General features: G+C 37.8%; 5 protein-coding genes and 1 long non-coding RNA gene across 6 annotated transcripts in view; 3 read left to right on the top strand and 3 right to left on the bottom strand.

The window, feature by feature from the left end:
• Positions 1-2,906, top strand: part of LOC121971367 (SH3 domain-containing protein 2-like) — a 6,581-nt gene extending 3,675 nt beyond the window's left edge. The window contains exon 10 of the mRNA XM_042522599.1: positions 2,473-2,906. Within this exon, the coding sequence (XP_042378533.1) occupies positions 2,473-2,586 (114 nt within the window). The 3' untranslated portion in view covers positions 2,587-2,906. The remainder of the gene's footprint in view (positions 1-2,472) is intronic.
• A 1,110-nt stretch (positions 2,907-4,016) lies between these two features.
• Positions 4,017-8,985, bottom strand: LOC121971366. The gene is made up of 5 exons (XM_042522598.1): positions 8,614-8,985; positions 6,658-6,827; positions 5,867-5,927; positions 4,458-4,527; positions 4,017-4,390 (listed from the first exon to the last, which is right to left on the bottom strand). The coding sequence occupies exons 1-5, from the start codon at positions 8,798-8,800 to the stop codon at positions 4,270-4,272; spliced, it is 609 nt and encodes a 202-aa protein (XP_042378532.1). The 5' UTR covers positions 8,801-8,985; the 3' UTR covers positions 4,017-4,269.
• A 36,700-nt stretch (positions 8,986-45,685) lies between these two features.
• Positions 45,686-50,229, bottom strand: LOC121971365 (B-box zinc finger protein 19-like). Its single transcript, XM_042522597.1, has 5 exons — positions 49,906-50,229; positions 46,882-46,978; positions 46,694-46,809; positions 46,391-46,621; positions 45,686-45,991 (listed from the first exon to the last, which is right to left on the bottom strand). Exons 1-5 carry the CDS (start codon positions 49,996-49,998, stop codon positions 45,899-45,901), a joined length of 630 nt encoding a protein of 209 aa, XP_042378531.1. The 5' UTR covers positions 49,999-50,229; the 3' UTR covers positions 45,686-45,898.
• A 1,078-nt stretch (positions 50,230-51,307) lies between these two features.
• LOC121971363 (NADH dehydrogenase [ubiquinone] 1 beta subcomplex subunit 9-like) lies at positions 51,308-56,456 on the top strand. The gene is made up of 5 exons (XM_042522596.1): positions 51,308-51,550; positions 53,901-53,942; positions 55,077-55,158; positions 55,964-56,019; positions 56,142-56,456. The coding sequence occupies exons 1-5, from the start codon at positions 51,416-51,418 to the stop codon at positions 56,184-56,186; spliced, it is 360 nt and encodes a 119-aa protein (XP_042378530.1). The 5' UTR covers positions 51,308-51,415; the 3' UTR covers positions 56,187-56,456.
• Positions 56,457-59,637: 3,181 nt separating this feature from the next.
• On the bottom strand, positions 59,638-62,865 carry LOC121971362. The gene is made up of 5 exons (XR_006109119.1): positions 62,676-62,865; positions 62,305-62,345; positions 62,146-62,228; positions 61,019-61,215; positions 59,638-60,163 (listed from the first exon to the last, which is right to left on the bottom strand). It is a non-coding gene; the product is annotated as an uncharacterized LOC121971362 (long non-coding RNA).
• LOC121971361 (cytochrome P450 78A9-like) lies at positions 62,719-64,577 on the top strand. The gene is made up of 2 exons (XM_042522595.1): positions 62,719-63,726; positions 63,792-64,577. The coding sequence occupies exons 1-2, from the start codon at positions 62,719-62,721 to the stop codon at positions 64,407-64,409; spliced, it is 1,626 nt and encodes a 541-aa protein (XP_042378529.1). The 3' UTR covers positions 64,410-64,577.
• Positions 64,578-72,089: the final 7,512 nt, after the last annotated feature.

Genomic DNA, 72,089 nt, shown 5'->3' with positions numbered 1-72,089 from the left:
AAACAATTTTATTTTGGCTTAGCATTTAGTATCATCGGAAGATATATATATATGGATCAGTTGAAGTTCATTCTTCTCCTACCCCTTCCTCAATAATTGGATAATAATTAAAGTATCAGCTACAATAGGCTCAAATAAACAGATTCGGTTCTTCTCTTTTATGTCACTTATTTCATTCTGCTTGCCTTGAGGTTGGTGTGGGCAAAATCCTATTTCAATAGATACTCGACCCCATGGAAGAATTTGGATTATTTTAGTGTCAGATTGGTTCACAATCCAAACACAAGGCTTTGGACTTAGTAAAGACATAATATATAGAATTTAAATTTAATAATATTTATCGTAATGAAACAATTGTTAAGATAGAAGATAACGATTTATCACTAATTGAGAGCTTTAAGTATTTAGGATCATTTTTGCAAAAGGATGGAGGGATTGAGAGATGTCTTATATAAAATATAAGCAGGATGGTTGAAATGGAGGAGAGTGTCAAGTGTTTTTTGTGATCATAAAATAAGAACATTAGAGAGAAAGTGGGGTTGTACCTATTGAGGGAAAACTTTGAGACACATGTTTAAGATGATACGAATATATAATTAGACGACCAATAAATGTTCCAATTAGGCGATGTGAAACTATGATAATATGCACATCAAACAAAGAAGAGAAAGATCAAAAAAGACTTAGTAACGATAAAACAAGGTAAAATTTATTTAAATATAAATGATATAATAGGGGATATAGTTCAATGGCGTAGAAGGATCTATATAACATACCCTACTTAGTGAGATGAGACTTGGTTGCTATTGTTGTTATACAATGTTCACATATCATACAATATAATATATTTGGATCTTAGGTGAGTTGGATTAGGATATAATTTACTCAATACTAAATACATTGTAGATCGCCCATATTAACCATCTCTACAGCTAATTGATAGCAGTAATTTACTATATGAAATTTGTACATGCCGTAACTCTAACAGAGTAATATTAAAAAAATTAAATCTTATAAGTTCAGTGTTGAATTCTCTACTTATTATATGACTTTTATATTTATGTCATATATTTAGATTTAGATTCATGTGAATGTGAATGTGAATGTAAATAGGTCTTTTGAAATCTTTAGATATGGTGTTTTAACTTCTAATTTTTTTTGTGATAATCTTAGTAATTACCTAAAACTTATTGTGACCTAAAAATTGTAGGATCGAAAAGAATTTAGATATCTTCACAATGACATGATATTGTCCACTTTGGGCCTAGGCCCTCATGACTTTGCTCTTGGGCTCTCCCCAAAAGGCCTCATACCAATGTTGATATCTTTTCTCTTATAAACCCATGATCTTTCCCATGTGTTTTTAATGTGGGACTATGTTTGCAACCTTGCAACCCCAATAATCCCCCCCTCAAAAAAAGGACCACAGGCTTCCTACATCCGATCCTCGACCCACCAGGTCTTCCTGTCCTTCGGTCTACCCGACCTACTAGGACTTCCTGTCTGGTGTCTGGTCCTTTTGATTTGAACATAGGAGCCCCCACTTTTTGTTCGAGGTCAATATTGTACCCACATGGCTCAATCAGACCATAGCTCTTGTGCACAGTCGGCGGTTAAACTTTCTAGCAGTCCGGGCTCTAATACCAATTGTAGGATCGAAAAAAATTTAGATATCTCCACAATGACATGATATTGTCCACTTTGGGCCTAGACCCTCATGGCTTTGCTATTGGGCTTTCCCCAAAAGGGCCTCATACCAATGGAGATATCTTTTCTCTTATAAACCCATGATCTTTCTCATGTGTTTTCAATGTGGGACTATGTTTGCAACCTTGCAGTCCAACAAAAACCACTAACCACCAAACCCAATTCAACTTGGGTTGGATTAAAGCTATTGTACTTGGTTTATATTGCGATCTTGATTCAATTTTTTTCTTGACCTATTTTGGAAAATTATTTTTGTTTGCTTGATAATACGAAGAGTAGTGTGAATGAATAAAAGCTCGTTTATATTAGTTTGATAGTAAAATTATATAAAATAAACAACACTTGTGAGTTTTGAGTTCGGGTTTCTAATGATCATGAACAAAGCTAGTGTGAACAATTTATGAATAAATTTGTTTGTTAAGTCAACTAAATTTTAATTATGTACATATTTCTTTATTTTTATTATTCAATACCAGTAATCTATTATTTTTTATAATTTAAAATTGTCCATAATATCTTTAAAATAAGAAAATAATATAAATCTCATTTATTACATCAAAGTATCAAACTTTTACATAAATTACAACAACCACAAGCTTAATCTCTATAAGTCGATAAACAAGCTCGAACACAGTCAGAATTAGCTGGGCTAAGTTCATTTACACCCCTAACGCAAAAGATGAAATGTTAGAAAGCTTTGAGTTCATCTGTTCAACAAGTTACAAGAAGATTTGTGAAAACTTTTGGACATGCCATGATTCGCAGGTATCCAATGGATGGGCAGAGGGAGAATGCAAGGGCAAGGCGGGATGGTTCCCATATGGATACGTCGAGAAGCGCGAACGAGTTCTAGCCAGCAAAATTGCAGAAGTGTTTTGATATATGTTTTCTTGCTCCATATGAAGTTCACTGTGTCTGTTAGCTCGCCCATTCTTTGCCTGTTTAGTTGGGTGTTCCTTCAACTTGCCTCTGAGTTGAATTGTTAAATCTGGCAATGTGCACGTGTTCATGGTGGAGATAGATGAGCAGCAGTGGGTGAGGAACTTTTGGTTTCTAGATTTCTGTTTGTACTGCTGTTTTTAATTTCTTCGTGTACTTGTTCCCACGTTCGAAGTATCATTTGTACAAACAAAAATTCCTTTCGTTACACGGTTCTAAGATTCATGTAGATATAGGATTTACGAAGCAATTACATTGAAGGATGCAAATATCGTGAACCGATAACAAAGGGATTGGAAATTTCAAATTTGTTAAGGAAGAGTCATGAGCTTATTTTAGGTGTTACATGATATAAATCTGTGTTTTGGCTCTATTTATATTTTCCTTGTGGGTTTTAAATGCCTAGAGTTTGCTAACTTATCATTTCGCTTAGATTTTGATGAATTCTATTTTAATTTTCAACCTTGCAAAAAAATTATAATTTTTTAGTTTGCTTACCGAGGGTGAAAGTCAATGGATAATCATATTAAAAATGTCCATTTGAGCTCTATGGGTGTGATTCAATAGTACAATACTAGAAAAGCAATAAAATGATCAAAGTTTGAATCTCAAATAAAGTGAATATTTGAATAAGTCATGTTTTAAATTTATTTATTCGATAAGTGAATTAAAAAAATATTTTTTGAATTAATTAGGTAAAGTTTGAACATTTGAATTATATAAATCATTAGATCTGGAGTGTTTAGATTGGATTTCAACAGAAAAAAAAAAATCAAATTTGAGTTTTTTAGAAAAATACCAAACTTGAAATTATAAAAATCCTCGGGTTCAAGGTCTTCATTTTTGAGTTTTCAACATAAATACCAATCATTTTTTTTTAAAAACCTCCGTTTCCTATTTACTGTTTACAAAATTTTACAAACCAAATATAAAGAAAGAAGACTAAATAAGAAATGTATATTCTCAAGAAGAATTCAAATGATAAATGTTTCGAGTCTCTAAAGTATCATCCATCCATTTTGTTTATTAATTTTATCATGAAAATACATAATAAACTTAAAATATAATTACTTGGTTAATGATCAACCTGTCACTGATTAATACAACTATTCAAGTAACTTATTCAATGCCAAAAGACAATTATTTATATTTAATTACTATTTTATCTCAAGTTATGAGAACATCATGCGTTTCCCGATTTATTCTGATGATCAATAAAAATTTTTCATAAAATTAGACCGATCATCCAAAGATAGCCTAACTGAGATTATCATTATTCAAATGCCAAAAGACAATTATTTATATTAATCTAAAGAAATCATCGGTGCATGGTTTTGAGTTCGAATCAATTTTTCGCAAACTCAAAAATCTTGGATCGAATAAAGTTTCGATGAACTGATCCACTTTTGCCCTACATTATCATATGAATGATACACCAAATGCTTAAACAAAAGGTATGCGAGTTTTGTATTTAAGATGACAGAGCAAGCCAGGAAAATCACTTCAAGTAAACAAATTTGGGTTATGAAAATATTGCTGACCAAGCCTGGGGACTATTCGAACTTTCTTTTATTTCTATCGATTAAGGACAACTTCCACCTTTGCCCTAATAATTTCTTTACTTCACTTGGGCCGTCTGCGGTAAGGGTACAATATGTCATCGATGTTTTCCTTAATGTAGTCGCCAACTTTGTTAAGGTTCTTGACCACACCTGAAGCCACCAGCCCAGCATTTCTTTTGAACCTGAATGATGATGAATCCAGTTAAGTGAAAAGAAAAGGAGATGACAAGTTTTCAACTAAATCCTCACCTGTTTAGAAGTTCATCCGCTGGGGAATGAGAAGGATAGTGTGATTGTGAAGGCAAACGAGCGGTAGCATCTGCGAGTATCACACATCGTAAAGAGATCATGAAAAGAGAGAATCTTGATTCATACTAGACCGATGGTAAATAACAACAGTTTTTGTATAACTTGTAAGTGTGGAAGTCATAGCAAAGAGATTGTATAACCAAACCAAATAATTCCCAGTTAAATTGAGCAGTTCTGTATTCAATGCTAGTAAAGTAGATAGAAATAGGCAAACTTACTCATTATGTAATAAAAGGCAAGATTTGTAGCCATATCTAACTGTAAACATCAATATGAAACTTTGCAAAAGAAGAAAAAAAAAAAAAGAGAAAAGGTCTCTAGGAATTAGTATTAACCAAAGTTCAAAACGTGTTCCTTTGACTAGAACCAAACTGTATTATGTCAACATGGGGATGCATGGTGTTGGTGATAGATTAAAAGTTGAAAGAGAAAGGAGATGAAGCAGAGGAAGAGACACTGTCTGTGCTAAGTGGTATTGAATTTCAGTAATTTACCAAAACAATACATTTTGACTTTTTTGCCTAGCATAGAACGAGATTTCAAATGATGATATTAACAAGCTATATATCCATAGACATAAAATTATAGATACTAGTTATTAGTATTTCTTGCTTGATATGTTTCTACAAGGGAAAGAAACTAGGAAAAAAATAAGGTGAAGGAATTTTTTTTTCTGGTATCACTGTTTTCCCCTGTTTTTCTTTCTCTAGCTCTTTCCTTCTGTTGTAGGAAACAGAGGTGAAGAGCAAAGACACTACCTATAAGCTCAATATCGACGTAGCAATCGTGCATACAAATGAATATAGCATTACATCTTAACCCGAATGGTCTCTTTTATCAACCTTCCATCAAGGTGCAAGGTAATTTTCAAGCTGTTTCGGTATCCAAACTCAACAGAGTGCAGGAAAAACAAGAGGATACTCTGAAAATGTTCAAAACTGGATAATGATTTATTCACTTTTTCGTCACATAAAAAGGATTATGTTCTATCCCTCACTCTGCAATGATGATTGTGGTTGAAGCAGTTTCAGATGATTGACAAACTTACTGGTAGTAAAAAGACCACGACAAATTACATAATACTAAACAGATTGTTGCTAGCCTAGAACAAGGAATTTTCTTTTTACACTCAAAACAAGTATCTTGCCATCTTGTCAAATTATCTTGGACACTCGCTACTGGCTACAATACCGCTCTTACCATAAATAGTAAAATTATCAAATTATAATACGAGTACACTTGAGAGTAACTTATTCCTTAAGGCCCATGGAAAACACCTACTAGAAAAGAAATTGTTCACCAAAATGGATATAAAAAATAATTGAAACTTTTCTCAATATTGCAAGTACCTTCCTTGTGAGCTCGTGCAGGGACATGGTCAGGGGTAGATGCTCTTTTCTCCACTAGTAGCTGCACAATTTAATGGTCACAGACAATGAAACCATGTGTTTTATTAACAGAATCAAAAGTTTAGCTCGTGCAGGGATATGTTTAGGTGTGGTAATGTGCACACACAAAACGAAATAGAAAACCAAAATATGATGATCGTATACAATTTGAGTGCACTGGATTCATGTCTTAATGATTAGCCATTTAATCTTTCTTCCTGTTTGATTCCTAAATAGTAAATTTGAACATTTTCTTGCACAGAAAAAGCTAGAAGTCATTAGTAAGTTCATGCGCAAGCATTAAATATTAAACGTTTATGCTCACCATGTAACAAGATTAACAAATTATAGAATATAAGTAGTTATTGAGGACCCAAATGAGAACAAGGATTAAGGGAATCCAATAACCAGAATGATGCATTTAAACAAGAACACATGTTTGTTAAATTTCAAGTGCATAAAATGATAATCTTGGAATGCCAGAAATATAGAGTTTCAAATGAAAAAGAATCCAACTTCCAAACCTCACGAGAGATGATAAGCAAACAACTACTGAATAGTGCTGGTTTATATTTGGATGTAAAATCTTAAAGTAGACTGATGATGAAGACAGTTCACTGTAGACATTGTTTCCATTAATCGTATTTAGTTCAACTTCACATATCACATCAACTAAGCAAATGACAAATATGTGATTATCTCCTGCAGAAATATACCATATCAACCAAAATACTAAATGAACAGGAAAGAACCTCTATGCCAGCACAAAATGGCAACTGGGCCTTGTTTTCTTGCTTGTCGGCAGTTTCATCATTTCTCTCCAGGAATATAGAATAACCAACACAAGTGTACTTGAAATCTGAGAGATCATGCCCATCTTTTCTACTTTTCACTTCAGATTCTCCAATCACATGTACAGGAACTATAACTTATGGTTAGCCATGAGTCATTTGAGACAAATCACATATAACATATAGAGAGATTATTTTTAATTCGGAAAATGAATTTAAAAAAGAAACTGGACACACGTCATCTTTACTCTTCTTTCATCAGAAACCCTCTAATACATCAACAATAACAAACTGGCATTTTATATTTCAATTAGGACCAACTGATTAGTTTCACTGTTGTGAAACCCGGAAAGTCAAATGGCTAATCAAGCAAAGTGGTATTGCCTATAACTGGACTGGAGGAACAGATTTGTATACCGCTATGAAAAGGAACAAACAATATCATCTACTGCACAAGATTTAAATGCCAAAATGCCAAAATGCCAAAATAGTACAATAAGCACATGCAAGTAATCCAGATCCTCTTAAGTCAATGCTAGTCAAATTGCCTCTTGTTTAAGTCCAGCATTTTTCAGTTCATGTTGCAAGCAAACTGGATATGAATTCTGTTCTTTTTAAATTTATTCATTCTAACTTCTAAGGTTCTATAGTTTTTATGCCCCCTAAAAGGTCAAGATAAACTTGACATAGTATGCGATTTAGGGATAAATTAGGCTTTCCTTTAAATTATTGAGTTTAGAATATTTGCAATTTAATTTAATTTTATGAGTTGTTTAATTTTTTAGAAGAGTTAGTTATGGATTCATTAGGGACAAAGTAGGTTGTTTTACAAAGAATTGGTATTTATTGACAGTCTATAAAAGGGCTTAGGATCCCTTGTATTAATTATCTAACAATATTATTTTTCCTCCTCGAGTTTTAAGCGGCACAATTTGTTCATGTTTTATCAAGTGGTAACAAAGCTGAATTCCTAATTTGTTCTTCTCAGTTCAAGCTAGCTCCACAAATCACAGGTATCAACAAAGAGAACTAAAGTTGCATTCCTAAAGATGATAATCATTATAAGCCTAGAAATATTAGGACAGACACCCCTATTTTATGGAAAAATAGATCCTAATGCATTGATCGATTGATTAATTGAAATAAAAGACTTTTTGATTATCATTACATGATCTCTATTGATCAGATACACTTTGTCAAATCTACGCTTAATAAACCTGCTAGAACATAACAACGATGCGTCCAAACTATTAACAATCAGTATGGAATAAAACCTATCAAACATTGGTCACTATATATTGTATTACTTTCTTTGTTGCATTGTATTACTTTCTTTGTTCCGTCCATATGTGTAAATCCATCGCATGTTTTTTCACCAAAGTGCAATCTCTAGTCCAATTTCATCATTTATAAATCACTTGCAAACATTTAGTGCCATTTTTTCACCATAAAAAAAAATAATTTGCAAGTCACCTTAGGTATAAATCCATAAATTTATGCAAAACTTTTAAATTGTGAGAGACCCCAATTTGACCATTTCACGTCGGAAGGTGCTCAGAACTAGTTTGTCTTCGTAAATCATGCCACAGGCTGATTTGAATCATAACACAAGCTAATTTGCAGATCAACTTGAAAGCTTTGGTTGAGTAGTCAAGTTGAAAATCAAAGAGAAGCCAAGAAAACAAAAATAAAGTTAGAGCGTGATAACATAAGCAATTAACATGGGGGCATGATCTGATAAAGTGACCATCGTTCTTTCAATCTTTGCAACAAAATCAACAATTTCTTCTCTAGGATTTAACCTGAACTCTTCAGTTTAATTAAATCCACAACCAATTATATCAAAAACCTAGCAACAAAAAAAATATATAAATTCCATTAAAAAATCTCCAGCGGCAGCTGAGAAAGCACACCGACCTTTCGGAAGAGTCCGGCTGATCCCGACGCAAACAGGATTGCGAGTACCGGATTTGAGGATCGAGGAGTAGTAGAGGCATCCCTTACAGGACTTCGCCTTGCGAGTCCTTTCCAAGGCGTCCTGCTCCGGATCGCCGCCGCAGCCGCCTCCGCTGCCCGGGTTGCACGCACCAGCGCCGTCCGCCATCGTCGCGCCGCTCGGATCCCCTTGCCGAGGCCTTCCTATCGTAGTTCTCCGCCCAAGTGTCGCCTCCTCTTCTGCCCTTCGAGATCGGGAGCCGGATTTGGAGGGTGGGAGGAAGGGATCGCCAGATGGTGGTGGAAAGGGGAAGGAAGCCAAATCGGGAGCGAACTATCCGTGCGGTCTGGAATCGGTTTAGAAATCAAGGCAAGGGATTGAGTGAGTGAGTGAGTGACTCGGCCGCTTCGGTCGAGAATCGGGTGAGTCAGGACTCGGGAACTTTTACCTTCGACTATTTAAGAAAACTTTATTTACAGAATGGCCCTTCACTCTCCTTATGCTGATATTTATTAATTTAAGAATGACATAAAATGAAAACACGTATATCGTCATTAAGAAAAAAAACAAAATGACGCCTATATTTTTGTTAAAGGGAGCCTAATTATAAAAAATAAAAAAAATACGTCGTATTTTAAAGATATTATTTTTTAATATTAGTATAATAATTTAAGCTAAATTTAGGTAATTATAATTAAAATTATTTTAAGATTAGTCAAATATTAATCAAAGCTGTTTCAATTTAATTAAAAATAATTTAATTTAATTAAAATTTTAAAAAATACTAACAATTTGATTAAAATTGTTAAAACATGAGAAATTATTTAGAAGAGCTCTAATTAAAATTGCTCCAATTGAAACCGTTTAGAATAATTTTTGGATAAAAATGAAAAGAGTATTTCAAATTATATAAATCATGAAAGGATATCTTTTTTATTTTTTTAAAAAAAACTCTCTAATTAAATTTTTTATTTTGAGAATATCTTTATTTTTAATGTTGTTGTAACAGTTACAACTAGCTATTATAACATGGAGTAGTTATTTTATAATATAACTTTATAATAATTATTTAATAGTTTCGATAATTATTTTAAAATAATTTTGATGAAATTTAAATAATTTAATTAAATTGATAAAGAGTATTTTTATATAATAATATTTAAATTTAGGATTCAAAATTTTATGTCTATTTAGCTATAATTATATAACAACTAATTAAGTAACTGATAGAACTATTTTAAAATAATTTAAATTAATTTAGAATACTTTTGATAAAGTTTAAATAATTTTGACAAGTTAATAATAAATATTTTGATATAATATTATTGGTGTAATTATCCCTGAGTTAAAATTGACCAATTTAACTAAGCTTAAGTTTTGATGTTTGAAAATATATGAAGATTGCAGGTATAATTGTCCATTTAGGAGATTGTTAGTGTAATTCTCCATTGGTCAAAGGTTAACCAGTTTGATATGAGAGAGTAGTCAAGTAGGTAAAGGTTGACTTGATACTTGACTAGGAAAGTCCTAATTGAAGGTTAGACAAGGGTAATACTAACAAGATAGTTGACCAAAGAAGAAAAATCAAGTGGGTTATAGAGGACCAGACACTTAGTGTGAGAAGGTCCAGTGAGTGAAGTTGGGCAGTAAAAAAAGTCTTGATAGATGAAGTCAGGTAGATGGAAAGTCATGGTGAGTGAAGGCAGACAATTGGAAAGTCCTGATAGTCCTGATGAGTGAAGTCAGGCAGTGGGAAGTCATGGTGAGTGAAGCCAGGCAGATGGAAAGTCTCAGCGAGTAAAACCAGATAATTGGAAAGTCCTGATGAGTAAAGCTAGGCAGTAGAAAAGTTATTGTGAGTGAAGCCAAGTAATTAGAAAGTCCTAGTCAATGAAATCAAACAATTAGAAAGTCCTAATGAGTGAAGCTAGGCGGTGCAAAAATCCTGGTGAGTGAAGCCGGGTGGCAAAATCCTGGTAAGTAAAGGTAGGTGACAAAATACTAGTAAGTGAAGCTAGGTGGAGAAAAGTTTTGGTGAGTGAAGACAGATATTAAAAAATCCAAGTGAGTCAAAGGTTGATAAGATACTTGGTGTTGGAAGTCCAAATGGATCATAGAGGATCGGACACTTGGTATAGGAAGAAAAGTCCAAGTAGCTCAAAAGTTGACCGGACACCTAGTGTTTAGAAGTCCAAGTAGGTCATGGAGAACTGAACACTTTAGTACGAGGAGAAAAGTCTAAGTGGGTCAAAGAATTGACCGAACACTTAGTGGAGAAGTCCTAACAGGTCATGATTGACCTAATGTTGGGCAAGGAAACCCTAGATTTTGATTAAGCAAGTTAAGGTTGGACAATTGATTGAGGTAATCGATTGCCCCTAAGCTAATTATTGGTACAATTTACACTAATGATTTAATTCAGATTTTGATGAATAACAAGTAGTTTAAAATTAGAGTATTTTTTTGTCTAATTATTTTACCAAGTGTGCAGGAGTTGATGGGTTTATAGAACCTAATACCAGGCTAAAATCCAGCTAGGTTCGCGGGACCCGATAGCTGGTATGAAGTCCAGATAGGTCTGCGGGACTCGATATCTAGCGAGAAGTCCGGTTGGATCCTCGAGATCTAACAACCGGCCGAAGTCCAGTTGGATCCACGGGACCTAACAATTGGCAGGAAGACCTAGTGGGTCAAAGGCAAGTCAAGCGATTGTAGTTGGTAAGTAGAGGTAAGCAACTGGAGGAGAGATCCAGTGATGACGCGTTTCCGGTTGAGGGAACTGTAGGTGTCGGTCCAACTTAGGTCCATTTGGGAAACTTAAGTTGAGACTTTGACTAGATCATAATCTCGGAGAGACATGATCTAATTACTACTTCTATCTTATTAATGTTGTGATAATTTTATTTTACAGGATAAATATATTTTTATTTGCTTGGACTAACTCTTTTTTACAGGAAGGAGAAGTGCGAAAAAAAAGGGAGGGGGGGGGGGGTTCGGGCGCCCGGACTCCGGGCGCCCGGACTCCGGGCGCCCGGACCAGCTCCCCCGAGCGGGTGCCTGTTGGTTGCTACTTGGAAAACCTAGAGGTTCCACTGTACAAAAATTTTGTACAAAGGTCTGAACCTTTTCCTAGCTACCATGTGTTCTTTTAAATTAAATTTTGGATCGCCTGCGAAACTTAACACGTTTGATCCAAAACTTAATCTATTCGTTCTTTTAGGTTTTGACTTAGGTCTCCTGCGGAACTTAACACGTTCGACCCAAATCACCTTAAGTTATTAATTCCATTAAATATTAATTTCCATAATTGGTTCCCAGTACTGACGTGGCGAGGCACATGGCCTTCTTGGATATGGGAGCAACCACCACCGACTAGACAAAACCTTTTATAGAAAGGTAATATTTAATTTCCTAAAATAACTTTAGGTTAACCGAAAAGAACAATCAAATCACAAGGAAAAGAAAAAACAAAAGAACACAACATCGAAAAACATATTCGAAATTCTAGAATCGTAAGCCTCTTGTATTTAGTATTATTTCCATAAATAACTAGCATGATGCGGAAAGGAAAAATTACTAGTTATACCTTCTAAAAGACCTCTTGATCTTCTACCGTATTCTCTTCTAACCTCGGACGTTGTGTGGGCAACGATCTTCCGAGATGAGAACCACCAAGCACCTTCTTCTTCCTTACAAGTTTTGGCCACCACAATTCTCCAAGAGAAGTAGAGGTCCGGCCACCACCACCAAGCTCTAAGGGATGCAAGAAACAAAACCACCTTTCTCTCCTTCTTCTCCTAGCTAGAACCGGCCACCATCAAGAGCTCCAAGAGAGGTTTCCGCCGGCCATAAGAAGAAGAGAAGAGGAAGAAGCTAGGGCCGACCACCAAGGAGGAAAAGAGAGGAGAAGAATAATAATGTTGATCACCCATGAAGGCACCTCTACCCCCTCTTTTATAATCCTTGGTCTTGGCAAATAAGAAAATTTAATTAAAAACTTCCTTAATTCTTTTGCCATGAAAAAGAAAAATTTATTTAATTAAAAACAATTTTCCTATTCTCAATTTACATGGCCGACCACCATCAAGCTATAAACAAGGAGAGTTTTAATTAATTAAAACTTCCTAATTTGTCTCCAGAAATTTATAAAAAAAATTTCTCCAATAATTTTCCCTTCATGGTGGTTAATAAAAAGGAAATTTTATAAATTAAAATTCTTCTTTTAAACATGCAGATAATTTCCAAAAGGAAAGTTATCTCTAAAAATTAAAATCTCTTTTCAATCTACAAATAAGGAAAGATATCAAATCTTTTCTTAATCTTTTGTAGAAACTAATAAAAGAGAATATTTAATTATTATCATGGTTAAAAAGGAAAGTTTTTCTTAAAAATAAAATCTTCTTTCAATCTACAAATAAGGAAAGATTTCAAATCTTTTCTTAATCTTTTGTAGAAAGCTTTTAAAAGGAAAGATTTAATTTTTAAACTCTCTTTTAAAACTATGATATCCACATAAGAAATAATTTTAATAAAAAATCCTTTTTAATATGATGTGGCCGGCCACCTAAGCTTGGGCTCCAAGCTATTGGCCGGCCACCTTAAGGCCAACCTTTAGGCTTGGCCGGCCCTAAGCTTGAGCTTCAAGCTTAGCTTGGCCGGCCCCTATTGGTTGGGTAAGAAGGTGGGTATGTGGTGGGTATAAATCTCTATATACAAGAGGCTACGATAGGGACCGAGAGGAGGAATTGGTTTTGGTCTCCCGATAAAATTAAGCATCCCGTGCTCGCCCCGAACACACAACTTAATTTTATCAATAATAATTCATTCCACTAGAGAACTATTATTGAACTACCGCACCAATCCCAAATTACATTTTGGGCTCCTTCTTATCATGAGTGTGTTAGTCTCCATATGTTTAAGATATCGAATGTCCACTAATTAAGTGAATTACTGACAACTCATTTAATTAATATCTTAGTCCAAGAGTAGTACCACTCAACCTTATCATCATGTCGGACTAGGTCCACCTGCAGGGTTTAACATGACAATCCTTATGAGCTCCTCTTGAGGACATTATCAACCTAGTATCTCTAGGACACAGTTTCCTTCTATAATCAACAACACACACTATAAGTGATACCATTTCCCAACTTATCGGGCTTATTGATTCATCGAACTAAATCTCACCCTTTGATAAATTAAAGAAATAAATATCAAATATATATGCTTGTTATTATATTAGGATTAAGAGCACACACTTCCATAATAACCGAGGTCTTTGTTTCTTTATAAAATCAGTATAAAAGAAACGACCTCAAATGGTCCTACTCAATACACTCTAAGTGTACTAGTGTAATTATACAGTCAAGATAAACTAATACCTAATTACACTACGACCTTCTAATGGTTTGTTCCTTTCCATTTTGGTCTTGAACTACTGTTTATAATTTATAAGGTACTGATAACATGATCCTCTGTGTGTGACACCACACACCATGTTATCTACAATATAAATTAATTGAACAACTACATTTATCACAAATGTAGACATTTGACCAATGTGATTCTTATTTCTAGATAAATGTTTATACCAAAAGCTAGGCTTTTAGTATACACTCTAACAATCTCCCACTTATACTAAAAGACTAAGTTGCTATATCTGCTGCCATACATCTGATTCCTAACCCTTCAACATGTCCATCAAAAGCTCTTGCCTTAAGGACCTCGGTGGAAGGATCTATAGGTCATCACCTGATGCAATCTAGGTAGCAACAACTTCTCCTCGTTTATACGATTTCTCGTATTGGGTGGTACTTGCGCTCTATTGTGTTTACTTGCCTTTATAGACTTATGGTTTCTTCGAGTTTGCTACTGCACCAATATTATTACAATAAATTGTAATAATCTTTGGACAAACCAGAAATCATATCTAAGTCTATCTTGAGATTATTGAGTCATTCAGCTTTTATACCTCAGAGGCTTGCCATATACTAAGCTTCTATGGTGGAGTCCAGAAAAACACCTATGCTTATCACTCTTCCATAGTTATGACTTTACCTCCTAAAGTAAACACAAAACCCCGAGGTTGACTTATTATTGTCCCTATCCGATTGGAAGTCAAAATCCATGCAACCCACAAGGACCAAATTAACTGTCTTGTAAGCTAGCATATAATCTCTAGTGCCTCTAAGGTACTACAATATATGCTTTACTGCAGTCCACTGTCCTTGTCTAGGGTTACTTTGATATCTGCTAACTATACCTTTGGCAAAACAGATTTCTGATCTCGTGCATAGCATACATTAGGCTTTCAACAGCCGTAGCATAAAGAACTGCCTATATTTCCTTTATCTCCTTTGATGTCTACAGAGACATATCTTTAGATAAAGTTACTCCATCCTGAAAAGGTAAGAAACCTTTCTTGGAGTTTTGTATGCTTAAAACGAACAAGGATTTTTCAGATGTATGAAGCTTGGGATAAGTAAAATATTCTTTTCTTGCGATCCCTTATTACTTTGATCTCAAGAATATATACATTCTCCCAAGTCCTTTATATCGAATTGTTTGGACAACCATATCCTTACTTCTGACAACATTTTGATATTGTTTCCAACTACCAAAAATGTTATCTAAGTATAGTACAAAAATACCACCACATTTCCATCACATCTTTTGTATACACAAGACTTATCCGGTTACTAAATCCATAGATCTGGATTACTTTGATAAACCGGATATTCCAAGACCTTGAAGCTTTGCCTCAGTCCATAGGCGATTGAGCTTGCACACAAGATGCTCTTAGCCCTTTGCAATGAACCCTTCTGGTTGCTTTATATGGATGTTTTCTTCAAGACTTCCATTAAGGAATGCTGTCTTGACATCCACTTGCCAAATAGATAAAAGAATCCGGATAGACTTAAGCATGACTACCAGTGAAAAAGTTTCCTTTTTCATCAAGCCTTGCTTTGAAAGTTACTACCTTCCTGTCTATCCCTCTTTTCCTATTATAGACCTTTTTACACCCAACGACTTTTACACCATTTGGTGATTCTACAAGCTTCAAGATTTTATTAGAATACATATATTCTAATTCTTTTATTCATTACTCTTTGCCAAGATGCTGCATCTTTATCTTGGAGTGCTTCATCATATGACCGGAGATCAGGTTCATGTCCTCCAGGGATCGAGTCCAAAAACTCTCCCAAAACATGAACCTATTTAGGTTGCATAACAACCCTCCCACTACAACAAGACACTTTCTGTAATTGTGTATCAATTTGTGATACGTGTTGCAGTTTTCTTGTGGTATCTCATCTTGTACAGTTGGTACTAGGTTAGACATGTCCTTTATTATTTCCTTAAGAACAAATTTACTTATGAGCACGTGGTTCATTATATAGTCTTTTTCTAAAAAATCAGTCATTGATGCTAACAATGACCTTCTGATTTTTAAGACTATAAACCTACTTTTGTTTATCTAGGATAACTTACAAACAAGTGAACTCCTATCCAACTTATCATTGTCTCTCTTTAACATATGTGCTGGATTACCCGAATCCGAATATGCTTCAAAATAGGTTTTCACCTATTCAGCAATTCTATATGAGTAGAGAGTTCTAACTTGGAAGGTACTATGTTCACTTTCGTTATCAGAGTTTATCCTTAAAACAAATTTGGTAATTTTCTGAATAACTCATCATCTATCTAATTATTTCATAAGAGTCTTTTACCTTCTTTCTACTACACCATTCTGTTGGGGTGTACCAGGTGCAGTTAGCTGGGATTGAATCCCTACTTTTGATAAGTGACTCCTAAATTCTCCCAAGAGGTACTTGCCACTACGATCTTACCATAGTGACATTTACTTTAATATTTCTCCGCATCAGCCTTGTACTCTTTGAACTAATCAAAGTACTTAGTCTTGCGGTACATTAAGTAAATTTATTTGTATCTTGAATAATTGTCTATAAAATAGATGAAATATTCAATACTACCTCTTGTCTGGATAGTCATAGGATCACACAAATCAGAATGAACCGATTTCAACATATCTTTGACTCCATACCCCTTGGACTTAAAAGCTTCTTGGTTATTTTCCTTTCAAGTAAGACTCGCAGGTTGGAAAGATTTCCACTACCAATGAATCCTACTTAAGTATAACCTAGCTTTAGGTGCCAAAGATATAATTGGTTCATTTCCGAAGGTTGCTTTCTCTTAAAATTAGAAGATGTGTTACTAATTTCCATTTGTTGCATCGTGGGAGTTATTGGATTATAAATTGTCAACCATCATACCAGAATAGATAACTTCTCTATTTTTCTTGATAACAACTTTGTTATCAAAATAGACACAATATCTATAATAGTTTAGAAACTGAAATCAGGTTCTTTCTAAACTTGGTACGTAAAGACAATTACTTAAAATCCATATTTTATTCTTATCAAAGGATAAACATCTCCCACTGCAACAGCTACCACTTTTACAGTAGTGTCTATGTGGACGGTGATTTACCTTTCATTTAGTTGTCGGGTTTCCTGGAACCCTGCAATGAATTGCAGACATGATTAATGGTATCTTGTATCTACACTCCAGGTTCTGGTAGATAACACCACTAGACATGTTTCAACTAATGAATTAAATACACCTAAATTGTTCTTAGTTCTAAGAAGACAGTCTACCTTAATGTCCAAGTCCTATTTCCAATCATTACAATTGGGACTACTAAGTCTTTTCTATAGTATAACAACTAGGGGATTGACAAACATTTTAAATCCTAAGAATCACAAAAATATTTGGTCAAGATCAATTCTTTAAAATCCCCATGAATTTTGTATGCCACGATAGTGTGGACGTATACAAAATCAAAGAGGAGATTTTATCCATTAATTTTATTATCTCGTCAACTTTACTTTATGACGAATAAAATTAATAGTTGATCTGTCTTTGATCAAATATTTGGTCAAAACCTTTTGAATTTAAAATAAAATATTGATTCCTCAAACAATATTATTTAAATTCACCAACACCTCAAACACCGTGAATTTTGCATGCCACGTTAGTGTGGACGTATACAAATTCAACATTTGTAAAAGGAGGGTTTTACCCATTAACTATCTTGTCAACGTATCTTTATGACAAATAAAATTATCTCAAACACCGTTAATTTTGTATGCCACATTAGTGTGGACGTATACAAAATCAATCATTTGTAAGAGGAGTTTTAACCCTTTAATTTTATTATCTTGTCAACCTAGTTTTATGACAAATTAATAGTTGGTTTCATTTGGTCACACAAATAATAGCAGTGATTCCGATGGGGAGGATACTATTAGATGTGTCTAAGTGTATACCATTACTTGACACTAAGTCCATTAATAAGATTATGCCCCTTCCGTTGGGGAAGATCACACGCTCTTAATTAACTTCCTATAGTCATCCAAAAATGGAAGTCTGTTCTAGTGATCCACAAACAAGCTCATCCGTTATGGAGGAAGGCACTCAGAGCCAACGCGCAAGCTTGTTTGCATCACTTACAAACCAGTAATGGAGACCATGAGATTTATTTAAAAATCCCTCTCCCACTTAGTTATTTATAAACGAGGAATTTTAACTATGCTAGCCTACTAGTCATGTATACTAACATGCACACACAGCACAATATAAAAGCAATAAATAGAAAATCTAATTTTTAACTATTATGGCTTTTATCTCTAGTTGTCCTCCGTGTGTTGTCATCCCAAGCTGCTGCCATATTTGGCCACCGCCACCGGGTCTAGCTGTCGCATCCATCTTGCTCCTAGTTCCGCTGCGCCTCTGGTCCTTAGAAGGTTCCACGCTTTGCAAGATTCGATCCGCGACATAAATAGAATTTTATATTTTTGATCCTATATTCCATAAAAGGAATGTACATGTATCTAGATCAAAAAATAAAATCCTAATAAAACTAAATACAGCTCCTGTGTATTTTAATACAATCATGCACACACATATAAATGCCCTTGACATGTCCAAGGGTCCAATCACACACATAATAACTAAAAGCCATAATAGTTGGATCCTGCATCCACAAAGTTAGCACATCCTACTATTAACCTGCCTAAATTATGTATGACATGTGCATAATTAAACTAATACCAAATACACAGAGGCAAAACCCTAGCTCTGATACCAATTGTTGGTTGCTACTCGGAAAACCTAGAGGTTCCACTGTACAATAATTTGTACAAAGGTCTGAACCTTTTCCTAGCTACCATGTGTTCTTTTAAATTAAATTTTGGATCGCCTGCGAAACTTAACACGTTTGATCCAAAACTTAATCTATTCGTTCTTTTAGGTTTTGACTTGGGTCTCCTGCGGAACTTAACACGTTCGACCCAAATCACCTTAAGTTATTAATTCCATTAAATATTAATTTCCATAATTGGTTCCCAGTACTGACGTGGCGAGGCACATGACCTTCTTGGATATGGGAGCAACCACCACCGACTAGACAAAACCTTTTATAGAAAGGTAATATTTAATTTCCTAAAATAACTTTAGGTTAACCGAAAAGAACAATCAAATCACAAGGAAAAGAAAAAACAAAAGAACACAACATCGAAAAACATATTCGAAATTCTAGAATCGTAAGCCTCTTGTATTTGGTATTATTTCCATAAATAACTAGCATGATGCGGAAAGGAAAAATTACTAGTTATACCTTCTAAAAGACCTCTTGATCTTCTACCGTATTCCTCTTCTAACCTCGGACGTTGTGTGGGCAACGATCTTCCGAGATGAGAACCATCAAGCACCTTCTTCTTCCTTACAAGTTTCGGCCACCACAATTCTCCAAGAGAAGTAGAGGTCCGGCCACCACCACCAAGCTCCAAGGGATGCAAGAAACAAAATCACCTTTCTCTCCTTCTTCTCCTAGCTAGAACCGGCCACCATCAAGAGCTCCAAGAGAGGTTGCGCCGGCCATAAGAAGAAGAGAAGAGGAAGAAGCTAGGGCCGGCCACCAAGGAGGAAAAGAGAGGAGAAGAATAATAGAGTTGATCACCCATGAAGGCACCTCTACCCCCTCTTTTATAATCCTTGGTCTTGGCAAATAAGAAAATTTAATTAAAAACTTCCTTAATTCTTTTGCCATGAAAAAGAAAAATTTATTTAATTAAAAACAATTTTCCTATTCTCAATTTACATGGCCGACCACCATCAAGCTATAAACAATGAGAGTTTTAATTAATTAAAACTTCCTAATTTGTCTCCAGAAATTTATAAAAAAAATTTCTCCAATAATTTTCCCTTCATGGTGGTTAATAAAAAGGAAATTTTATAAATTAAAATTCTTCTTTTAAACATGCGGATAATTTCCAAAAGGAAAGTTATCTCTAAAAATTAAAATCTCTTTTCAATCTACAAATAAGGAAAGATATCAAATCTTTTCTTAATCTTTTGTAGAAACTAATAAAAGAGAATATTTAATTATTATCATGGTTAAAAAGGAAAGTTTTTCTTAAAAATAAAATCTTCTTTCAATCTACAAATAAGGAAAGATTTCAAATCTTTTCTTAATCTTTTGTAGAAAGCTTTTAAAAGGAAAGATTTAATTTTTAAACTCTCTTTTAAAACTATGATATCCACATAAGAAATAATTTTAATAAAAAATCCTTTTTAATATGATGTGGCCGGCCACCTAAGCTTGGGCTCCAAGCTATTTTTAGGCTTGGCCGACCCTAAGCTTGAGCTTCAAGCTTAGCTTGGCCGGCCCCTATTGGTTGGGTAAGAAGGTGGTATGTGGTGGGTATAAATCTCTATATACAAGAGGCTACGATAGGGACCGAGAGGAGGAATTGGTTTTGGTCTCCGATAAAATTAAGCATCCTGTCGCCCCGAACACACAACTTAATTTTATCAATAATAATTCATTCCACTAGAGAACTATTATTGAACTACCGCACCAATCCCAAATTACATTTTGGGCTCCTTCTTATCATGAGTGTGTTAGTCTCCCTATGTTTAAGATATCGAATGTCCACTAATTAAGTGAATTACTGACAACTCATTTAATTAATATCTTAGTCCAAGAGTAGTACCACTCAACCTTATCATCATGTCGGACTAGGTCCACCTGCAAGGTTTAACATGACAATCCTTATGAGCTCCTCTTGAGGACATTATCAACCTAGTATCTCTAGGACACAGTTTCCTTCTATAATCAACAACACACACTATAAGTGATACTATTTCCCAACTTATCGGGCTTATTGATTCATCGAACTAAATCTCACCCTTTGATAAATTAAAGAAATAAATATCAAATATATGTGCTTGTTATTATATTAGGATTAAGAGCACACACTTCCATAATAACCGAGGTCTTTGTTTCTTTATAAAATCAGTATAAAAGAAACGACCTCAAATGGTCCTACTCAATACACTCTAAGTGTACTAGTGAAATTATACAGTCAAGATAAACTGATACCTAATTACACTACGACCTTCTAATGGTTTGTTCCTTTCCATTTTGGTCGTGAGCTACTGTTTATAATTTATAAGGTACTGATAACATGATCCTCTGTGTGTGACACCACACACCATGTTATCTACAATATAAATTAATTGAACAACTACATTTATCACAAATGTAGACATTTGACCAATGTGATTCTTATTTCTAGATAAATGTTTATACCAAAAGCTAGGCTTTTAGTATACACTCTAACAGTGCCTAGGTAGCTACCCTGGCGGTCCCAGTTCCTAAATTAGTCTAGGCACTCGGACTAGAAAAGTTGTCCAGGAGCTGAGTTGGAGTGCGTCGATTGGTCTAGCCCATGTCAACGGTCCAGGCGCCTAGAGGAGGTCCGGGCGCTCGGAGGTAGATAAAATTTCGCGGATGAAGTTTCAATGAGAGGTCACCATGTCAGCATGGTCCAGGCCTCCGGAGGGGGTTATAGGTATCTAGAATGGGCCTATATAAGGGCTTTCGACCAACTGCTTCAGGATATCATCTGCTATGACTTTCCTTCCCGCGCACTACTTCAAAAAGGCTCTAATGACGCTGTAACACTCCACCGACAATCGGACATCAAACTTTACTTAGTTTTCTTTGTTGTCGGTAATCTTTCATATATAGTTCTTGTACTTCATTATTGTATCTTTTCGAACTATTAGTGGATTGCTCAATGAAAGCACTCGATGAGTGCGGGCCTTGGAGTAGGAGTCGTCGAAGACTCCGAACCAAGTAAAAAATTACTTATGTTAGCGTTGTTTTTTATTTTCTTTATTCCGTTGCATAACTCATTTTAATCTTGATTTTCGAAGAATGCTATTCACTCCCTCAAGCATATTTACAGTTCTATAAGTGGTATTGTAGCGGATACCACTCTAAATTGGAGCAACCACCAATCAAACAAGGAGGTGATTTTTAAAATCTCTTTTAATATTTCTTTTCAGCTTTTAAGCTTTTCGATATAGTCCAAATTAGTGCAATTACGTCTTTGGACAAGTTTTTTCGTTGCAAAACACTTTGAATTGGTGCAATACCAATTATCCACACTACTAATCCAAGACCTAGTCTTGGAATTTCTTTCTTCCTCTTGTGTGCAAGGTTCCGTCTCTCTAAATGGCCCAAACTAAAGGATACAACATCGTTCGCCCCCTGCTCTTCAATGGGGATGACTTACCATATTGGAAGAAGCGGATAGAGGTGTACCTGAAGACTGATATTGACTAATGGTTCACAATCTGACGAGGATATAGGGCGTCGGTGGATGTAGCAACAAAAGTACTGATCGACCTAGAAAGATGAAATCCGAATGACAAGAAAAAGGCCTAGATCGACTCAAAGGCAACAAATACAATCCAGTGCGGTCTTACTAAGGAAGAACTGAACTACATTGGCCCATTCGAGAACGCCAAGGAGTTCTGGGACAAACTGATCGAACTGCACGAAGGCACAAACAATGCCAAGGTAACAAAGCATGAATTATTATCAAATAATTTGTTTAATATTAAATGCATGATGGAGAAACGGTTACTCAGCTACACGCACGAATAAAAGATATTCTGAACGGGCTCCACCTAATCGGTCATCAACTAGAGAACAGGGATGTAATCAGGTATGCCTTATACTCTTTTCCTCGAAATGCAGTGTGGGCATTTATAATAGATGCCTATAAAGTTTCGAGGAACTTAAATAAATTAAAACTAGATGAATTATTTTGTGAACTTGAACTCTACGAATAGACTAACTCAAAGCCGGTCGAGAAAGGTATTGTACTTTTTATAGGTTCCTCAAAAGAAGCCAAGAACAAGAACAAACCGGAGCTAGAATTTGAATCTGACTCAAAAGCCAACGAAGAACAACTAGTGAACATGGTCAGAAAAATGTTCGCTAGAAGAAAGAACAACTTCATGAAGAAGGACTTACAAAAGGTGATCAAATCAAATGACACGAAGGAAAAAAATCACATGCTATGGGTGTAACAAGAAAGGACACTACAAGCACGAGTGCCCAAAAATAAAAGAGGACAACCCCAAAACAACCAAAAGAAAGAAGACACTAAAGGCGACGTGGGACGAGTCGTCTTTGGAAGAATCGGACGTTGATGATCAAAAGCATCACAAATACCTAGCGTTGATAGAATCCGGACCGGAATCAGAAAGTAAGTCGGAATAAGACGACGAGTCCGAAGACGAATAAAGCCACGAGTCTGCACTCGCTTTCGAAGGTTCGAACGAGGTATCTTCTATCCTAACCGCTATTTTTTTTAGAATAATTGCATGTCTGAATAAAAAATTAATAAAATCTGAAAAATAAAATAACTCACTCCTTAAGGAAAACCAACGCCTTAAGGAACAATTAAACTCCTAAGCAGAAAAGATTTGAGGAAGAAAACGCTAAATTGAAATATGAAATAACCAATCTAAGAAAACTATTAGAAAAATTTATAACTAGATCCAAATACTTAGACATGATACTTGGATCTCAACGAACTGTATATAATAAATTCAGGCTCGGATATAAGTTCAGCTCAACTAACAAATCTTCATATCTCTAGTCACTCAAACTAAAAATCAAACAAAAACCTAGGTTCCGAAAATGTGTTTAACCACACAAGTAGGACTCAATCAATTTGATATGCCTAAAAATAAAATTCATCACCTAAAAACAAATCAAACTAAACCAACTAATACAAACCCAAAATATAAAAAGAAATCAAACAAATCAAATTCAAATGAGAAAGCTAAATTTAAATCAAATAACTACAAAGTTAATTTAAATTCAAATTATAATCAAGTTTATTAAAACTATAAAAATAATCGACATAAATCTAAAACTTAAACTCAAATTTAATTCAGGGGAGGCACCAAACTAGTTAGCACCTCCAAAAATAATAGTTTACTCGGCTGGGTAATTAGGACTAGTTAAAAAGGGATAAAAGTTTAACTTGAAAAATAGCATTGGAAAAGTTTTGGATGATAGTAAGTTAGGAAAACTCTATCTATGCATGTCTAGGAAGATATGACTTTGACCTGTTGCATTTAGCTTAGTGAAACTAACTGAAGCTACCTCTTACTAATCCTATCTGGTTAGACTAAAGTTTTGTATTAAGTTCAGTGGATAGGACTATTTGGAAAATTTCAAAAGTGTGGTTACTCTAATGATGTCCAGGTGACTCACCATAGCTTAGAAGTTTATCCAAAAAATGTCTATTCGTTGAATCCAAAGGTAAACTTAAATCTAATACAAGTTAAACCAAACCCTAAAATTCAACTTAACTTATCTCACAAAACCATAGGATCGCTTTGCCAGAAAACTTAGATTGGTGAGATGAATAAGGTTAAATTAATTCAAAATAAGTTAAATAATTCAAAATAAATAAAATTAAATTATGATTAATTTTAATTAATTAATCTAAAATTCAATAATTAATTTGTTTAAACTTATTTGTAAATAATTATAAGTATATTGTTTCTACTTGAAAACTTACACAGTTCAAGCCCCCCTTGCAAAACCACCCCTAGTTTTGCTAGGGCGACCCAAGATAGGGGTTTGGGTGCCTGGACAAGGTCTATGTACCCCGCTCCGCCGCACTCTCCAAGCACTCGGACCGTCCTATAAAAGAACCCAAGCGGGAGTTGACGGGTTTAGAGAACCTAACACCAGGCTAAAATCCAGCTAGGTTCGCGAGACCCAATAGTTGGTGCAAAGTCCAGATAGGTCCACGGGACCCGATATCTAGCAGGAAGTTTAGTTGGGTCCATGAGACCTAATAACCGGTAGAAATCCAGTTGGATCTGCGAGACCTGACAACTAGCAGGAAGACCTAGTGGGTCAAAGGCAAGTCAAGCGATTGTAGTTAGTAAGTAGAGGTAAGCAACTGGAGGAGAGATCTAGTGAGGACGCATTCCCCATTGAGGGAACTGTAAGCGTCAGTCCAACTTAGGCCCATTTAGGAAACCTAAGTTGAGACCTTACTATATCCTGATCTCGGAGAGACAGAATCTAATTACTACTTCTATCTTATTAATGTTGTGATAACTCTATTTTATAGGATAAATATATTTTTATTTGCTTGGACTAACTCTCTTTTTTAGGAAGGAGAAGTGCGAAAAAGGGAGGGGGGTCGGGGCGCCCGGACTCTGGGTGCCTAGAGCTGGTCTGGGTGCCCGGACCAGCTCACCCGGGAGGGTGCCTAGGTAGGTACCCTGGCGGTCCTGGCACCCGGAATTGGTTCAGGCACCTGGACTAGAAAAGTTATCCAGGAGCTGAGTTGAAGCGCGTCGACTGGTCTATCCCATGTCAACCGTCCAAGCGCCCGGAGGGGGTCCGGGCTCTCGGAGGTAGATAAAACTTCGCAAATGAAGTTTCGATGAGACAGCGTAATACCAGCATGGTCTAGGCCTCCGGAGGGGTTCTAGGTATCTAGAATGGGCCTATTTAAGGGCCTTCGACCAGCTGCTTTAGGATATCATCTGCTATGACTTTCCTTCCTACGCACTGCTTTAAAAAGGCTTTGACGACGCTGTAATGCTCCACCGACATTCAGACATCAAGCTTTACTTAGTTTTCTTTGTTGTCGGTAATCTTTCATTTATAGTTCTTGTACTTCATTATTGTATCTTTTCGAACTATTAGTGGATTGCCCAACGAAAGTACTCGATCAGTGCGGGCCTTAGAGTAGGAGTCGTCGAAGACTCCGAACCAAATAAAAAATTACTTATGTTAGCGTTGTTTTTTTATTTTCTTTATTCCGCTGCGTAACACATTTTAATCTCGATTTTCAAAGAACGCTATTCACCCCCCTCCATTGTATTTACGGTCCTACAAGTGGTATATGAGTGGGTACCACTCTGAATTAGAGCAACCACTAATCAGATAAGGAGGTGATTTTAAAAATCTCTTTTAATATTTCTTTTCAGCTTTTAAGCTTTTTGATATAGTCCAAATTAGTGCAATTACATCTTTGGACAAGTTTTTTCGTTGTAAAATACTTTGAATTGGTACAATACCAATTATCCACACTGCTAAATCAAGACCTAGTCTTGGAATTTCTTCTTCCTCTTGTGTGCAATATTCCATCTTTCTAAATGGCCCAAACTGAAGGATACAACACCATTCACCCCTCGCTCTTCAATGAGATGACTTACCATATTGGAAGAAGTGAATAGAGGTGTACCTGAAGATCGACATCGATTAATGGTTCACAATCCGACGAGGATATAGGGTGCAAGTGGATGTAGTAACAAAAGTACTGATTGACCTAGAAAGATGGAATTCGAATGATAAGAAAAATGCCTAGATCAACTCAAAGGCAACAAATACAACCCAGTGGGGTCTTACTAAGGAAGAACTGAACCACGTTGGCCCATTAGAGAATGCCAAGGAACTCTGGGACAAATTGATCGAACTGCACGAAGGCACAAGCAATGCAAAGGTAACAAAGCATGACTTATTATCAAATAATTTGTTTAATATTAAATGCATGATGGAGAAACGGCTACTCAGCTACACGCAAGAATAAAAGACATTCTGAACGGGCTCCACCTAATCAGTCATCAACTAGAGAACAAGGATGTAATCAGGTATGCCTTGTACTCTTTTCCTCGAAATGCAGTGTGGACATTTATAGTAGATGCCTATAAAGTTTCGAGGAAGTTAAATAAATTAAAACTAGATGAATTATTTTGTAAACTTGAACTCTACGAATAGACTAACTCAAAGCCAGTTGAGAAAGGTATTGTACTTTTTATAGGTTCCTCAAAAGAAGCCAAGAACAAGAACAAACTGGAGCTAGAATTTGAATCTGACTCAGAAGCCGACGAAGAACAACTAGTGAACATGGTCAGAAAAATGTTCACTAGAAGAAATAACAACTTCATGAAGAAGGACCTACAATGTTAGGGTCGAAATGTGCTAGAGGGGAGTGAATAGCTCGTCGTCTTGCTTCTTAGTGATGATAGGCAGCGGAAAATACAAGAAACAAAAATACAGCGCTGACACGAAGAATTTACTTGGTATCCACCTCAAGAAGAGGTGATTAATCCAAGGATCCACACACGACACACACTCTCTACTATGAAAACACTCCTTCTCGATCGCAGCCGGAGGTGGAGAAACCTCGTACAAACTCACACAACAATAAGAAGAAAAGAAGAAGCAAAATACAAGTAAACCTTACAAGATTTTACACAGTAAACCCTAGCTAGCTTCCCCTTCTTGTTTGGAACGCCTCTTGACCTTGGAAGTGCAAGAACACCTTGCTCCAAGAAGCTCCAAGATCTGGCGGTGAGCTCTGTGGAGAAATCGCTGTGTGTCGGAGAAGAATCGGGCGAAAATCTGCTGAAAAAAATGTTCGCAACAACTTTATCCAGCGCCAACGGTCGAATCCCAATCAATTGGGGAGGCTTTGGATCGATCGGTGGATCGATCCAGAGCGCCTCTGTGCTCTTGGAAATCATTTAAATCGATTGCCCAATCGATTCAACATGTCTCATGCGATTTCTAGGGCTATCGTGCGATTTTCCAGCCTCCAAATCGATCGCCCAATCGATTGGAGGCTCCCAATCGATCGGGTGATCGATTGGGAGAGGCTTTTGTCGCAGCACCAATCCAATCGATTAGCCAATCGATTGGACATGATTCAATCGATCGGTTGATCGATTGAATCAACTTGATTTGCCCTAATCAAGTCCTAAGCCCCTAAAATCCAATATCTGGTCAACCATGACCTGTTGGGACATCATGCCTAGCATCCGGTCACCCTCAACCTGCTAGGAGTTTCTCACCAAGTGTCCGGTCAATCCCTTTGACCCACTTGGACTTTTTCTCCTCGTGCCAAGTATCTGGTCAACCCTTTGGCCTACTTGGACTTCTCAATACCAGGTGTCCGGTCAACCTTGACCCACCTGGATTTCCACGTACTTGGCTTCACTCACCAGGACTTCCCTTCTGCTTAGCTTCACTCACTAGGACTTCCCATCTGCCTGACTTCACTCATCAGGACTTTCACCTAGCTTCACTCACTAGGGTTTCCCATCTGCCTGGCTTCACTCACCAGGACTTTCACCTAGCTTCACTCACTAGGATTTTCACCTGGTTTCACTCACCAGGATTTCCCAACTGCCTAGCTTCACTCACCAGGACTTCTCAGTCAAGTATCCAATCAGTTTTGACCTACTTGACTCTTCTTCACATCTAACTGGCCAACCTTGACCAGAGGAGTATTGTACAAACAATCTCCCCTAATGAACGATTACACCTGTAATCTCCATGTATTATCAATCTCCATGTATTGTCAAACATCGAAACTCAAACATCAAGACTCAAGCTTGAACCTTCTCAAGCTTAGTCAACCAGGTCAACCTTGACCTAGGAAATATTGCACCAACATACAAAAGGTGATTAAATCAAATGGCACAAAGGCAAAGATCACATGCTATGGGTGTAACAAGAAAGGACACTACAAGCATGAGTGTCCAAAAATAAAAGAGGGCAAACCCAAAACAAGCAGAAGAAAGAAGGCACTGAAGGCGACGTGGGATGAGTCATCTTCAGAAGAATTAGACGTCGAAGATCAGAAGCATCACAACTACCTCGTGCTAATAGAATTTAGACCGGAATTAGAAAGTGAGTCGGAATAAGATGACGAGTCCGAAGATGAATCAAGCTGCGAGTCCGCACTCGTTTTCGAATGTTCGAACGAGGTATCTTCTATCCTAACCGTTATGTTTTTAGAATAATTGCATGTCTGAATAAAAAATTAATAAAAACTGAAAAACAAAATAACTCACTCCTTAAGGAAAACCAACACCTTAAGGAACAATTAAACTCCCAAGCAAAAAAACTTGAGGAAGAAAACGCTAAATTGAAAGTTTTAAAGAAATTTTGTACAAAGCCTCATAAAGAAATTTTAATATCTAATTTTCTCACTGAAAGCTCTAATTCTGATTAAAAATTTAAGTCAAATAAGACTTAGGAACCCAATATAGGTTTCAGCCTACTGGATTAACTAAAAATTTCTTAGGGACATATTTTCTTGAAATATTCCTAATTTGTCCCTGATGACATCTATAATACCAATTTAAATTATTAAACTTTCTAAAATTTGTATTAGATAAGCATGTATGATTTTTCAAGTTATCTACTTGAAATTTTAGATTTTCATTTTCTGATTTCAATTTCTCATTTTCTAATTTAACTTTATCTAATTCTTCTAAAGGGCAGAATTTAGCTAATATTATTTTTAAATTCTTAATTTCTCTTTCTAACTTGCAGCAGTCTTTAGTTAGCAACTTAACAAACTTAAAAAGTTTATCGGGAGGAAGAGATCGTACCTCACTTACCTTGTCGATCTCGTTGTCTGTGTCTCCCCCTGAACCGCTGCTTTCTTCCGACGTAGCTCCCCCTTCATCGATGCTCTTGATGCTAATCTCGGAAGAGCTTGAATCGCAGTCATGTCTTGATGACTCGCCATTAATGCGAGTCCGGAGAATGCCTCGACTTCCGATTCGGACGACGTATCGTCCCACGTTGCCTTTAGGACCTTGCGCTTTTGGACATGCTTTTTACCTTTATCCTTGTCCTTATTCCTCAACTTGGGGCAGTTGTCCTTGACGTGCCCTTCTTCGTCGCAGTGGTAGCAGCAGATGGTCCTTTTCTTTTTACCCTACGGATGGTTAGTAGTTCTATATTTACAAAGCTTTTTAAATTGTCTTACCATCATTACCATTTCCTCATCATCGAGAGAAGATTCCGACTCAGGTTCGTCTCTCGATGCTTTGAGGGCGACGTTGTTCTTGGGCTCCTTCGTACCAACACATTTTAATTCGTGCACTTCAAATGTCAAGAAAAATTCTTCTAGTGTAATTTTTTCTAAATCTTTCGAAATGTAAAAGGCATCTACTAGTGATGCCCATTTTAAATTTCTTGGAAAAGAATTTAAAGCGTACCTTAGCGAATCTCGGTTACTTACCTTTTCTCCGAGATTCGGCAGTCTGGTGATGATCTCTTTGATTCTCGAGTGCAGATGCTCAACTGTCTCGTCTTTCCCAAGTCGCAGGCTGGTGAGCTGATTACGAAGTAGATCCCGTCTAGCGAGCTTAGCTTCAGACGTCCCTTCGTGCAGCTCAAGGAACTTCTCCCAAAGTTCCTTTGTCGAGTCGTAGTTCCCGATCCGGTTGACTTCTTGTGACAGAAGAACTCTTAACATATGGTATTATGCTTTGCCATTCACCACATAGTCGGCTTGTTCCTTTTTCGTCAATTGATTTTTTTTCTTTGCCCTTTGGAGCTACAAAGCCAAATTCCATTATTAAAATTAATTCAAAATTAGTTGTAAAGAATACCTACATTCGCTTTTTCCAGGTAGCGAAATCCCCTTCGAATTTCGGCGGATAGATGCTTGGTCCGACCATTATCTTTGCTTCGATTGGCGGTTAGTCCTCCTGAAGCAACTTGGCTCTGATACCACTTGTAGGACCGTTGCAGCCGGCTAGAAGGGGGGTTGAATAGCCTGCAAATAAAAATGTAAACTCTTCCCAAACTCTTAAACTAACACTTGCATAAATTAGCTAAAAGAAAATAAATCAGAAAAGACAAGGCACACCGGAATTGACTTGGTTACAACCGGGGAGATTGTTAATCCAAGGAAGATGATCGCACTAAAAACTCCTTTGGGCGGAGAAGCCTCGAACAACGATGAAGCACACAAAAAGAAGCTAAACTACAGATGAAGTACACAAGTGTTGAAAGAATTGCTTGAGTTCTGATTGTTGAAAAGCTTCTGGACCAAGGCTATATTTATAGCCTTGGTCGGGGCGCCCTAAGGGTTCCGGCCTCCCTAGGGGGGATAAACTTTATCCCCTAACGTTCAGATCGAGTCAAAACTCGATCCGATCAAAAAGTCAACTCCGGGCGCCCCGGGTGGAAAAGTCAACCCTGTTGACTTTTTCCAGCCCCCGGGTCTTCTGTTCCGGCTCCGTTTACCTCAAACCGAGTCTTCCGCTCGCTTGGGTGATCTCTGCCATCCGGAATAGGGCTCACCCGAACCCAACTTCCGGTCTTTTCGAGCAGGCTTTCGCTCCGGCTTCTCATCCCTCGGAATTACCGCGTGCTTCCTTCTCGTCTGCCAGCGTACTCATCCGCAGTGTTCGTCCCTCGGTCGCACCCCGTGCCGACCTTCTCGCTAGTTGCGTCTCTTGCTCCTCGAGCAGTCTTCCGCTCCACCTTCTCGTCCCTCGGAACCACCGCACGCTTCCTTCTCGTCCGCCGATGTACTCTTCCACAGTGCCTCGTCCCTCGGATGCACCGCGTGTCATCCTTCTCGTTAGCTGCGTCTTCCGCTCGACTACCTGTGCTTCTAAGTTCTTGCACACTTAGACACAAGGTTAAAAATACACAAAACCTAACTTAACTTGTTGATTACACCAAAACAATCTTGGGGTTCCAACAAATGACTTAGGCAAGAAACCTAAGAAAAAAAATAGATATTTGCCTAGAAAGAAAAATATCCAAGGATTTAATAAAAAAAAAAAATCTAAATTTGAGAACTTAAGGGGAGAAAATTAAGTCTTAAGGTTAAGATTTGATCAATTAGAGTGTGTTGGGACAATTTTCCTAGGTTAAGTTTGACCAGGTTAACTAAGCTTGAGTTGAGTCAAGCTTAAGTCGGGATTTGAGTTTTGATGTTTGACAATATATGGAGATGTGGAGATGGTCAAAGGGTTGACCAGGTTGATTATGGAGATGGTCAAAGGGTTGACCAGGTTGATGAGAGTACAAGTCAAGTAGGTCAGGGATGACAGGAGACTTGACTGGGTAAGTCCTAACTGGAGGTTAGGCGTCTGTAAGTCTTAACTGGAAGTTAGGCGTCTGGAAGTCCTAATTGGAGGTTAGGCAGTGGTGAAGTCTTAACTGGAGGTTAGGCAAAGGAGAAAGTCCTGGTGAGGAGCCAAGCATTTGGAAAGTCCAAGTGTGATCTTGGCAAGGGAGAAAGTCCTGGTGAGGAGCCAGGCAATTGGGAAGTCCAAGTGTGATCTTGGCAAAGGTTGTAAGTCCAATCATGTGGTCTTGGCAAGATAAGTCCGAGTGTGACTCGGCAAGGAGAACTCGATAACTAGGAGAGGCCGAAGGAAGCTCTTGAAGGCAAGGCGTGAAGGATGGGAGATATCCGAGGGACGCAAGGTTGATGGAGGAGGGTAGAAGGCTAGTTCGAGGTTGGTCGAGTGTGGTGGTATAATCCGATAACTAGGATGAGGCCGAAAGAAGCTCCTGAAGGCAAGGCGTGGAGGATGGGAGATATCCGAGAGACACAAGGCTGATGGAGGAGGCTAGAAGGCTAGTTCGAGGTTGGTCGGGTGTGGCCAAGTGCTAGGCATGGAGACCCAACAGGTCACGGTTGACCGGAAGTTGGGTTTGGGACTTTGGACTTGAGTTTGAGTCAAGTTCAGAGTGTTCAATCGATCGGTCGATCGATTGAACCAGGGTCCAATCGATCAGTCGATCGATTGGAGTGTGCTGTGAAGGAAGGAATGACCCAATCGATTGGTCGATCGATTGGGACCATAACTCGTGAGCACAGAGGCCTTCCCAATCGATCGGGCGATCGATTGGGAGCTACCGATCGATCAGCCGATCGATTGGGCAGGGGAGTTCTCGCGCGATCGCGAGAACACAGAAAGCTTCTGAATTGATCCACCGATCGATTCAGATGTTCCCAATCGATCGGTCGATCGATTGGGATTCGACCGTTGGGCAGGATGCAGGTGATGGACGGTTGCGATGGAGCGGTGCTGACGTGACAATCGATTGGGGATGGATTGGATTGATTGGGAGCACTGTTTAAAGCCTTGGCGGAGCGTTTTCTCCACAGATCTTTGCGATTTCTTTCTGCGGTTTTCTGCGATCTTCACCAGCGATTTCCTCCGAGTTTCTTGCCAGTTCTTAAGGGTTCTTGGAGTGCATCTCCAAGATTCAAAAGGCAACAACTGTTGGACCCCGTGGTAGTTTTGATGTGATCAACCAAGTTGGTTAGGTCCTGCTGTGTTTGATCCCTGTGTCTGAGTGTGCAGGAGCTTAGGAGCACAGGAAGTCGAGCGGAAGACGTAGCTAGCGAGAAGGATGACATGGGAAGGGAGTCGACAGGCTCGGTGCGTCCGAAGGACGAGAGAGCTGCGGAAGAGTACTCCGGTGGGCGTGAAGAGCGTGCGTGGCGTTCGAGGGACGTTAAGCCGGGACGGAAGGCTGCTCGAAGAGAAGGCCGGGAATTGGGTTCGGGTGAGCCCTATTCCGGTTGGCCGCAATCACCCAAAAGAACGGAGCGTCAGAAGCTGGAAATAGTGCTGCCAGCTTGGAGGCGCCTCCAGCAGGCATGGAGGAAGGCGCCTCCAGCAGGCATGGAGGCGTCTCCATCATGAAGGCGCCTTCAACCCTGTTGAAGGCGCCTTCAACAGGTCAAATTTGACCGTTTATGCTGCGGATAAAGTTTTATCCGCTAACCGAGCTGGAGGCGCCTTGAACCTTGTTGGAGGCGCCTTGAACCTTGTTGGAGGCGCCTTGGACCCTCGAGATAGACTTTCCAGGAGCTATAAAAAGGCCCCTGGAGCTAGGAATTCAACAACAACTCATTCATTCAAGCTTTCAATTCCTAGCAACTTATGAGTTCATTAAGTGTGTAAAAAGGCTTCTCCGCCTATAGTGAAGGAGACTCTGCTAGTGCGATCTTCGATTGTCCTGGATTAACAACCTCCTTGGTTGTAACCAGGTTAAACCTCGATCTCCCATTTTATTTCTATCTTTAATTTTATATAGTTGCTAGTTATTTTTATTGCTGCACTTATTTCTGAGTTGAAATCCGAGGAGGGTATTTTTATTTTTGTTTTCAGCAATTCACCCCTCTCTTGCCGGTCTACGCTGCACCAACAAGTGGTATCAGAGCCTGATCGCCTCAGAAGGACTAACCGCCAACTGAAGCACTACGATCAAGACGATGGCCGGAGCGAACATTCATCCCCCGAAGTTCGATGGAGACTTCGCCACATGGAAGCGCAAAATGGAGGTATTTTTTTAAAACCGAATTTGACATTCTTTTAATAATGAAATATGGCTATGCAGTTCCGAAAGACAAGGAGGAAAATACCTGGACGAAAAAGGAGCAAGCAGACTTCGTCGCTAACGGAAAGGCTGAGTTCCACCTACTCAGCGTTCTACCGCCGCAGGAGGTAAATCGGATCGGAAGCTACGACTTTGCGAAAGATCTCTGGGAAAAATTCCTAGAGCTTCACGAAGGTACTTCCGAAGCGAAGCTAGCGAAGCGCGATATCCTCCAGAACCAGTTAACGAACCTCCGGATGAACCAAGGTGAGAAGGTAGCACAACTCCAAGCAAGAATCAAGGAGCTCATAATGCAACTAACGAACCTTGGAGAAGAGGTAACCAATCGGGATTCCATCCGATACGCGCTCAATGCCTTCCCGAGAACTCCAGAGTGGGCCTCCTTAGTAGATGCGTATTACATCTCTAAGGACCTCGAGGTAAGTACTTTAGAACAATTATTTTCCACTTTTGAACTTCACGAATCTCGAGTTTCAGAACACAACAGAGCAGAGAAGACAAGTCAGAACATTGCCTTAAAGGCAAAGATGAACAGTTCTGACTCCGAAGCCTCAGTCGACGAGTCCGAAGCGGCACTACTGGTAAGACACTTCAATAAGTTTTTTAGTACTAACAAATTTAAATCGCAGAGGCATCATCGAAAGAAGAGGACGGTTCATTGCTACAACTGCAACGAAGAGGGGCACATCAAAGATGACTGCCCAAAGCTAAAGAGAAAGGAGAAAGAAAGGGTAAAGTACAAGAAGCCAGAATCCTGTAAACACAAGAACCTAAAGGCCACGTGGGATGATTCGTCATCCTCCGAATCGGAAGTCGAAGAATTTTCGGGACTAGCACTAATGGCCAACCATCAGCTAGAAGAAATGTCCAGCTCAGAGATGAGCATCGACGAAGGGGGAGGAACGTCAGAAGAAAGCTGTAGTGAAGGGGGAGCGTCACCAGATCAGGTAAGTAAGGTACGCAATCTAACCCCGAATCAATTTTTTAGATTTATTAAAGCTCTTTCTAGAGAATTAGATAAATTAGAAAAAGAAAATGAAAATTTGAAATCAGAAAATGAAAATTTAAAATTAGAAATTGAAAAATTGAAAAATGATGCATGCTTAAATCAATTTCCAAATTCAAAATTAAGAATTTATGGTAAATTAAATTGGTATATAAGGAGGCATCAAGGTCAATTTAGGAAAATACCAAGAAAATATGTACCCCCTAGATTTTTGAAAAATCTTGTAGGAAGAAACCTCTATTGGGTTCCAAAATCTGTGCTTAATTAATTTTTCAAAAATTAAAAAGCTTACAGTGAAAAAATTAAACATTGAAATTCTTTATGGAAGCTTTGTCTAAGGAAGTGGTTGTTGCTCCAATAACCAAGAAGGCCTAGTGCCTCGCCACGACCTGGAAGCTAAAATATTGAAAGAAAATGTTTAATTAACTTTCTGAAAAAGCATTAAACAAGAATTAAATAATGCTTTGAAAGTATATTTGTTAAAATAAACAAAAATTCCTAAGAAATTAAAAAAAAAAAAATTCTAACTTAATTTTTTGGTTAGAAATTTTCTTCTGGAAAATTCTAAAAGTTCATTCACTTAACTTAGAAATTTTTTTGGGGAACATTTGAACATTTACTTAGGATTTTTTTTTTCTTAGAAATTTTTTTTTGGAAAATTTATTTTAACTTAGCAATTTTTTTAAAAAAATTCATTTTTAACTTAGAAAATTTTCAAAAAACTTCAATCTTACTTGAATATTCTTAAGACCCCATTTTTACTGTGATCAAAGGGGGAGAGAAAAGTACGGTTTAGAGAAAAGTACAAGTTTAGGGAAAAGTATAAGTTTAGGGGGAGTTAGAATTAAATTTAAAATTTTTTTATTGCAATTTTACTAATTGTAGAAATTATGCTTAACTTGTTAGTTTAGTAATTTCTTCTTTAAAATTACTCTTTATGTCTAGCTATTTTAACCCTAACTTGAACTTGGGTTGATGCACATCAAAAAGGGGGAGATTGTTGGACCCCGTGGTAGTTTTGATGTGATCAACCAAGTTGGTTAGGTCCTGCCGTGTTTGATCCCTGTGTCTGAGTGTGCAGGAGCTTAGGAGCACAGGAAGTCGAGCGGAAGACGCAGCTAGCGAGAAGGACGGCACGGGAAGGGAGCCGACGGGCTCGGTGCGTCCGAAGGACGAGAGAGCTGCGGAAGAGTACTCCGGTGGGCGTGAAGAGCGTGCGCAGAGTTCGAGGGATGTTAAGCCGGGGCGGAAGGCTGCTCGAGGAGAAGACCGGGAATTGGGTTCGGGTGAGCCCTATTCCGGTTGGCCACAATCACCCAAAAGAACGGAGCGTCGGAAGCTGGAAAAACCAAGCTGGAAATAGTGCTGCCAGCTTGGAGGCGCCTCCAGCAGGCATGGAGGCGCCTCCATCATGAAGGTGCCTTCAACCCTGTTGAAGGCGCCTTCAACAAGTCAAATTTGACCGTTTATGCTGCGAATAAAGTTTTATCCGCTGACCGAGCTGGAGGCGCCTTGAACCTTGTTGGAGGCGCCTTAGACCCTCGGGATAGACTTTCTAGGAGCTATAAAAAGGCCCCTGGAGCTTGGAATTCAACAACAACTCATTCATTCAAGCTTTCAATTCCTAGCAACTTGTGAGTTCATTAAGTGTGTAAAAAGGCTTCTCCGCCTACAGTGAAGGAGACTCTGCTAGTGCGATCTTCGATTGTCCTGGATTAACAACCTCCTTGGTTGTAACCAGGTTAAACCTCGGTCTCCCGTTTTATTTCTGTCTTTAATTTTATATAGTTGCTAGTTATTTTTATTGCTGCACTTATTTCTGAGTTGAAATTCGAGGAGGGTATTTTTATTTTTGTTTTCAGCAATTCACCCCCCTCATGCCGGTCTACGCTGCACCACCACCAACAACACACAGCAAGTAAGCAAGAAGAGTGTGTTTTCACTTGTATTTTTATATTTCTCTTCTTGTGTGAGTTGTATTTGTGTGTTTGGGTTTGCACGAGGCTTCTCCGCCTCCGGCTGTGACCGAGAAGGAGTTGTTTACTAGTGGAGAGTGCTCGAGTGTGTGGATCCTTGGATTAGTCACCTCTTCTTGAGGTGGATACCAAGTAAACCCTAGGTGTTAGCATTGTATAGTTTGTCTTCGATTTATATTCCGCTGCAAACCATCAAGACGAAGCAAACGACACAAGCGCGCGACGAACCGCTATTCACCCCCTCTAGCGAGCACAAAGGTCCTAACAGAGAGGACTTTTAAGAAAATGACAAATGAAAAAAAGGGTCTAAGAACAAAAACCTAGGTCAAAATAGGCAAGGACCATCCAATGGTAGGAGGGGTTAGGGATACAAACCTAAAGTCAAGAAGGATGTGCCTTCATACCATAAAGTTCCTTATAGTTATGGAACTAGCCCTAGGTCTAGGAGTCAAGTCAAAGTTACTAGGGAAATAATCCTTAGAGTTGACTTTGAGGAGACTAGCTAGTGTGACCAAAGTTTCTAAGAAGCCTAGGAAGGTCATCAAGAAGGTATCAAGGGAAATTATCCTTAATGAATACCTAGAACACCCAAGGAGCACCAATAGATTTTGGGTTCCTAAGAGTGTATTTTCTACACCCTAAATGAGTTTAGAGGATGACAACACTAATTAGAATGATAGTTAACCTAACCATGAAAAAGTTGATATTTTAGGGCATTTTCAATGTGTTGTAACACTTTGAAAATGAAACTTTGATTTTTTTACTCTTGAAGAGTAAATGTGTCAATTAAAATATTTAAGGAATTGAGCTTAATTAAATTAACATAACTAGGATAGAAGGGAAAATGTGCAAAGTTGGGATTTTGGCACATTTAAAGAAAAAAGGGGCTTTTAGGTCAAATTATGCTTAACTTAGCAAAAATAGATTAAGGACAAAACTTAGATGAAAATTTAGGTATTCTTATTTATACTAAATTGTCATGCTTTGTTTATCCTATCATATGTCATGCTATCATGACATCATATTTGATATTCATATTTCATTATGAAAAATGTCATGATATTTTTGATACTTCTCATACATGCATCATTCCATTTATAATATATTTAGATTGATTTTTTGGAAAGTATGCATGTGGTATATGTCATGATAATATTCATGCATTATTTTATTTTTTTGTAATTAAGGACAATAGTATAATTATCAAATAACATCCTAGGTGGATGATCAAAATTTAAAATGCTTAATTAGAAAGGCATGATCTCTTAGATTAGGGAAAATCAATATCTACATCTCACAAGAACAATAAGTTGGCTTGTATATGCTTGGATGCATATAGATACAAGTGAGATGTTAGGAGAATGAATAAAACTCAAGATGTTGATTTAGTGCATCTAATTGAATTTTCATTTCATCAAAACACATAGATTGTGTGTTATCCAATCATGGGGAAAGCAAGTGTGCAAGTCATGTGCATTTAGCCCAAATATTAATATTGGAAATTGATTTTAAAAATGATTTCAAAAATATTTTTGAAAATCTTAGTGAAGACTATTTGTTGATAGCAATCACCATTGAATAGTTGGACACAAACTTGAGAGAAACATTAAAGTTTTCAATAATTTTCAATTACGTGTCAATCTTTGAAAATTAGGGTTGTTTTCATAGAAAATTATTTTTCCCTAATAGTATATGACATAAGTAATGTCTATCCAAAGTTTTATGATTTTTAAAATTTTATAGAATTATTTATGTATTTCTAAAATTCGATCTGAAATCGAAATCAGAAATTCAGTTATGGTAATCGATTGGATCAATCGATTATCATTATTGATTAGGAAAATCGATTGAAGTGAATTTCTGCGAGCACAAGGACTCACAGAATCGTTCAGTTGATTGATTGTAAGACTGTAATAGATTAAAACCCAACTTCAATTGATTAGTATCTGAAACTAATCGATTAGGGAGTCTGATTTTAGTTTAAATGGTCTAATTTTAGCCCATTAAACCATGTTTAGTCGAGTTAATCATCCCTAGTCCTCTAAAATGCATTTATAAGTATTTAGATGTTTTTTTTAAATGGAAGATTGGAAATCTTCATTGAAACAAATGAATGCTCTAGGGTGAGTATACAATATATGGTTAAGGATGAGCATATGATTAAATGAAGAGTATGAGACTTTCATTGAATTACTTTGATTAAATTAACACTTAAGGGGAACAGTTTTTAATGTTTGTCAAAGGGAGAGAAAATGTGGGATTTAAGTTAGAAACTCACATTCATGCTTCAAGTATGGGATAAAGTTGGACTTGGGCTAATATGGGTTAGCCTAACTTAAATGTATTGTTACATATCAAAAAGAGAGAGATTGTTGGTGCAATTGTCCCTAGGTCAAAGTTGACCAATTTGACTCAAGATTGAGTTTTGATGTTTAATAATATATGGAGATTGCATGTGCAATTATCCATTTAGGAGATTATTGGTACAATTCTCTATTGGTCAAAGGTTAACTAGTTTGATATGATAGATTAGTTAAGTAGGTCAAGGTTGACTAGCTACTTAATTGAGAAAGTCCTAACTAGAGATTAGACAAGGACAAGACCAATGAGATAGTTGGCAGAAGAAGAAAAATCAAGTGGGTCATTGAGGGTCGAACACTTGGGTAAGGAATCCTGGTGAGTAAAGTCAGATAGTGAAGAAAGTCCTGGTGAGTGAAAACAGGCAGATGGAAAATCCTGATCAATGAAACAGGTAGATGGAAAAGTCTTAGTGAGTAAAGTCAGACAGTTGGAAAGTCTCGGTGAGTGGAGCTAGACAATTAGTATAATTGGTGCAATTGTCCATTTGGGAGATTATTGGTATAATTCTCCATTAGTCAAAGGTTGACTAGTTTGATATGATAGAGTAGTTAAGTAGGTCAAGATTGACTAGATACTTGATTGGGAATGCCCTAACTGGAGGTTAGGCAAGGGCAAGATTAATGGGATAGTTGACAGAAAAAGAAAAACCAAGTGGGTCATGGAGGACCGGACACTTGGTGTGAGAAGTCCCTATTGGGGTTGCAAGGTTGCAAACATAGTCCCACATTCAAAACACATGGGAAAGATCATGAGTTTATAAGAGAAAAAGATATCTCCATTGGTATGAGGCATTTTGGGTAGAGCCCAAGAGTAAAACCATGAGGGCATAGGTTCAAAGCGGACAATATCATACCATTGTGGAGATATCTAAATTCCTTTTGATCCTACAATTGGTATCAGAGCCCGGACTGCCAAAATGTTTAACCGTCGACTGTGCACAGGAGCTATGGTCTGATTGAGGCATGTGAGTACAATATTGACATCGAACAAAGAAAGTGGGGTCTCCTATGTTCGGATGATCGGATCAAGAGGACCAGACACCAGGCAGAAAGTCATAGTTGCGGCTAGGTAGGAAGTCATAGTTGTGGCTAGGCAAGGAAGTCCTAGTAGATCAGGTGGACCGAGGGGCAGGAAGACCTGGTGGATCGAGGATCGGACGTGGGAAGCTTATGATCCTTTGTTTAAGGGGGGATTATTAGGGCTGCAAGGTTGCAAACATAGTCCCACATTGAAAACACATGGAAAAGATCATGAGTTTATAAGAGAAAAAGATATATCCATTGGTATTGTTAGGACCAAAATGTAGCTAGAGGGAGGGGTGAATAGCTCAGTGCAATCTTCGTGGTCGGCGTTGCTTGTTTCTTCAATGATGTGCAGCGGAAATGAACAAGAAACAACTCACACAACGCTAACAAGTAGATTTACTTGGTATCCACTTCCAAAGGAGGTGACTAATCCAATAATCTACACACTCACACACCCTCCACTATGAATAACACTCCTTTATGGTAACTACCAAAGGCGGAGAAGCCCTACAATCTCTCAATACAAGAAGAAAGCAAAGGGAACAACAAATACAAGAAATCTTACAGGTTTTACAGCTAAAAACCCTAATCCTAACTTTTCCTTCTTCTTGTGTTCTCGCCTCTTGACTTGGATGTCTCTCCAAGATCCTTCAAGAACTGGCGATCTGAACCTCAAGAGATGTTGTGGAGTCGCTGGTGAAGATCGGAGATGAATCGTATGAGTTGTACTGAAGGAATTGAGCGCCTGCAGTTATAAACGATGCCGACGGTCGAATCCCGATCGATTGGATTGCTCCCAATCGATCGGGGAGGCTTTGGATCGATCGGATGATCGATCCAGAGCGCCTCTGTGCTCTGGAAAAATGCCTGGATCGATCAGCTGATCGATCCAGGGCTTATCGAGCGAAGTCGCGCCTCCCAATCGATTCACTGATTGATTGGGAGCTCTGGATCGATCGGCTGATCGATCCAGAGGTGTTCTGTTCGCACGATGCTTCTCCCCAATCGATCCACTGGTCGATTGGGAGGAGCTTTGTCGCGGGGACTCACCCGATCGATCGGCCGATTGATTGGGCATGATCCAATCGATCAGCTGATCGATCCAGATCTTAGTTTTCGCCCAAACCAAATCCAAAGCCCCTTAAACCAACATCCAGTCAACCATGACTTGTTGGTACATAAAACCTAGCATCTGGTCACCCTTGACCAGCTAGAATTCTCTCACCAAGTGTCTGGTCAATCCCTTTGACCCACTTGGACTTTTCTCCTCTTGCCAAGTATCCGGTCAATCCCTTTGACCTGCTTGGACTTTCACCAGATGTCTGGTCAACCTTGACCCATCTGGATTTCTCCCGTGCCTGGCTTCACTCACCAGGACTTCTCTTCTGCCTAGCTTCACTCACTAGGACTTCCCTTCTGCCTAGCTTCACTCACTAGGTCTTTCACCTAGCTTCACTCACTAGGATTTTCACCTGGCTTCACTCACCAGGATTTTTCTCTGCCTGACTTCACTCACCAGGACTTTCCTCTGCCTGGCTTCACTCACCAGGACTTTCACCTAGCTTCACTCACTAGGATTTCTCTTCTGCCTAACTTCACTCACCAGGACTTTCGAGTCAGGTATCCGGTCAACCTCGACCTACTTGACTTTCCTTCACATCTCAACTGGTCAACCTCGACCAAGCGGGAATTGTATCAACAATCTCCCCAAATGAACAACTGCACCTGCATTGTCCATATCATCTAAACCCAATATATTGTCAAACATCGAAACTCAAACCAAGACTCAAGCTTGGTCAACCAGGTCAACCTTGACCTAAAGGATATTGCACCAATAGGTATGAGGCCTTTTGGGTAGAGTCCAAGAGTAAAACCATGAGGGTTTTGGCCCAAAGTGGGCAATATCATACCATTGTGGAGATATCTAAATTCCTTTTGATCCTACAGTCCCGATGAGTGAAGTCAGACAGTGAAGAAAGTCTTGATGAGTGAAGATAGACAGATGAAAAGTTTTGGTGAGTAAAGTAGGCAGATAGAAAGTCTTAATGAGTGAAGCTAGATAGTTGGAAAGCCCTAGTGAGTGAAGCTAGACAATTGGAAAGTCCTGGTGAGTGAAGCTAGGCAGTGAGAAAGTCATGGTGAGTGAAGCCAAGCAATTGGGACGTCTTGATGAGTGAAGCCAGACAATTGGGAAGTCCTAGTGAGTGAAGCTAGGCAGTAAAAAAACCCTGGTGAATGAAGCCAAGTGGAAAAATCCTAGTGAGTGAAGCTAGGTGGAGAAAAGTCTTGGTGAGTGAAGACATGTATTGGAAAATCCAGGTGGGTCAAAAGTTGACTAGATACCTAGTGTTTGAAAGTTCAAGTGGGTTATGGAGGACTGGACACTTGGCATGAGAAGAAAAGTCTAAGTGGGTCAAAGGTTGACCGGACACCTGGTGTTTGGAAGTCTAAGTAGGTCATGAAGGATCAGATATTTGGCACGAGGAGAAAAGTCCAAGTGGGTCAAAGAATTGATTGGATATTTGGCGAAGAAGTTCCAACAGGTCACGATTGACTTAATATTGGGAAAGAGAACCTTATACTTGAATTAAACAAATTATGATTGGGTAGCCGATTGGAGTAATTAATTGACCCTAAGCTAATCAATTAAGTAATCGATTAGGAGGTTCTTGCGAGAACACAGAAAAAGCTTGATTCGATTGGTCAATCATTTGGACGATTCTAATTGATTGAACCAATCAATTAGGGCCAGGAGATTCATGAAGAAAAATTCACGAAAACAAGGTTGAATCGATTGGTTCAATAGATTCAACCACTTCTAATCGATTGGGTCAATCGATTAGGAAGTGCTTTATCGTGAGAAGAGGGAATTGATTGAGGCAAGACTTAATTGACTGGACTAATAAATTAAGGTCTTTTTGCGAGTGAACAAAGAGTAGCAGAATTGATTGGGATGACTCACTAATCGATTAGGGTTTGAAAAAAGAACCGTTCTGTAAGTGTTGGACAGGCGGATGTTGTGGCAGTCAATTAGGAAAAAATTGAATCGATTGGGAGGCATAAAAATCCTAGAAAAGGGTTTTCATGGACATTTCAAAAAAAAAAAACTCTCGCTCACAGTTTTTTAATCACACATGGTAAATTCTTGGAGACTTAAAGTGAAGTACTTATACATTTTCAAATTCATCAAGAGATGATTTCAAGTAAAAAGACAATAAAATAAGATTTATTATTGTAATCTTATAAGATTTCATTTGAATTAGCTTCTTCTTCTATTCTTCTTTCTTCACGTGTGAGATATTATTTTGGGTATAGTAATTTTGATTAATATAAAATAACTGATTTTATAACGTAATAATTACTCTATAACTGCTATATATAATAGCTGATAAAAAAACCGTAACGTAAGGATATTCCTGAGATAAAATATCAAATGAGATTGTTTTAATTTTTGCCCATAATTTTTTTATTTTCAAGATTATTGAATTTCTATTTTTAATTTCCTATTTGTCACAACAACCAGAAATTACAGAATAAAAAAAATATTTTTCATCAACGTTTTTTTTGTTCAAACAAAAAAAACTTTGTAATAAAAGTGCAAATACAGATCCTTGTAAACTTTGCTTCACGTTAATATTATTCGATTTCACTTTTATTCTTTGATTTATTATTACTTTTACTTCACTTTAATCATCTTCCTTCTAATTAAATAGTTATTATTGTATAGGACAATCCTTCCCGGGATTACCGGAAAATATTTTGAATTAAAATAATTCAGACTTATAGAATGACTTGATCGAATATCTCAAATTATCAAGGAAGGAAAGATGAGCTATTTAAGGAGTGTTGGGTGGAATTTCTACTAAAACACTTTTTAGATTCTAATTATATAGAAACACTTTTAATTGTCGGTGAATGTCAACTTTACTTTGATTTCTATAACTTTTATTTAAAAATTGAAAGCAAGAATTTAATACTTTTTCTTCTTATTTTTATTTTTTATTTATGATTTAAAATTAAAAGTTGATATTTATATCCTTAATAAATTTAACATTTTACATAATTATCATCATATTTTTTACCTTAATAAATTTATTATTTTATATAATTGTCACCACACTTTTACGATATTTATTTTTTAAATAATATTTTATAATTTTATATAATTTATATTTCTAGAATTTCTTATACAAATTTTTTTATATTTATATAATTTTTTTTATTAATTTTATATAATTTTTATTAAAAAATTAATTTTGATACAATATTTAAAATATAATAATTATTATATAAACAAATAGTGTATCAAAGTTATATTTAGATAATTAAAAAAAGATTAATTTATATAGTTTAAAGATATTGTTGTCATTTAACTAAAACTTAAGCTCGAAAGTAATTATTTATCAAGCACTCCAACTTTATCTTGTATTAATTTTAGACTTCTATTTTCAAACACTTCATATTTTAATTTCTCATTAACTTCAAATAATCTCTATAAGAATTACTTTTAAATAAGTACAAATTCTCCCAAATACTCCCTTAAAAAGGTTGAGCTCTTGTATGATCAAGCTACCGAGTGTCTAAGCAGCTGAATCTCCGAGTCAACCAAGGACTCAAGAGAGGAACGCCGAGTGCCCAAGCTGCCAAATCTCTTAAGTCAGATCAATCCAACATTCGACACACACACGCACACGAGCCAACTTGATTCAATATATTCCAAACTCTATATTTGCACCCTCAAGCCAATGCGTGAGATTAAACTCTCGTGTGTATATATATATATATTCACAACATCAATGTTTGTGATACAATATAAATCAACCACAAAACACAAACACCCCAATGTGGGGACTAAGCTCCCATGCACTTAAGAGACCATTCTCATCGGCCTCTATTTGCATTTACATTTCCAACAATTATACATACACATACACACACAAGAAGAGATGAAACTCAAAATACACTATTAAAAACGATGGTAAACTAACAAAAAAAATCAAGAAACAAAACCAAAAAAAAAACATTTCTAATTTCCGTAAATAAAGACAGTCGATGGATAGTGAAAATAGCATGCGGTTCGACAGATTGAACTCGATGAAATCCCATATTTTGCGAAAACAGCATCACAGTTAGGATACAAGAGAAAACTAGCAGCAATTGCAAATGCCTGAGCATGTTCTTTAGACAGAGATTAGAGTTTGAGGTGGCTATGGTTCAGCTGACAATAGTAGGAAACCAAGAACAAAAATTAAAGCATAATATACACGAGCAAGCTGTCGAAACATATCGCCGTTGGCTCTATGCGTTGGGTGGACCAGTGGGAACCAAACCAATGCCCAGCATGCCATGATTGTTGTTGTTATTATTGTTTGCGAGATCCATTTGTTGAGTCTTCGAGGAGCAAGAAAGAAATCAATGTCAGTGAAATTACCCAGATTGTTAATGAAAGAATTTCTAATCTGGGCACCTTATTTGGAAATTTCTCCTCTCACCTTTTTATCGTCAAGTTGTTTTAACAAACAACTCGACAAAAGATGAACGGATAAGAAATTGGCAAATGTTCAATCCATCAAACTCCTTCACCAAGATGAAGGATACTTCGTATCAAACTTGATATTAATACACTGAAAGAGTGTATTGGTGGATTTTGACACAATTTTATACAAGATATTGTCTATTAAGAGTTGTTTCATGTTCAAAAATTTGAATTGGGTTTTCGAATAAGGGGTCCAGACTTAAATTTGTTCATTGGCAAACCAGGCCAAAAGAAAAACATTTCGAGATCCATACCTGGCTATTGGAAGCTTGCCCGTGAGTTCGAGCAGGACGAGAATTGAGATCGATCATTTCAGAATCTGCTTTGCCATTAGGTTCATTGTTAGCGTCTGAGGCAGGCGCAGACGATGACTTGTGATTTGGTGTTTTCTCCCTCATCACCATTCTGTGATCCCTCCCATATTCCACTGGGTCTTTTGCCTTGGTTGTGGAATTTTCGACATGACCACTCTTGTCACCTGGAAACTACATGCACAAACACTCATCCTCAGATTTCATCTATCCGAATATTTTTGGAAAAGTTTAACTGAGCCTGACCTGAACCCTTTGCCTCAGCATTAGATATCTTGCATGGGTTCGCTTTCCTCCTACATGTACAATCATATCACACTGCAAGCACAAGGAGCTTCCATCTATCTCACAATAAAAGAAGGCTACATGGATATCGAGTGATCAAGTTAGAGTCAAAACATACTAAGGTATGCCAACTAATGCAATAAGAATACCAGGTGCATTTTCACATATGTCACAACGAGGAACTTCACTGGGGTCAGCAAGTCCTACTCGTACATGCCGGTTAGCAAGCTTGTTACACATATGGACCTGTAAATCTCACATCATTTTAATCTAACATAAATTTCAAGTTTTTAAAATAAAATTACATTATTAGATACGAAAAAAGTTGAGCATAGGTAAGGACATGAATTCTATAGCCGCCACCTTCCATTAGTGGCAAAAGGCGAGTACGCTCGCCCCAGCGCCCCCGCCAGCACACCCTAGGACCAACACGGAGGAGGTAAATCACGATGACTGAGAAGGCAAGTGGCAGGTGGGGTGAGTTTACACAGGTTGTAGGGATTTACGCTTTGCCAGTCCCGAGATTCGACCCCAATACCTCATGTGGCAATCAACCTGCCACTTACCAACTCAGCTAAGCCCACCTTCCATAAGTGATCTTATGGAGGGTGGCTCCATCAGACAATAACACACTTGAAAGGTCAGAGTATGATGCTTTTTCTCATGGCTTTTAGTTAAAAAAATGTATTAAATGGCCTTTGAAACAGTTGGGCATTTAAAATAGTAGCAAAATAGATTTCATCTATACAAAGTGTAATGTACCTTTGGAAGTGTAGTACACGGGCATTTAAAACCGCAGTATATAGGTTTTGTTAATACAAACATAAAAGCATAAAGCCTTTGAAATTGTAGTATATGAGCATTTAAAACTGACGTTTGCAGAGTAATTGATAAAAAGTTGCAGTATGTGAACGCTGAAACTGCAGTAAATGGGCATCCAAAATCGCAGTACATAGGTTTCGTTTCTACGAAAAAGTAGTACACGGCATACAAGAATGTTAACAATCATAATACTACTACAAGATATATGCACAATGATCTTTAGGATCAGTGTAGATTACTTATGGAGGGGAGCTCCATAGAATTTGTCCCATTGGGAGGAATGCGTGAATTCATGTTATAAGCAACAAAACTGTGCGCATACGAGTCATGTTGAAGTTGACAAAACCAAATAAAGAGTGAAAATAATTCATCAATGACATAGAACATCAACATTTAGATGCAAACATGCATATAAAAGAAGTTGATACAAGCAAACACACCAAATATCTCACAAATTGAATGAGAATAAAATTCTTTATGTTCAACACAAACCACAAGGGTGACATGGCCAGGACAACCATCGAGAAGGAATGCATGCAGCGCAAAAGGACCATAATCTTTCTTCCCTATTTTGTTTTTGTTATTTTGCTCTTTAGTTAGGGTATCTAACAGCTGTTGACTGCTATAGATAAGACAAGTCGTGTATTGTAGCATGACAAATTTAGGCTTTCAGGTAAATTATTGATCACTAATCATTGGAGTTTCACATCAATTTATTGGTAAGTATTGATTAAGACATTTTCATGCTTTCAGAATAAAGGCCTGAAATTTTAGCACCACATTCATCATATAACAAACACATATGCCAGTTATTCATGAAAACTATTATGCAATTATACTCCCAACAACAAAGTGACATGGGTATTGTCCTGCAGCAGGAGATGGTGTCATACATTGTCCACAACCTAAATGGATCGCAAAGTGCATATAACCAAAATGGTTCACCATTATCATTAGCATCCCCCAATATGATCAGGCTTCAAACTTTATGGGTTAACCAGTTGAGGTCAATCTTACAAGTGCTGGTCACTTAAAGAATTATGCAACACAAAACTGATTGTTTTGTTCCAGCTAGCATATAGGATAATCCATGACTTTCCTTGGTTTAGATGCATCATCAATCTTAAAGAACCAAAAGTAGGATGTCATTTGTCTGCTGTTGAATCTTTGACGACAACCTCAGTTTAGATTTGGCTGTCAGCCAACATGTACAGAGATTCTTTAAAGGAATATTGTTTTGTTATACTAGGGAGCTCAGAAGATGAGACATATCTAGTAATCAGTATTCAGTACTCTGTCAGACTCATTAAGTACGAGAAAGAAGACGAACCATGTTTATGCATGCAAGCAAGAGCGGATAAAACTTGAAAATGTTCAGGCCCTGAGATAATCTTTTTTGAAGCATAAAAGTTAGAGAATAACGCTCAGAATATAGGTAACGCCAATATGAAAATTGCATCATGAAACAAGAATTCAATCATAGCCTATCTGGCATAAATCTTGAAAACTTATGTTCTGAAGGATTGCAAAAGAGCAGCATGATCAAATGTTCAAGTTTGATATTAAAACCAAATTGATCTAATTGCATCAACCAAATTCAACCTGAAATTAACATGATTTGAGACATTTAAGTTATATTCAAGAAAGCAGAATCAGGGCCAATTTGGTCAACATTATCTACCACTGCAACTGCCAATCTTTCAGATATCAGGTACATACTACCAACAATCTCTATGAGACCTTATCATGGACAAAATAAATGACGTTAAAGCTGCCTCCTCTTCGTGGAGCTTCAAATTAATGCATCTGCTAATCTAGCACCTTTCAATTAATGCACCTTCCAAGCTCAAAAACTAAATTCCCTGTGAAAACCCCTGATGCCTACTTGGTGCTTTTCTTTCTTAGCTAGAAGTAATGTAGCGTTCATCAACTTACAGTCATTCAAACTCATGAATGTTTTAATTCTTTAGTGGAATTCACATTCAGTACCATATCTGTTGTTTTCTCACATGATGTTCTACATAGCTCCTTCCAACAAACCAAGCAAAAGCTTCGAAATTCCATAAAGTAAGATACTCACAAAAAAATGGCCCCTGAACTCAGATCTAACATCTAACAAGAGCTACTCCACATAACTTATAATCAGTTAATTCTTCTATGACCTTGCAACTTTGCAGCCCTTGAGAGTTCAGACAATCCAAAGACAACATGGTATCAATACCATGAATTCACCCCAAGGCAACCAAAATCTCAATGAACTCGAATACTGAAACCCATGGATCAGTAAATCCAGTATCCAAACATCACACCCAAAGAAAAAATTAGTGAACAGATAGAGACCAAGAAGGGACCTTTTCATCGCATGGCCGGCACAAGGAAGCCTCATCGGCAGCACAGAACAAGACAGCCGGAGCGCTCTCGCATACGTCACAGATAGTCCGCATCTTCCCTCCGTCTCATTTCCCTGCGACCGCTCCGCTTTCACGCAATCACCCCCTTTTCCTCCTCCACCTCCCTCCCTCTTCACCGCTCAGAACCTCCGAACGTAGGAAGATACGAGGAAGACGAACGGATCCGCCAGGCGGCGGCGGCGGCGGCGGGTGGCGATGGCGGAGCGGAGCACGGCGGCGAGGCCTTTTTTGGTAGAGTCTCCTCCGTCGGCTAAAGCGTCGAACATGTTCCAGAAAAGATCAAATTACTGATTTACCCTTCGTTATCTTTTTTCCTAGGCCCACGTGGCGGCCTCCTATTTGACTGGTTCGAGAGAGGAGTAGAAACCCGGGCGGTTCTCAGCCACAAGTTGTTCGGGCTTCCGGGTCAAATGCTGCCCAAAGAATACCCCTCAGTAGGTCCGGTGGGCCATGTTGCATTACCCAATACTAACTGGCTACAGCACAGGAGGGTGAGAGGAAGAAGTACGAGTTAATAGTACATGGTATCTCAGCGTGAGGCTGTGGTTGGCGGAGGTGGAGCAGGGCGCATAAGTGGAGTTTGGGCATCAATGTTCGTGCCGTGGTGCGGACACGAAAACTGAGCAGTCAGATGACACGTGTTGGCATTTGGGCTTGAATAGTAAGAGAGGTTTACACAGCCGTATCTCCTATAATATAAATAAAATTAATTTACTTTAAATAAAATTACTATATATAATATTATTAATATAAACTATTATATTAAATATTTTTTATTAACGTATTACAATTGTTTAAAATTAATAAAAAATTCTTCAATTTTGATAAAGCAATTTTAATTAAATTGTTAAAAAGCGTTACAATTTTAATTATGTTGAACCAATTTATATAATATTTATAATTGAGCTGATTACAATTGATACGAGGTAGGATCTCCTAGATCACTTTTTGTTATCTGAGGGATGTGTCATTCATATTTACGGTTGGATCGTAGTCGTGATCCGACCGCAAATGGTTGTGATCCTTTCTTGGATTCACCGTCTCCATCAGATTATAAATTTTATTCGGAACAGACGGTCGGAGACCACCCGGAAGATATCCTCGTTCGACACCCAGTAACTTGACCATTTATCAATCACCGGAGGCCTCCGGACGAATTTAAAAAAATAAAACAATAATTTTAGCCACTTGATTAAATAATTTTCAATAATATAAAAAGTTGACTCGGCCTATCTATTTTATTCAGGCCCTTTTATTTCTTAGTAGTTTGAGCAATTATGTTAATGGGCCGATATGCTAGGAAAACTTTAATGGGCCGGGCACTAGAGAAAATCTTCGTTGGCAGTGCTCTATTCACTCTTCGCTGTGCCCTGTGGGAAACCCGTCGATCTGAAACGATAGAGAGAGAGAGACAGAGGAGAGACGAGCGGCGGCGAAAGGAAGGGCACAGATGAGCAGCGCAGGCGCGGTGGCGAGCTACTTGGCGCGGCGATCAGCGCAGAAGGAGCGGGTGAGACTGCTCTACCGTCGAGGGCTCAAGGACGCCCTCAACTGGGCCGTCCACCGTCACCTCTTCTACCAAGGCGTACCGTCTCCTCTTCCCCCTTTGCTCATTTGTTTCTAGGCTAAATCGGCAACGATCATTTGCATGGATGATTGATCTGGCGTGAATTCTTTTACATTCAGTTTGTTGTGTCGCTCTAGGGCTAGATCTAGCGGAGTGGGCCGTTTTTGTGCCTGATTTATTTTACGCAGACAACAGATCTCACTTTGATTCTGATCCATAGCTTTTCTTTCCCTATTTCCCCAAGAAATTGCATTCAAGTTCATTCATTTCCCTGTTAGCTCTAGCATTATATTCAAAAGTTGTTCCTTCCGATTCGATGATGGCACAATCTGGAGACGTCGATTGTTGTATCCTCAATTGTTTGTTTCAGCTGATACTTCTGAATTTTACTAATGCTGTCGAACAATATATCATTGGTTTAACATTACTTACTGATCATTTGAAATTTTGGATTCTTCGGATTCATTTTCCTCCTCAATCGCATGTTTTACCTTGTCAGTATTGACAAACTGCATATTTGTGGGAAATATTTATCAAGTTCTCAATATCTGTAAAATGCATATTTGTAGTGCTTCTATGTAGCCTTATATTTTATTTCAGCTGATACTTCTGAATTTTACTAATGTCTTTGAACAATATATCGTTGGTTTAACATTACTTACTGATCATATGAAAATTTGGATTCTTCTAATTCATTTTCATCCTCAATCGCACTTTACCTTGTCAGTATTGACAAACTGCATATTTGTGGGAAATATTTATCATGTTCTCAATATCTGTAAAATGCATATTGGTAGTGCTTCTATGTCATTGTAAGGCCTTGTATTTGTTTCAGCTGATACTTCTGAATTTTACTAATGTCTTCAAACAATATATCGTTGGTTTAACATTACTTACTGATGATATGAAATTTTGGATTCTTCGGATCCATTTTCATCCTCAATTGCATGCTTTACCTTATCGGTATTGACAGACTGCATATTTGTTGGAAATATTGATCAAGTTCTCAATATCGGTAAAATGCATTTCTATGTAGCCTTGTATTTTGTTTCAGCTGATACTTCTTTACTAATGTCTTCGAACAATATATCATTGGTTTAACATTACTTTCTGATCATATGAAATTTTGGATTCTTCGGATTCATTTTCATCCTCAATCGCATGTTTTACCTTGTCAGTATTGACAAACTGCATATTTGTGGGAAATATTTATCAAGTTCTCAATGCTTGTAAAATGCATATTGGTAGTGCTTCTATGTCATTGTAAGGCCTTGTATTTGTTTCAGTGATACTTCTGAATTTTACTAATGTTTTCGAACAATATATCGTTGGTTTAACATTTCTTACTGATGATATGAAATTTTGGATTCTTCGGATTCATTTTCATCCTCAATCGCATGCTTTACCTTATCAGTATTGACAAACTGCATATTTGTTGGAAATATTTATCAAGTTCTCAATATCTGTAAAATGTGTTAGGACCAAAAGATTTCAGATATGATATTGTCCACTTTGGGCCTAAGTCCTCATGGTTTTTCTTTTAGACTTTACCCAAAAAGTCTCATACTAATATAAATATTTTTTCTTATAAACTCATGGTCTTTCTCATGTGTTTTCAATGTGGAACTGTGTTTGCAATCAATCCCCCCCCCCCCCCCCCCCCAAACAAAGGACCACAGGTCCCCTTAAGCATCGAGTCACTCTTGACCTGCTCAGGGCCTCCGCTCGTGCATCGAGTCACTCTTGACTTGCTCAGGGCCTCCTCTCGAGCATCAGGTCACTGACCTGCTCAGGGTCTCCCCTAATTTGTTGTTCGATCTTGGATCATGGCTCTAGCTCGTGGTATGATATCTCCACAATGGTATGATATTGTCCACTTTGGGCCTAAGCCCTCATGGTTTTGTTCTTGAGCTCTACCCAAAAAGCCTCATACCAATAGAGATATTTTTTTCTTATGAACCCATGATCTTTCCCATGTGTTTTCAATGTGGGACTACGTTTACAACCTTACAACTCCAACAAAATGCATATTTGTAGTGCTTCTATGTAGCCTTGTATTTTGTTTCAGCTGATGCTTCTGAATTTTTCTAATGTCTTCAGACAGTATGTGGTTGGTTTAACATTACTTATTGATCATATGAAATTTTGGATTGTTCAGATTCATTTTCATCCTCAATCGCATGCTTTACCTTGTTAATATTGACAAAATGCATATTTGCGGAAATATTTGTCAAATTCTCTATAGTGGTAGTGCTTCTATGTTATTGTAAGGCCTTGTATTTGTTTCAGCTGGAATTTTACTAATGGTTTATCATTACTTACTGATCATATGAAATTTTGTATTCTTCTAATTCATTTTCATCCTCAGGCATCAGACCTAAGAGAAGAATTTGAAGCCAACAAACATGTGGTACTGTTTTTTTTTTTGCTTCTTTCATAATTTTTCACAAGTATTCATTTTGTTTAGCCAAGTTCTAGTTGTGAGAATGCTTTTCCATATTTAATCTGAGAAGTAAGATTATGCTATTCCATAAATTTTCTTATGGATTTCATGAAGTGGCCAGTCTTTGATTGCACTTTTGAGACTGATCAATCATTGAACTTGCATTTGATGTTTTTTCTTTTACATTTAGACAGATAATGGTGCAGGTTGAAAAAGCCCTTTGCATCAAAAATATTCATTCTCTATTCACATGTCCTTTTGTTTGGCTGTTTGAATCACCAAACTTTCTGTAGATTTTTTAGTTTCTACATTCCTTGATTTGCTAGCAGAACAAAAAGAACGTGTAGAATAGATTAATTTTGAAGGGTGAACATGACATATATGAATGTGTAGAATTGCAGAACTTGGATAATAAATTTTCTAAAAATATTTTAAAGGTTTGCCTGGGCAATTCACAATCCAACAAATTAAAACGTTGTATATCTGTCTTGGTTGGTTTGAAGTTTATGATAACTTGGATTAAATGTAATAAATATCTGAACCAAAATAATAACTCGGATGTAGAGCTGGAACAGATAATATGTGTGCAAACCAACATATTCTATCTTACGATTCAACTGTAAAGTTGGACAACCTGTGTATATATGTTTCGTTTCCCCTCTTATAGTTGTTTGTTCATTGCTGTAATCCTCACAATAATCTGAATCTTATAAACGGGATTATGCGGCTTAACTGGTTATATAGGCTGATCTGTAATCTATGTTGGGATTAATTTGCATGATATATATCTTTCATTTTACTAATTGATAGTTTTGGTTAATTTTTTTGGTGGCAACTTAGATGGACATTCAAGAATGATGATTTGGCATGTTTGTGAATTTCATACTCTGATTTATATCTTTCCCTCTGAAATATTAGAAGTAGGGTAGGAAGATATGAATGTCTCATTATCGTATATATAATTTAACTTGATTTTACTGTAATTGTGATATTATTCTTTATGGTTTCATATAATTCATTTTGTTACACTACTAAAGTCATTATTGCACTTTCTCAGTTACGGATAAGAATTCTAAGATCTATTATGGTTCAAATTCACAGGAGGATCTAGACCACATTGATAGGCTAATTGAAGAAGCAGAAGCAAGATTTGAGAAGTTCCGGCACCCAGACCCATACATTGGTAATTATCATTGCAAAGTTGCAACTTCAGTAGCTCTCCTATGAGTTTAGTGTCATGCTTTTATCGGTTTTAGATTTGCAAACTAGATTGGTCTTTCTTAAGCCAACCCATGGATTCAATTAGTTGAATAGGGATGTATGATTGGTGTAGATGAACGTGTGACATTACTAGAGAGCAATTAGGTGTAGCTCCAATTGAGGATACAATGATTAAAAAAGTTTGAGGTAATATAGGCGTGTTCAAATAACAACTAGCTGATTTAATAGATGAGATGAATTGTCTCTATTAGAGTTAACATTGGTAAATAGTGAAAAATAAGATCTATACAGCTGAATTCAAATAATTAGGACAAACACGATCGAATGATGATGATAATGATGAATTATTGATGGTAACTAGCCTTAGACATAATCATGTTTAGCCATGCAAAAGACAGTAGTTAATCTTGTTAGAGAAAAATGGTCATTTTGCAATTAATCTTGAGTTGTTCCCACAATCACTGATAGGAGTTGTATAATACCAGTTTCTAAATACTAATCTCAAGTTGAATCTTTTACCTGAAGACCTGAAGATTGAATCCTTTAGTTAGTGACCTCCAAGTTTTGTTACCTTTCAGAAATATGTTAGGGACCATCAAAGTAATAGACAAACTTGAATTCACACCATAAACTTCTGGAATTTCTTAAAGGTAAATAAAATCTCAAAGAAAAGAAATAACAAATGGAACTGGTTGAGATTCCTTTGTATCTTAATAGCTAACAGTAAACTGATACTTTGGTAACATTTTCTCTGTTTGTTTTTACAGTACCTTGGGCGCCTGGCGGTTCCAAGTTCTGTAGAAATCCACCTCCATATCCAGGGGTGAGTAATGTGTTACTTTACATGGCAAGCTAGTATCTCTTTTCTGTCGATGATATGAGTAGCGTGCATAAAGACTTAGATCTTTCGTCACTTATAAACATAATGGTTTTCTGTGTTTGCAGATTGAGATTGTGTACAACCACGGCAAGGAGGATGACTTGCAATAGAGATTCATTCTGAAGAATAAAAAGCTAGAACTGCAATATGTTGTTTATTTCCGAGCTCCGACATTTACCCCATGAATAAAGCAAAATCATACTTTTTGATACCTAAGCGGTTGTAGACCGCAAGTTTAAGTTTGTGGAAGAACTTTGTTTGTTCTTAATTTTCTGCTACAATCATTCTCACTGCGTCTTAGAATCTATTTCAGCTGTGACATGTACATTGCATTCTATATCGCCGTGGAATGTGAAGTTAGAAGGATGAACACTGCTCTACTCCGATATTCTTGAAATGTACCATTGCATTCCAATTTCTGGATGTTTAGTTCAAATGACATGGTATACATTTCTTTTTTATTTATCATCAAAATAATATTTCATCACTTCTTAATTTATTTTAATTTTAAAAATAGTCTTAGCGTTATTAAAGTAATGATTTATACCTAATACAGTGTGGACATTTAATAATATTATATTATAGTAGAGTTGTTACATTTCAAAATTATTATAATATGTCATCTTGGATGAATATTACGTTATTAGCAACTATAAATAAATATCCATTATCGAGATATTTTTATGAAGAACTCAAAAGTTTATATACAATATTTAGAATATGTTTGATTTAAGTTATTATATATAATCTTGCATGATTAACATTTAGAATATGTTTGATTTAAGTTATTATATATAATCTTGTATGGGAATAAAATATTATTTAATTAAATCTTTAGAATATTAATTTAGGGGATTTAGAATTAGTCCAGAATTATATAAAATCTCACACTAAGATAATCATATTTCAGATTTTACCTTTCATTTATTGATATGAAGGACATGTTTCATTATGTGAGATCACTCATTACTTAAATCAAATAAAATTAAATAACATAATCTAAATAATAATCTCCATAAAAAATTTTCATCAATCATCAAAATAAATTAAAAAAAATACTTATGGAGGCTTCATCTAGCGACCTATATTCTTAAACTCAATTTGCATGGAAGAAAAAAAATCCCTGTAATAACTAAAATTTAAATCTTAAATCTCTTAATTAGCAATGGGAGGACTTTCGTAGTCACCCGTGCTTGCAAAATTAGTGGCGTGGCCTTGACATAAACATTAAGATGTTAGTGGAATAAAATTATAAAAGAATAGAATATTTATTTCTAAAAATTTCATGTAAGTCAACGCATGGTACCAGAACCACATGATAAAATATTTATTTCTAAGAAATTTCAGTGATGGCTACTTGTTTGCTGACTCACCCTCTGTCATCATCAGCTGATTCAGCTCCCAGTCTTTGTCATGGCACAAGAAACGCACGGTGTACTTAAATAACATAACCTAAATAATAATCTTCATAAAAAATTTTCATCAACCATCAAAATAAATAAAAAATACTTATAAAGGTTTCATCTAGCGACCTATATTCTTAAACTCAATTTGCATGGAAGGAAAAAAAATTACCTGTAATAACTAAAATTTAAATCTTAAATCTCTTAATTAGCAATGGGAGGACTTTCGTAGTCACCCGTGCTTGCAAAATTAGTGGCGTGGCCTTGACATAAACATTAAGATGTTGGTGTTGGTTAGTGGAATAAAATTATAAAAGAATGGAATATTTATTTCTAAAAACTTCATGTAAGTCAACGCATGGTACCAGAACCACATGATAAAATATTTATTTCTAAGAAATTTCAGTAATGGCTACTTGTTTGCTGACTCACCCTCTGTCATCATCAGCTGATTCAGCTCCCAGTCTTTGTCATGGCACAAGAAACGCACGGTGTACTTCATTGTTCATCTTTAGAGAATAGCAGTATGAAATTAACATAAATGATAAATGATGGCAGCAGAGATGAAGCAGTTATAGTTTACATAATCACGATTTTAACTATCGGATTGTACGATCTTATCATTTGGAAGTACCCAATCGATCCGGAGCGATTGGAATCATCTTAGAGTTTTGATTTTGAAAGGGACAATGTTATTCCAAAGCATTCTAAGATGGAAGATGTTGTTTACCTTCAAATATAAGTCACTCCTCTACACGACCATCGGTGCTCTGAGTGGTGCATCAACTTCGTCTTCTCTCATTTATACTTTATTTGCTCCGAGGTATGAATCGAAGAAGAAAAGGAATTAACCGTTTACTCCCCATGCTGGCTTACCAAATCAGCAATTTTTAACCGTTTCAACCAATACCGAACTACATTTAAAACCACAAGTCAATATACAATTAACTTCTTTCATGTATAATCAGTGTCCATAAAAGAGATCCATTCGTCTTCGTTACCTTACGAGTCACTTCAACTTCAAACATAACACACTTGCTCTCACAACTTGTATGATACATCACCGCCCCCGAGGTGCAGCACAACTGGTTCCCAGGAGACATGCAGAATTGTTTCCTTGGACATGGGTTCGAATCGTGGGACTGACAACCACATAATACCCTCCTTCCTAGGGGCTTGCTGTGTACCTGATTTATCTGTCTATATTTTATTACGAGACTAATGATATTGGACCTTGATTTATCTGTCTATATTTTATTACGAGACCAATGATATTGGACCTTGATTTATCTGTCTATATTTTATTACGAGACTAATGATATTGGACCGTTTAGAGAGAGCGAAATCAGCTTTTACTTCCTTGTATGATACATCACTTTCAAACATGCAAAAGAAGGCCATGAGAGCTACATCCATCTATCCTTGTAAATTGCTGATGAGGTTGAGTTGATTTGCTCAACATCACCATCCTACAAATCGTTTCATTTTGGCATGGTCAATGTTAGGTTATGGATAGATAGGAGACTAACACTAGGGTGGCCCCCAACACAAATGGTCGAATCATTGAATCTATTGTATATAATTTTACTCTACATTGCAAGAGATTATTTTCGTAACTCAAATCATTGACTACTAGGTCACACGGCAACAATTTTACCATGATCAATCTTGCTTCCCTTGAAATATAATCAAGTCTTTATCCCCCTGAGTGTAGTTAGATATAGGGGTGCAAACGAATCTAGTTTGTTCACAAACTTTTCAAACTAACTCAAAAAATATTTGATTCATATTCAAAATTATCAAATTCAAGCCCAATTCGAACTTGTTTAATAATTTTTTAAAGTCAAATTCAAATTATAATTTTTTGTTTGATTATTTACGAGTCACTCACGAGCCAAACTTGAACCAAACTCTAATTAGTTTTACACAATTTTAATTTAAATATACTCAAATTAAGATTCAAATAACTCGAACCGAACTTGAAATTAAATTATTTCAAATTATAGTTTGATTTGGCTCAAATTAAGGTTTGAGCAAAAATTATTTGTATTTTCGAGCTTGGAATTGAATTTGAATATATATATATATATATCATTTTAAACACTCCAACTTTCTTTCTAAGATGATTGTATCTCCATCTTAATATCCTTATTTCTACAACTCTCATTTTCTACTTATGTACTGACTTCATAATCGAACATTTAGTTCCATACATCATAGCAGTTCTAACCGTCATTTTATAAAATTTCTCTTTTAAACTTTAAAGCTTTAACATAAAATCTCCATTTCCTTGCATGTGAAGCTACCAGCATTTTATTATTCACTCACTATCAATACAACAACCAGGAACCTCACCTGCCAATTTTGAACTGCGGAGAGAGTAGTCAATTTTGAACTATGGATGACTCTCCTTTTCTTAATTCTCTTGATGTCGTGTGTAGTCTCTGAGAATAAAAGTCCTTCTGATTTAGGTAATAAATCAAAAGAATGGTTGCATCAGCTGACTAATCTTATGATACATAGCTTGCAGTCTTTATCTTCTCTGCTTCGCCAAGCTTGAAATTTTAATCCTCAGACTTGCATCATGAGCAGACACAAGCCACTAAATTTAATACCACTTGCAAAACTTGCATAATGCACAGTTTATTAGGGTTTGAGCAACTCAAGCTTTGCACTTCTAAACCCTGAAACAAGATTGAGCTTTTGAAGTCCATAAACTACACGGTACTGTTGAGTAAAATGACCTTAAATTGAGGTTCCATCATTTAACAAAAACAAATATTGAAACATCTACAGACTACAGTATCGATCTAGCTAGCTTGTATGAGTATGTATATATCCATCGACACCAAGTTGCTTAAACACCATAATTGTGCAAGTAGAATACTTATGTGACTGTGAAAAAAACAATACCTCGTTAAAATATACAACTTTAGGTGACTGGTGGGAGGTCTTTATCGATCCGTTGGCCTAGAAGGAAAATTGAAATCATTGTCTTACTATTCGAAAGTTAAAATACTTTCTTTCCTTGCTATGATTGGGCCCGAATTGGCGTTCGATTCAACCTTGGCGGCTATGAATTAGCAATCGATATGCACGTGCATTCAAAAGGATTTGTCCAATTCCCTTTGCTCCTGAGTTTGTGGAGGTAAAGGCCAGAGGCATAGGTCAGGCTGATGATGTTGATTATGAGAGTCTGATCTAGTACAATTACAATGGTAACTTGAGAGGCACCGTTAACTTTTGTAAAAATGTTTAGAATAGTATCAGAGAGGATCATAAGATGCCCAGAGGAGATTCGATGTTTCAGGCCTAACTCTTAATCTGTTTTGCATGTGAAGAAGGCTTGATCTTAGATTGTTTAGGTGACGGTTTTCGGTGGAAATTCACTTCAAGAATTGAAGCTTAAATTGTCAATCCTGGGACTAGAGCAGCTATCCTTAAACTATTGATTGCAGACAAGCTAGTGCTAGTGGTACATACTGACATATATGAAAACAATGAAAATAAACTAAAGACATAGTCGAAGCAAGAAGCACCTGCTCGATTGTCGGGATGTGCTGCAAGATCCTCCCTCACTTAGATTATTCTTAGATTACATCTTTCTGTGGGTATCGATGCCATCAGCTTGATCTAGATTAGATTCCTGGAAGATGCCTGTCCCATACTTTATCTCAAGAAGCTTTCTCTGCCTCCCTCATGCATCAGGGAAGGTGTTTTCTTCATGGAGCAGTCACTGAATAAAGAATTATAGAGCATTAAAGCTTGTTTATGCTGCAACTTGCACCCTCTTCTACACTAATTAATCAAGGAGATGAGTTGGCACTACAGCAAAACTAGAAGCTAAATGTTTATTTAGGATGGTGTCACTGAATGAAGGAATTAACAATCCATAGATTTCGATATCTTAGCAGACATGAGCACAAGGCATGACTACTAAAATTCAACAGCAAAACTAGAAGCTAAATGTTTATTTAGGATGGTGTCACTCAATAAATGAATTAACAAGCCATAGATTTCGATATCTTAGCAGACAGGAGTACAAGGCACGACTACTAAAATTCAACAGAGAAACTAGAAGCTAAACGTTTAGTTAGGATGGTTTCACTGAATGAATGAATTAACAAGACAGATTTTGATACCTTAGCAGACATGAAGACAAGGCACGACTACTAAAATTCAACAGAGAAACTAGAAGCTAAATGTTTAGTTAGGATGGTTTCACTGAATGAATGACTTAACAAGCCATAAATTTTGATACCTTAGCAGAGACGAGGACAAGGCACGACTACTAAAATTCAACAGCAAAACTAGAAGCTAAATGTTTATTTAGGATGGTGTCGCTGAATGAATGAATTAACAAGCCATAGATTTCGATATCTTAGCAGACATGAGGACAAGGCACGACTACTAGAAGTCAACAGAGAAACTAGCAGCTAAATGTTTGTTTAGGATGGTGTCACTCAATAAATGAATTAACAAGCCATAGATCTGGATATCCAAGGAGACATGAGGACAAGGCATGACTACTAAAATTCAACAGAGAAACTAGAAGCTAAATGTTTGTTTAGGATGGTGTCACTCAATAAATGAATTAACAAGCCATAGATTTCGAGGCATGACTACTAAAACTCAAAGTAACGTTACTGCCAGAGAATAGTGATACCTTTGACTTGGTAAAAAAAATCATCTACCATTGTAGGAATCAGAAACTTCCTTCTGATTTCTTCATATATTGATCTGCAATTGCTGCAGATATAACAAAGTTTGAGATAAGTGCCATAGCATTCTTGCAGGAATAATCACATCCCTAATGCTGATTTACCTTTTTACAAAGAACAAAGCTTGCAAAGTTCATCGATGAACCTGTAAGGATCAATGATGACATCAAATTGTTCACCAAAGGAAAAAAAAATAAAAATAAAGAAAGATAGCAATGTCAAATAGTTATTTACAAACAGAGAGTTAACTGGCATGATTCATGCATGCTTCTAGCTAAATTGAATAGCCATTAAATATCCAAAATTTGAGTAAAATAAAAGAAAAGAAAATAGGTAGTTTTGTTAATTACTTCATTTTTAGCTTAATTAGTTAGGGTAATTAGAGATTTAAATAATGTGCCTAGTGTTACTGGTGTGTGTTTTTTTAATCTTTTAAGCTTAATTAGATTGGCTTCCTGGTTCTATATAAGCATACCGGACGCTATCACCTTCATACAGAAGTAACTCTGCAACTGCTAATGGATTCCGTCGTAGAGAGTCGGTCGATTGTTTTGCTCTCCATCGCTGCCAAATGCAGCGATCTCACCGCCATCCGCGCCCACCTCCTCCCCGTTGCTGCTGCGGTGGCTGCCTGCTGGCTAGCCATTCTCCTCCTCCACTGGGCATGTCCCGGTGGCCCCGCCTGGGGGCGCTACTACTGGAGGAGCCACCGCCGGGCCTTCGGCGCGCACCACGCCATCCCCGGCCCGCGGGGGCTCCCTGTGTTCGGAAGCATGGGGCTCATGTCCGGCCTCGCGCACAGGAAGCTTGCTGCTACGGCCGCCGCCATACCCGGCGCCCGCCGCCTCATGGCGTTCAGCCTCGGCGAGACTCGGGCCGTCGTCACCTGCGACCCGGACGTCGCCAGGGATATCCTCAACAGCCCCGCCTTCGCCGATCGGCCGGCGAGTGAGTCCGCCTACGGCCTCCTCTTCCACCGCTCCATCGGCTTCGCTCCTTACGGCGACTACTGGCGCGCCCTCCGCCGGATCTCCGCCACCCATCTCTTCTCTCCCAAGCAGGTGGCCGCCTTCGCCGGCCACCGCGCCGCGATCGCGGACCAAATGGTGCGCGCCCTCGGTGGCCGCACCGCCTCACGGCGCCCCATCCAGGTCCGAAGCATCCTCAAGCAGGCGGCGCTCAACCACGTGATGTGGTTCGTGTTCGGTAAGCAGTACGATGTGGAGGAGGACACGAAAGAGACGAGGGAGCTACGGAGCTTAGTGGAAGAAGGCTACGATCTCCTCGGCAAGCTTAACTGGTCCGATCACCTGCCGGCGATCGCCGGACTCGACCTGCAGCGAGTCCGCGCCCGCTCCTCCGAGCTCGTCGGTCGGGTCGAGCGGTTCGTCACCCGCATCATCGCGGAGCACCGCGTCGCGCGGGCCGAGGATTCAGTAGACTCGCCCAGGGATTTTGTCGACGTCCTGCTGTCCTTGCAGGAGCCCGAAAATTTATCCGACGCCGACATGGTCGCCATTCTGTGGGTAAGCTTACCGCCCTCCCCATTCCCTCAATATTGGAATTATTAAATCATTTGGAAATTAAATAGGAGATGATATTCCGGGGTACCGACACCGTGGCGGTGACGATAGAGTGGGTGCTGGCGCGCCTGGTGATGGACGGGGAGGTGCAGGCGAGGCTGCAGGCAGAGCTGGATGCGGCGGCGGCGGCGGCTCAGGCGAAGATGGTGGTGCCGTACCTGGAGGCGGTCATCAAGGAGACGCTGCGGGTGCACCCGCCTGGCCCGCTGATGTCGTGGGCCCGGATGGCGATGGAAGACGTCACCGTCGGCGGCTCCATCGTGCCGGCGGGGACCACCGCGATGGTGAACATGTGGGCCATCGCGCGCGACCCGGCCGTGTGGCCGAACCCTCTCCGGTTCGACCCGGACCGCTTCGTGGACGGTCCGGCGGCTGAATTCTCAGTGATGGGGTCGGACCTTCGGTTGGCGCCGTTCGGGGCAGGGAGGCGGGGGTGTCCCGGGAAAGGTCTGGCCATGGCGACCGTGGAACTCTGGGTGGCAGCGCTGGTTCAAGAGTTCGAGTGGCTGCCGGCCTCGGCGGAAGGCGGCGTAGACCAGTCGGAGGTGCTGCGACTGTCCTGCGAGATGGCGGCACCTCTGACCGTACAGCTGCGGCACAGACGGTTGCCGGAGACTCAGCCTTGAAGTGGCGATGGCGGTTTCATCTGTATCCACACCGTTGGCCCAACAGTAAACAATTAAAAAAAGTCAAAATAATGTTTTTACTATGTTTAAGGCTATGCTACTGTAATATATTATATATCTAATAAATTGGCAAAATTGTATAATATGAAAATACTGAAGTTTGAACTCATATTTTACTGGTGTACATATATATATATATAGGATTTCAGATAAGGATCGGATGTATTATACATCATTTTATCTTATATTATAAGAGCTTATTGTCATAAGATTGAAAGGTTCATGTATGGAATGCAACGGTGATTGAAAGAAACTTGTTTGGAACAAACATCCAAAAAAAAAATAGTATTTTTCTCTATAAATGAAGCCTACAAAATATTTGTCCTAAATACGAATAAGCATAGATTAAGTCACCTAATTTGTTGTGGGGAATCTTTGTCCTAAATATTAATGATTATAGATTAAGTCACCTGATTTGTTGTGTTTTGTGACTAAGTGATATACATCGTGGTTGTTATGCTGTATCTGTCATGTACGATTTCAAGACTAGAAAAGTAGTTATTATTAAAAGAGCATAAGAGAATTTCATCCTATTTTATGTTTTATGCTCTATTATTTGGCCAGACAATTTGATGCTCTATTATATATATATATATATATATATTTGTTTAATTTATCAAATTTACTTTAATATCATTATAACAATAATTTTGATCAAAACTACTGCTAAAGCTATTGTGCCATGACAATTTTGATGAAATAGCTATGTGTATCAATTTTGGTCAAAGCTATTACATATTATAATAATTTCCAACAAAACTACTACACGTTATAACAATTTCAAATAAAATTATTAAATAAATATTAAAATAAGAATATTTTTGAAGTGAGAAATAAGTATGGATGATTTTTTAATTTTATTTTTTCAAAATGAAATGCTCTCTTAACAATAACAAAAATAATTCTAATCCAATAGCCATTAAAAAAGGGCAGCTACTTTAGTACCTAGCAGACAAGCTTATAATTGAGCTCCTATTTAAAATTTGTGTGAGCATTCTGAACGAGACAAATGATGTAATCCATCAATTAACTGGAATGCACAAACAATAAACAATAATAATGATAAATAATTTTTTTTTAAAAAAAAAAGGCAGTACAATTTGAAACTGTTTTTTTCTCTGACTTGGTGGAAAATATAAACTAATCAAGATTCTTCAAATAGTGTTAGATATGGATGAGCATAAAGCTAAATCATGATCATGTGTGCACGTCCTAATAAATTTGGCAAAGCAAGAATGTTGCTATGAAGCCAAAATACTTGATAGGGAAAAAACAATTTATAATATTAATCCGATCTTAAGCACAGTTGAACATAAGAAAAACTTAAGGGTATTTATTCAAGTAACAGAAGATTTGATTTGGTTCTCATTGGTAAGTAGCACTATCAAGTAATGATTCCGAGTCATTTCGACTTAAAGTTACTAAAGATCTAAGTAACAATTCATTGTCTGCGCAAGCTACCCATATCTATGAACAATCAGAATTGTGATTAGTATATTAATCTATGTTAACATTTAGTATTAGAGCATTAGCTCAGCTCCTGGATTCACTATTGTAAACGATTAGTGCAAGTTGCAACATAATAAGTATAGAACATGACGAATAAAGATAGCGAAGACATACAGAACTATAAAGTAAAAAATGAAAGAAACAACATTTGTAAATCTAATGAATCATAAGGATAATTTAGAATAAGATATATCTTGATGCATATCCAGACAATTAAAATATTTGGTTCATTGGTTAGATATGCTCCTTAGTTTACTTCAATTACATATTCAGTTAGACTAGTGCAATCAAACCTCAGCCTGACCACTAGGCCGCCTTTTGTTTCTATCAGCTCCTAAAACCGAGGAGAGCATACAATTGGTTGCCTAGCAAGTTGCAAGAAGTTTAAGAAATCCATAGATGAATTGAATGGATATTTGTATAAAAGGGTCTATGTACACAGGCTTATTCTGCATTGCAAGACCACTAGATTACATAGCAGTGACTTTACCGTTGCACCATGATTTCCCTTCAGAGCGATGTCATATGTCACCTAAGGTAAGTCTCTTGAAGTGCTGGCAAGATGCTTCATCTTGTTAACAGTGATTCTTAGATCCCTTTGGTCACACTTTGTCATCATGTCTCCATGTATTCCAAACTCCTCAATCAAGAAGAGTAAGTTAATATATTTACACTGATGAAACTTGCTAAGTTACAACAGATGTCGATTTCATGGTCCAACAAGATCAGCTAATGCACTACAAGTTTAGTGTGGTGATATTGACAACTAAATTAATTAACCTGGCAGCTTCTTCTAGTTGACAAAAATAGCTAAGAAAGAACAACCACTAAGCTATGACTGAGGTTCAATAGTTCAGCTAGGAGATGTTGGTCGATGTGGAGGAGTGTAGATCTTAGCATGATGACAAAGTATTAACATATTTAGACTATAATAGTGCCAATCTAATCTCATGCATAACGAAAGAACAAAAAAGGAATAATTCTGTAAATGATGTGAGCATTTTGTGCGATGAGGTAAAGCCTAGCACAAGTGACTCAGAGAACCATTATCACATCTAATCTTATTAATGACCTCGTACGTCAGAGAAAAACCACTTCGACTTTCATATTCAAGTTGCAGTGGTAATGTAGAAGATCAGAATGGGATGTCATCAAAGGAGTGCCACATGAAAAATTGTGGTAGATTTGATATTCATACATGTCAGTTTCCAAAACCAAATTATTTATATGCACTTATCTCCATTTCTCATAGACATAGAATCAACAAGAGTTTAATTAAAATATCACTACATCAATTTTGTAAAGTTAATCACAAGGTTAGAGCCTAGAAATGCATATAGGTACCTACTTGGTAGGAGCAAATTAGATATAGGTTAGTGTGTTAGGTGGGTTGTTAGAAAACAATAATCACAAAAACAAAATGTAATGTAGCAGAGATGAAAAGATGGATCTATGACGTTACCATAAAAAATACAATAAAATAGATTATGAGGGAAGAATTAGGTGTTGCTACAATAGATCATGAAATACGAGAAATTAAGTTAACAAATTCAATTACAAGCAATAGATTAGTTGAAAAGAGGAGTAAGCTAAGAAAACTCTAGTTAACATAATTAAAAGTGATTTAAGAAATTTGAATATTATTGGTGATAGACCCTCACATAAGAGTTCAACGGAGGTTTGAACCAAATTTTTTTGCATGGTTAACATGAATGACACTGAGAAATAAAAATTATAAACATTTATGTCAAGTCTCTTTCACCTTAGTTTAATTTAATTTTGTTTAAATAGTCTTACTTTAAGCGCAAAGATGTTAAATATGACATTGAACTCATTGCAGACCATACAACTAGCATTATATGACCTAAATAGCTTGTAGGAATGGCAATGGATGGTCAAGAACTGTATGCCTGTGGGTAACCATTTAAGTTGGCTCGAGCATTTGATATACTTAATAATCAAATTTAAGTTAGATTCTGTTTTGTTTAAAGTTGAAAATAATAAGCACCTGCATATTTTACTCATCTAAGGTGGCGTTTAGTTAAATGACGGGTAGGACTATGGGTATGAGTTAGATAATAAGGTGGAATGGAAATGGAAATGGAAATGGAAATGAAACCCACTTAGTTATATGGGTTGGTTGATTCCCATAAATTTGGAAATCATTCCTAAATTGTCATTCTCAAACCCACAATCTAAACACTATCTTTTATTATTATTCCATTCCCTCATTCTCAAATCCACCAACCAAACACCCCCTCAGTATGGTTCTTGTGAGTACCCATTCATCATCTAAAGTGGGCATTTAATAAATAGGGTTCATGTATTTCAATATTTGGTTATTAAGCGGGTGCGAGCTCAGGTAGTGTTATCCATTTTTACTCAAGCTTATTGTCATATTGACTATTAGCCATGGGAAACATAACTAAGGTGTGGCAATCCTAAGGAAATGTTTGAGTTCTCTAGAGGAGATCAGTTGGCTAGTGCACAACTAAAACATGGAGGTGGAGCAAAACCAACCAGTCAAATGATTCAAACTTAAGAATCCAGAGTCATAATGGAACGATCATACCTGATCCCTTTGTAATAATCTATGATTAAAGGAGTTGGGGCAGCCCAAGAAACCAAGGTATGTGGGTCGGACCAACCCTAGTCGGGCCCAAAAGGAAAGGAAACATAAGGTGATGGGCACTTGGACTCGGGGAATTGGACTCGAAATCAAGAGGTGCTTGGGAATTAGGATTGGAGCCGGGAGGTGCTCGGGAATTGGGCTTGGAGTCGAATGATGCTTGACATTGAAGGTGGGGGCTCGGGAATGAGGCACGCAAGTCTGGTTTAATAAGATCTTATTCGGGAAGGAAGCAACGGGCAATAAAGGTGGCCAATGATGACGAACGTTAGCAATCACTAATCATGAAGTGTTAACAGAGGGGATCGTTGGACTCTTACCGAAGGAGGGGATAGTGGAACTGTTACCAAATGGGTAGACAGTAATGGTGGCCGTTGTAGCAAGGGATCCTAGGGCCATTAGGACCGTTACTTAATGGAGGTTATAAAATGACATAGGAGGGGTTAAGTTCTAACTCAAGGTATACTCATTCATTCTACCACATCTTTATTTTCTCTTTTCCAATTTTTACTTAAGCATCGGTGGGGTCACGCCAAGATAAGTCCAACGCCCTATGATTAAAGGAGTTGGGGTAGGCCAAGAAACCGAGGTATGTGGGGACCCTGGTCTGGTCGAGTCAAGCCCGAAAGGAAAGGAAACATAAGGTGATGGGCACTTGGGCCCGGGGAATTGGACTCAAAATCAAGAGGTGCTCAAGAATTAGGATCGGAGCCAAGAGGTGCTCGGGAATTGGGCTTGGAGTCGAATGATGGGCACTTGACATTGAAGATGGGGTCTCGGGAAAGAGGTGCATAAGTCTAGTTTGATGAGATCTTATTCGAGAAGGAAGCAACGAGCAATAAAGGTGGCTAATGATGGCAAACATTAGCAATCACTAATCATGAAGTGTTAACAGAGGGGATCGTTGGACTCTTACCGAAGGACGGGATAGTGGAACTGTTACCAAATGGGTAGACAGTAATAGTGGTCGTTGTAGCAGGGGGATCGTAGGGCCATAATTAGGACCGTTACTTAATGGAGGTTATAAAATGACATAGGAGGGGTTAAGTTCTAACTCAAGGTATTCTCGTTCATTCTACCACATCTTTATTTTCTCTTTTCCAACTTTTACTTAAGCATCGGAGGGGTCATGCCAAGATAAGTCCGGCACCCTCTGACTGCGTGTTATCTTTTTGAGCAGGAAAGTTACTCGGGGATGAGAAGCAATCGATCATGAACATAAACTCACTTGGCAGTAAACATCCAAATTCTACTGTATCAATACCCTTGTTCCAAGTCTTGCTCACAAATAAATCAAAATCAACTAGTATACGAGGAAAACACTATTTATAGTCTTACTGATAAATGAACTACAAATAAAGGAAATTAAAAAGCAAAACCTAAAAGAAATACTCTCTTCTGCCCAATAAACATACAAAAAATTCAAATAGAAACTTAAGATACGCTAACTATCATGCTCATTGATACGGTGTATAAAGATGGGGCTCGATAAGGCCAGACAATCAGAAGTCAAGGGGGCGTGGCAGTCAAAGGCGATCAGAATTCAAAGGGACGTGGCAGTCATCAGCCGCATAATTCTCAGTTGGGTACAGACAGAGCAGGGTCTCAGATCTGAGACGTGAGACACAACCTGGATTAGTGTCTGGCCTGCCCTGACTGGTCGGGCTTCCTCAACTCGGGCTGCGTAGCCAGGCCTGGTACTTTCAGTAAAACAACTCCCGGTCGGCCCTTCAGCAATCCAAGCATGAAGGATGGGGCCCTTGCCACAGCTTGTCCGCCTCATCAAAACTCAAGACAAGAGGCACACCCGAACGATCATTCCGAGCTGTCCGTAGCTAAACCCGAGCAGGACAGAAAGTGCTAAGCGACAAACAATATCAGGGAATCGTAACCTCCTGTCAGAGAATAATTGTCATGCGCCAAGGAATATTGGTCTACTATCACCTGCGAATGAAACCTTCCTTCCACCAATAAAAGGCCATCGCACACCCTCTCTCATCCGACAGGCCCTGACACCCGACATTCTCTGGTAACATGCAGGCTCTAAAGGTATGCAACGTCATATAAAAACGAAGGTCCTCTCCCTTAGCCAGGTGCACGCATATTCGCACTCGTCTTCTACAGTTCTTTTTTCCTTTGTACACTGTTCTTCTGGGGAAAAAGTACCTTACTTGAGTGTCGGAGGGCCTGCGCTGGGACTTTTTCTCTGGTTTCTAGTCTTTAACGCTCCGTGTGCTTGTCTGAGTGTGCGCAGAGTCTAAGTACTGTCAATTTCTTCACCACTGTCCTTGAGCTCCACATGGGGGTTCATTTTTCCAGGGCACATATGCTAGGTGGGTCAAAGTCGTCTCCCCGTCAACACCAGCACATCTCAATCGACCTTCGTCTGACTTATATTCTAGACAGGATCACTCGTAATTTGAATAATTACACTTATTCCAAAATTCTCTATAATCAGTTTTATAACTGAATCCAGTTACCAGAAACTTTCATTGATCCCGGAACTTGGGATCCCATGGATGAAGATGTATCGCTTTCTACAATTCATCCAATTACTTGAATCAAGCATTTTGCATTATTATTTTTTTTTTTATCATTATTCTATGATCATAGATTTTTCTAGGTTTACATCAAGATAACCAGTTAGAGATACTGAAACAGGATTAACTAAGTCGCAAACTAAATCTGATCTACTCAAGTTTCCACATTCCAAAGCACACAATGAGCTGAGTCCAACTGGAGTGGGCCGAGAAGGCCTCGATCCATGTTGCTAAAACACAGAGTAAATAGGAATCTCGATTTGATAAAGAAGGAAAGCACACACCAGTCACCAAGATCAACTCCGTCCTTCGCGGAGGCTGCTGCATCGGAAACCCCAGGCGAAGCCCTGTGCCGATCTCAGCGCGAGAACGGCATATATCGACGTACTCTTACCGGATGAGGGGGCGGAGGCAGAAGCGGCGGAGATCGAGCAGTGCTCGGGAGGGTTAGCGATGCCGCGAAATCCCTAGGAAAAGATCGAGGCGGAGGAATACTAGATGGTTATAGGCAAGGGAAATGCGGGGGGTGTTACATCCGGCGGCGGCGTGGATCGTGGCCGTTCCGGCGATCCCGATCGCCGAGGTGGAGATTGCGCGCGGAGGAGAAGAGCAAGAATGAGTCGAGTGAATGGTTTGGATTTAAACATAACGAACCGGGTCGATTCGGCCTGATTCGAGCCCGGCCCAAATCCAACTTGTGAGTAGGACCGTAAACAAGTCGAATTAAGTCGAATATTAAAAGACTTAAGTTCGGGCTCGATTCATTATCCCCAAGCTTGAGCTTGGCTCGAGATCGATTCGAACTTTAATTCTTATGTTCGAATTTGGCTCGTAATAAAATTAAATAGCTCGAGTTTGACTAAACTTGGCTCGAAAAAAGCCATATATATATATATATATATACTGAAACTTTTATGAGTGCTCGGTAAGGGAGTTGGGGAT

The sequence above is a fragment of the Zingiber officinale genome, chromosome 4A (assembly GCF_018446385.1).
Source record: "Zingiber officinale cultivar Zhangliang chromosome 4A, Zo_v1.1, whole genome shotgun sequence".
Lineage (NCBI taxonomy): Eukaryota > Viridiplantae > Streptophyta > Magnoliopsida > Zingiberales > Zingiberaceae > Zingiber > Zingiber officinale.
Note: the sequence above shows the minus strand (reverse complement) of the source record. Positions and strands in the feature narration are given on the sequence as shown.

Coding starts and splice junctions, on each gene's coding strand:
- LOC121971365 (XM_042522597.1), bottom strand. CDS start 49,998: ATGCGGACTATCTGTGACGTATGCGAGAGCGCTCCGGCTGTCTTGTTC. Junction 46,810..46,881: donor CATATGTGAAAATGCACCTG/GTATTCTTATTG, acceptor ATATCCATGTAG/CCTTCTTTTATTGTGAGATA. Junction 46,622..46,693: donor TGCTGAGGCAAAGGGTTCAG/GTCAGGCTCAGT, acceptor TTGTGCATGTAG/TTTCCAGGTGACAAGAGTGG.
- LOC121971361 (XM_042522595.1), top strand. CDS start 62,719: ATGGATTCCGTCGTAGAGAGTCGGTCGATTGTTTTGCTCTCCATCGCT. Junction 63,727..63,791: donor ACATGGTCGCCATTCTGTGG/GTAAGCTTACCG, acceptor GAAATTAAATAG/GAGATGATATTCCGGGGTAC.
- LOC121971366 (XM_042522598.1), bottom strand. CDS start 8,800: ATGGCGGACGGCGCTGGTGCGTGCAACCCGGGCAGCGGAGGCGGCTGC. Junction 6,828..8,613: donor CAGCCGGACTCTTCCGAAAG/GTCGGTGTGCTT, acceptor CATAAGTTATAG/TTCCTGTACATGTGATTGGA. Junction 5,928..6,657: donor CATTTTGTGCTGGCATAGAG/GTTCTTTCCTGT, acceptor TAAATTGTGCAG/CTACTAGTGGAGAAAAGAGC.
- LOC121971363 (XM_042522596.1), top strand. CDS start 51,416: ATGAGCAGCGCAGGCGCGGTGGCGAGCTACTTGGCGCGGCGATCAGCG. Junction 53,943..55,076: donor TTGAAGCCAACAAACATGTG/GTACTGTTTTTT, acceptor TCAAATTCACAG/GAGGATCTAGACCACATTGA. Junction 56,020..56,141: donor ATCCACCTCCATATCCAGGG/GTGAGTAATGTG, acceptor CTGTGTTTGCAG/ATTGAGATTGTGTACAACCA.